The sequence below is a fragment of the Myzus persicae genome, unplaced genomic scaffold (assembly GCF_001856785.1).
Source record: "Myzus persicae strain clone G006 unplaced genomic scaffold, MPER_G0061.0, whole genome shotgun sequence".
NCBI lineage: Eukaryota > Metazoa > Arthropoda > Insecta > Hemiptera > Aphididae > Myzus > Myzus persicae.
In genome coordinates this window covers 1-51,036 of record NW_019104017.1, presented here as the reverse complement: position 1 = coordinate 51,036, position 51,036 = coordinate 1, and the positions used below count along the sequence as shown (strand labels likewise).

General features: G+C 27.2%; 2 protein-coding genes and 1 long non-coding RNA gene across 4 annotated transcripts; 2 read left to right on the top strand and 1 right to left on the bottom strand.

Annotated features, from left to right (window-relative positions):
• Positions 1 to 11,174: 11,174 nt before the first annotated feature.
• LOC111037637 (fatty acyl-CoA reductase wat-like) lies at positions 11,175 to 24,774 on the top strand. The gene is made up of 9 exons (XM_022320315.1): positions 11,175 to 11,426; positions 16,329 to 16,702; positions 17,399 to 17,647; positions 18,380 to 18,525; positions 18,635 to 18,744; positions 18,836 to 19,028; positions 22,362 to 22,604; positions 23,343 to 23,600; positions 24,034 to 24,774. Exons 2-9 carry the CDS (start codon positions 16,352 to 16,354, stop codon positions 24,137 to 24,139), a joined length of 1,656 nt encoding a protein of 551 aa, XP_022176007.1. The 5' UTR covers positions 11,175 to 11,426; positions 16,329 to 16,351; the 3' UTR covers positions 24,140 to 24,774.
• Positions 17,050 to 29,187, bottom strand: LOC111037639. 2 transcript variants are annotated; one of them, XR_002604898.1, is made up of 3 exons: positions 29,046 to 29,151; positions 18,850 to 19,006; positions 17,050 to 17,597 (listed from the first exon to the last, which is right to left on the bottom strand). It is a non-coding gene; the product is annotated as an uncharacterized LOC111037639 (long non-coding RNA). The 2 variants fall into 2 exon arrangements; XR_002604897.1 differs by having other exon boundaries at positions 17,491 to 17,597; positions 29,041 to 29,187.
• Positions 29,188 to 32,105: 2,918 nt separating this feature from the next.
• On the top strand, positions 32,106 to 45,947 carry LOC111037640 (fatty acyl-CoA reductase wat-like). The gene is made up of 9 exons (XM_022320316.1): positions 32,106 to 32,235; positions 34,903 to 35,277; positions 41,488 to 41,736; positions 42,466 to 42,611; positions 42,674 to 42,783; positions 42,956 to 43,148; positions 43,547 to 43,789; positions 44,203 to 44,460; positions 44,857 to 45,947. The coding sequence occupies exons 2-9, from the start codon at positions 34,927 to 34,929 to the stop codon at positions 44,960 to 44,962; spliced, it is 1,656 nt and encodes a 551-aa protein (XP_022176008.1). The 5' UTR covers positions 32,106 to 32,235; positions 34,903 to 34,926; the 3' UTR covers positions 44,963 to 45,947.
• The last annotated feature ends 5,089 nt before the right edge of the window (positions 45,948 to 51,036 follow it).

The following is a 51,036-nucleotide window of genomic DNA, read 5'->3' as shown; positions in this document are numbered from 1 at the left end:
AAAAGTAAAAAATTGAACACCAAAACTAAATGATTATGTTTGAAATGACACATAAGCGGACACAACGTGTACAACGTATTCAATTTTTACATAACGGTATATAGAAGTATAATATTATGTATAGAACATAATATACATTATATAGACACATAATAGTTAAATAAATTGTGTTTTGAAATATTATAATACATTGTAATAGGTTATAGGTAGGTTCGTCTATAAAACGTAATTATTGATTGACAATTAACATTTATATAGCACACCCACACACGCAGACGTAAATTAGTGTGTATAATATATATTAATCTATGTAATTATCCATAAACGAAGTTATTTGTTTATTATTTATGAATGTTCGACTGGCTACACGAAATAATATTAGCTATAATAAGTTTCTGTTCAACTTACAAAGTACCCACAGAACTTATAGAAATAATAATTTAACATATTAAGCGATTATTGTTTAAAAATAAATTTTCATTGTTATAAAAAATAGTTGCCTTATACGGACAACATGTGTCAGATAATTAGTGGTGGGCATTCTTAATCTCTATATTTGTCCATTTCGGCGAAATACGTCGTTTGTATCATTATACTTTATTTATTTGAAAGCAAAGATCAATTATTTGGTTACGAAAAAGTAGTCAAGGTTTTGCTGGAATAGGTTGGCTTCATATACATTCGTTTTAACTTTTTTTTTGTAGTTTTTCAATATAAATACTAACAATAAATATCTACCTCTTGATTAATCTCTTATTGCATTTTAAATGTATGGATATAGACTACATAACGTTTTTGGAATAGTTTTATTTTATTAGGTATCTTATATGATTTTACTTTCAATGCAAACATCAATGTAAAATCTACTGAACGCATTTCTCTGATAAATCTATTAACAATATAATAATATATACATTATACATATTATTATAATATCTTAATATTATGTTATTAAACAACCGATATAAATACTATATGTCCATATAACACTTATTTTTAATCATAATTATTGTAACTATATAACCTCTGTGGATATATAAGAATAATATATGAAATTGAAGAGTATAAATCCTAAATGTATTTTATCTTATTAGGATTTAATTTTTTTTCGCTATTTTACTATTATATTAAAATTCGATGTTATATTACTGTTTATGCCATAATTATCTAGGTACTTACTCAAGGTTTTTACACTTTTATGTGATACAGAACATCATTATGACTATAGCACTTATACTGCAATTTGTGCACCTAGTTTAAGCCCTGTGGTAGAAATAATTAACAAACATTATTAACACGTTGGTTTGAATAATTATTTGTCCTTAAATAAACATTAATCATGGATAACTTTCTTTACTACATAATAATATTATCTTAGATTTAATTATTCTATGAATTAAAATCTTAAAGTTTATGTGTGTGAAATGTGAATTTTTAGTGATACGTTTTATTAAAATGTTAGAAATATAAAAAGTTCTAAAATGTAGAAACTAAAATCTATATTTTTTAAATTTTCGAATCATTATTTATTATCAATTTATGTCAACTTAAATTATTTAGCATAACAACGAAGATGAAAAGAATTCATATTTTCACTTATATCATTTCTTACGTCTAAATGTTATTTTGATAAACTTCAAAATTACCCATGAAACTTATTTGAATAGAATATGATAAATATCTTCAATCAAACCTAATTTATCACTTCATCAGACAAGGCGGTAAGAATGAATATTCCTATTGCACCTAGGTAATTATTATGAACACTATTGTTTATTATATTATATGAGTATGTGACACATCTAAAATATTGGAAAATTATCTTATTAATGCATATGTTAATTATAGGTATCTGTTGGAAAAAAAATATTTCTAAGATGATTACGGTGGACAAAAAAAGGTTGATTTAAAAATAATCAGATAATTATATATTTTTTTAACTTTCTAATTATTATTATACTATATTATTGTTATTGTATTTACATAAATATTTGTTTGCACAATTTTATGTAATTTTAAAACAAAACTTCTGAAAAAAAAATGATATTTTTTATTATTTTTCATCGATATATTTTTTAAGCTTTTACTTTTTTGAATCACACCATTTTTAATTTATCATTCCAGAGCAGTATTAATCGGAGTATTTTAATATATAAAGATAACTACGGACAGTTGGTTTAATAGTTATAAGCTGTATATAACATATTAGAATCCTAATCAAAATTACGTTAATAGAAAATTAGAAAAAGTTCAGAACAGATTCTTAGACATGTTGACACATAAATGTCATAAAGTTGTTCGACCACTAGCAATGATAGCTCCAGAATTTAGTATACAATTTTTAGAATTCAGAAAGCAATATTCTGATTTGCGCTGGTTATATATAACTTGTTAAATTCCAAAATCGACTGTTCAGAAATTCTGTATTAGATCCGTCTTGCTGTACCTAATATCACACTACCCTCCAATCCTACATTTCAGATTTCAACTCATAAAAAAAAACTATTCTCTTTTCGCTCTGGTTAACCGGATGTTAATGTTGGGAAATAAACTAGAAACATTTGATTTTTTTTCGACTCACTACCTAGATTAAAAACTTGTCTTAAGACATTAATTATGAATGACCAATAACACTATCCTATGAAACTTATTATTTACTCATATATTACTTGAATAAATCCTTGTAATTAAATTCATCTAACTCATTGTATTTTATGCTCTCTCTAGGTATGTGAATAAGTCACCCATAATCTTTAATTGTTAATTTTATAAATTTGTATTTACTTTATATTGATTTACATTTCTGTATCTATGATTGTTACTTAATTTGTTCTACTTATTATGTACTTTATGCCCTTATGCGTTTAAAATTAAAAAAAAAAAAATAATAATAACCTTTGATGAGCGGAGTAGCGTGGTTCATTGTACCCACTACTCAGAAAAATGTTGTCTACTACTACCCCAATCAGTATAACCTACAGTAGATACTTAATTGGCTCACCCAATATACCCAATATCTGTATATATACAGAAGAAATAAACATAATACAATTTATAATATAATTCGTATAGTAAAAATGAATTACATCACGACTGCGTTAACGTACGCAAAATTCTGACCTAATATAATTGGGCAGCGCGTGTAACATAATGATAGCCTATAGGGCAACATGTATATTGTATATAAAGGGGATATTATGTAATACATAATATGTAGGTACCTATCAAAAAATTATTCCAATGGCATTTACCGTAATGGACAATGATTATGAGTAGTTATGCTCGGTATTAGTCGTTGCAAATACCCGGTATCATACTGCGTATATTTAATATAAATTTTTATAAAGGTGACAATATTGTAGAATAGTATGCGTATTTAGTTTATCATTTAAATGTGTAAGTAGTAAGTACACCATGTTATTTGTGATAAACATTTTAAAATACGTACTGCAATAAAGATATACTCAACGAAATTGGAATTTTCCAATGTTACACTTTTATATTGTTAGCGATACTGTTCTAAAAAAAGAAAAGGGGCTAGGTCATTATTCTGCATTGCTGTTGTAGGTGTCGATTGTGCAGCTTCATTGAATAAATCACTGTAATGCATATAATAATAATAATAATAATAATAAAAGTCTTCTTTAGGGAAAATTAATTTCCAATTTCAAAATAATAAATTGACAGTGTAAAGTGACAGCTTTATAATATAAATTATATAAACACTGTGAAAAAAATAGTATAGTTAAAACTAAATAATAAAATTAAGTTCAAACATTTAAACTGTCATACAATAACAAAAAAAAAAAAAAACAGAAAAAATAAAGAATTTATGTATTGAGTTATGGATTATAATATATTAGACAAAATAAACTAACTTTAATTATTAAATTAAGAAAATAATGAAATAAAGTCAGATAGTAAATAGTAAATACTATTAACTGGATAGAGTATTTGATAAATTTAGTAAAGTAGTTTTAAATATACCTAAATTATGTACTGAATTTCCTGCAGTCATAAGAACGTTTCCCAAACATTTGTATAATATGTATTTTTTTATAAATTGCCGAAATGATATGACATACACATCACTGTAAATAAATAAGATAATATTATAATAAATAAAGAATAATCAAACCTCGGTCATTGCTCAGATCAGAATATAAAACACATTGCAATTTAGTTGTGTGTAGTGTGTTTGTGTCAAATTGATGTCCACTGTAATGTCGTATGTGTAATTGGGCTTGGACTTACGTACAAATGACCCAACATCAGTGTCGTAGATGGAATTTATTAGGGGGGAGGGGGGGAGATTTATAGAAACAAAAATACTTTAAAATATTTTATTAGTTTTAAATGTCTGTAAATACATATTATTTTATATACTTTCCATATAGAACGATTTGAACCACTTCTCAACCGTGTCTATGGGTCTGCCCGACAGCATGTAGTATTTTTCAAAAATCATTTGAGACCCAACTAATGTAGTGCCTCCTAACATAATTCTAACAGGCACTTATACTTATAATACTATACCTGTAATTATTCCCTAGGGTGTGGGATGCAACACGGATGCACCGACGTGGTTCAATTTCAATTGTTATTAAGTACCTAGAACTTACGTAAAATATATGCACATTATTTTTAAAAATTACATTTTTTATAAATTAGAACAGGATTTTAGAATTATTTTAGGAATACAATAGGTACAACAAATTAAATTAATGCTTAATATAATTGCCACACCCTATTAAGTTAAGTCCTCTTTTTATATAAAATAAATATTTAGTTCAGATATTATTATGTTATACCACAAGTTAAGTAAATATTATCTTTAGTTATATCTAAATACACGTTTGCCTTCTCAATAAACATTTTCCAAAGTTATGCTCATTGATACGTATAGGAAAAAAGACATTAAAAATGGTAATTTTTAAATAGCCACAATAGTATTGCAAATTTAGTTTTTGATATATTAAAATAGTTAAACAATTATGCATATTAAATTATTGGTAGGTAAGAACTAATACATTATTATTGTATAAATATATCATAGTGGGTAGTCATTTATTACAAATGTATGAATCATTGTGGTGCGTAGTCACATGTGACCAAAAGCATCTAAAAACTAAATATTGGTAATTGGTATACATATATTATTTATCCTTGTTTACAAATTCTTTGCACAGACGTATTACAAATTACAAATTATAATATTTAGTTTAGGTTTATTATATTTTTGTATATGATATACATTTAATATATAGATTTGATATAAGTAATGTCGTTTCATAACACACATCAAGTTATAGTTCATAACATGTACTTATGTTACAACTTGTTAGTACTTGGATGATATTAAAAAATGTATAGGACTAACTGTCCATATATTTGAATAAATAAATAAATTAATAAATAATGTCTTGTGCGTGTACAGCAATTAAAAGTAATGTTGTAATAATTACTTTTATTTAAATTTTTCAAAACGGTCCATGTTATGATAAATGATAATATATAATATATATTATATTACAACAAAACAATATACGTCATTGGTTCAAGGTTTGGTCTAGCGGTCGTTAGTTGATCTACTTAATCCAAGTTTAATGTGCGATCTATAGGTAAGTATTTTAGTAGGTCGTACTCGAATAATACTTCAAAAACAACTCCAAAAGGGATGAAACATGAATAAAAACACAATCATCATTGAAAAACCTTATATTATTGATCACCCCTATGAAATTCGCTAAAAATCTGAAAATATTTTTTAATATTATGCTGCATTAGAAATATCTATGAGTACCAAGCCTGGGCAAGTCAATGATAGTTTTTAACTGAGTTAAGTAAAGTTGATTTAAACATTTTAAGAAGTTTAAAGTTAATAGTTATCCTAAATTGTTTTAACTCAGTTAAAAGTTATATGGAAACTTACAAAGAACTTAATAACTTAAGTAAAGTTATTATTTTTAATTTTATACATACGTAAATAGCCAGTAATATGGTTTAAAATAATAAAATATAAATGTTTATACAATGTACGCATCATCAATAATAATTGTTTTATGTTTATTATTTAATTATTTATAAATTTACCTAATTTTGATTTGATTAAAAGTAACTCGTTATTTATAAAGTTTCTATCAATAATAATCGGTCAAGTTAAAAAATAAGTTATTAAAAATTAAATTTAAAAAATGTTAAGTTAAAAAGTTTAAATTAATTAAATTTTTACTTTTTAACTCGTTTATACCCAGGCTTGATAATAACTATTATTATTATAATATTTTGTAATTTAATGACGGTTGTTTTTAATCGTTGACTTTTATTCATTGTAATTATGTATAGGTAAAATACTTGATTGTATTAATAATATTTTTTCTATTTCTATATCATGACGTGTACCTACTATATTTCGATTGATGATGGTCACGGTTGCGAGAGCGCCAGACATATTTTATCCACTTCAAATCTTTGTGTATTCCAGTGTCTTTATATTAATCTGCATTGCATTTGTTATTTTTCAGATTGTTAACAGTTGGCACACTTACTAACTTGTATTATGTTAACCATTCGTCCATACTACGCTATACTATAATCAATAGTGGATACACCATAAGATTATATACACCTAATTAACATATAAGATAAATATATTATGTTTATATTATAATGATAGTTTGCTTTATTTAATAATTAGCTCACTAAATATTGTAATAATGATCACAGAGATTACATTATTTTTCAGGCTTAGATTTGGAAACTAATACTGCAAACTTTGGCAATTTTCAAAGAAAAAAGAATAACTGAGGTTAGACAATCTCAAATATCTACCTATGAATAATTCTTGAATGCAGCTAAATATTTTTAAGGTCATTGGATATTTACGTTAATTACAATTTTTATTTTTTACTCAAGGACGGTGTGCCCACCAATGTCATGATTAGGTTTTTTTAACCTAAAAACAAAATATTAAAACATAAGATAGTTTTAGGTACTGATAAACTCATACCTAACCTACATTATGCTATATACCTAACTCTTAGCTATAATTTCGTTTACACAGAACATAATTATGTGAACAATCTGATATTATATATAGGTAATACCTAATACAATAAATTGTATTGTTTAATAATTAATTGAACTAGACTGTCGGGCCCAGAAATAACCATGAGCTTTCATTAAATTAGTTTAGATTAACACAAAATAATTTAAAAAAAAAAAATAGTCTATTATTGTATTATATTATATAGTATTATAGCCTCCACTCTCAATAGTGGTTTAGACTTTTTAGAGGTACATAACTATGGGATCATCGACGCATTCATCGTATTTCCATAAACCATTTCATTAAAGTAAAATAATATACTTTCATAGTAAGTTGCATCTAATGTTTGATAGTTTGATAGGAACTCAGAAAAAACTAAGTTATTGTTAACAAACAAAATGTAACTAACTAAATCTAACTATTAGGTAAACCCTAATAGGTACCTATCTAGTATCTTAAAATCGTGAATTGTTTGTTTAAAGCAACAGTTCCCAATTAGCATTAAACTACGGACCCCAAGCTAAGACTTAAACTGAGCTGATCCTCTTTTGGTAAATGTTTAGGTACTAGAACTCTTTGCTTTCTACGCACGCATACGTTTCAATTTGGTTTAAACATGTAAAGGAGGAAACAATTCTTTCCCTACGACGCTATGAACGAGAGTCTTCGCCTAAGTCGTCCAGTCAAGTTCCGGTCAAGAACCACCTATTGGGAACCACTGATTTAATGTATAGATCTCAGTGTTTTAAAGATGGACTCAGGTGGAGAGTACACCCTGGGTACTTGAGATATTAAAAACATAAGGTAGCAAACCTTGCTGTTCGTTAACAGCATTTTGAAATGAACGGATCGTAAAAGCTAAACAACATAAAGATTGTGAAAACAAAATTATGAATTGGTAGTGTATGATTTACCTATTTAAATATTTAAATGATGGTGTATTACCTAGTAAGTGAAATACGGAAATATTTTTATATTCATCAAACTAGAAAATTGTATGCGTAATTAATTTTTAATATTAAATTAGTATATGTGCTTACGCCATATTTTGTGAATTAAAATACATGTAATAAAAAAAAGGTGAGCACGTGGGTACCACTCTGCCGTATCTATGGTAGGTGTCGAGTGGGTCACTGTAATATTGATGTCTTAAATTGGAACTGAACGATATAATAAACGATATATATTTTTGAGTTATTGATCAAGAATCGATTTGTCAGAAATTGGTTTTGCGTAAAGATTTTTACCGTTTTATCTTTTTTTTTTTGGGTTTTTCATAATGCTTTTGAAAATTACTATTAAATGTTAACTTTCGACGACCCCATACTTCCACAACGTACCAGCTATATACACTATCCTACCAAAAAAGATGCTGAAACTGAAAATCGAATTATTTTTAATGCTTCGAAAGGTAATGAAAGACATAAAAAACACACATCTTATACACTCAGAATCCAAAAGTGTTGAGCTAGATATTGAAAATCAATTTAATATAGAGAGGCGTTATGGAACAATATTAGTAGTTATTGTAATTTATCTTCGAGAAAGCCAATGGGCAAAACACTTATCCGTCTTATAATTAATTAAAAAAAACATATTTCCTAAATACATATGATATACCTATTATGTTGGATCAAGAAAAAAAAATCATTATAATAAGCACTGTTGTTTTGACGTGTAGAATATTATTGATAGTAATTATTATTGTTATATAATTATTTCTCTTACCAAACAATAATAATTGTTGATCAAGTAACCTATGGGGAGGACGTCAACGATTCACCTATGATCTAGATAATCTGGTCGAATGGTGTGTGTCGTCAAATTGCTAATGCACATTTAAAGAAAACAATTAATTATAGACAATTTACCAACAGGCCTTTTCTCAGGGAAAATGTAAAACAGACTTTCAGATGAATCGTTAACATACGAAATGCAAAGTCACACGATTTTTAAGAAAAAAAGGATTATGTATTTACAAGTCATGTATATGTAGAAATATGTGCACCTTCTTGTAAACATCAATGAAAAGCTAAAATTATTGATATAAATCATTCTTATATTTTTACAAAAGCAAAAATCACAAGATAAACGATGAAAAATATTCATTGAATAAACGGCTGACGGTGAATGTGCCCTGTTTAATCTCGGGAAAAAATTGAAACCAGTTGTAGCAGAGACTATTGTGGTACTTGAGTAGACACACGATTTCACATGTAAAATCTAAGTTTGGTCTACTCGATTGTTTGTTTTTTTATAATGTTAGGCGTGGGGCAGTTAATATTTTCTTCTACGGCTGAAAATAAATCTTTCAAGGATTGCACCATCACGCTTATAATGACTTGTTGTCATCCGAAATAACATGACTATCAAAAATACAATTTTTAAAATTGGACTAATATAAGCAATAACTATATGTATACCGCCGGTGCAGTGGGTAATGGTGCAAAGCACGTAATGCCTAAATACGTAAGGTAGAATGGTGACCATGACAATAATATTATTGTATTGTTGAATTTCTTTTATATACTTATACACGCAACTTCGAGAAGTAAGTTGGACCTCAGTGTATACGCGCATTTATAAATGTATCGTATGTATATGAATTAAATGATGCAACGATGCAAGTATTTGATTCATTATTTTTTGAGTGGAGCGAAATTTGGTTACGAAACTATAACGACTTATTGTAAATAATAATAATAAGAAACCCATACGTAATTATAGTGCCATATATGTATTTAAAATTGTGTGTAACAGTCGCGACCACATTAATACACATTCTAGTATCTGTGAAAAAAGCAATATATTTAAATAATTTATAAATATAAAATAATTAAAATTATGTCTAGACTTTAGATTATCAAAATATATACACATATTTATATATTATTGATATTAATTAGTTTTGTGAAACACAAATAGCCTAGATATTTACAATATTATTAATATTAATTGGTTTGGTGCCTAACAGAACAGTATTTATTATGTCATACAATTTTATGATAACAATACATACGTGAACAATTAAAAAAAAACAATAGTACGAATCAATAATACAATAGATGCTGGTATTAAAACAAATAAAAAAAGTGTTAACCATCATTTAAGAGAAGCTTAGATGCTCATTAATCATTATCCATGAGCATCATACGGTGAATAAAATTAGATTATTATAATATAGTTCATGAGTGTGTTTATTTAGGTAAAAACAAATATTATCACTTTGGAAAATGTCTTGATATTCCTTGAAAAGTTCTCCTAAATATGTACCTATCTACTTATTATGTACATATTTCTATTATTTTATAAGTAGTAGGTAGGTACAGTATAAATTATAAAATGAACATTGAACATGCATTTCACGAAGTAGATAAAAAAGATTATCCACGATACAGAAATAAAAACGTAATGTTTTGATGTGCTGAACCACGTGGGTATAATAATATGGTGACCAGAGGGTTATGGCGATTCCTTAATTTGAATGTATTTGTTGTGTATGAATGCGTACAGACGACATGGTTTCATTATGCGGAAATAACGTTTTTACTAAATGAACACATGAAAACATACAACTCAAGTTCATAACATCACTTATTATACATATTAATATTTTTAGATTCTAAAACAACAGAAAAAATACTAATTTTATATAAATGTGTGTGGGTGGTTTTTTTGTCTGTAATCATTTTAGTTTTAAAATATTTAAAATCACCTATGGTAGTTATCTTATAAAATAAATTCAAAATTAACATAGATGGCAGATAGTATTTTAAATAATTGAATGTGTGATATTTTGAAATTATTTCAGTAGTTTTTGAGAAAATAGGCGGAAAACTGTAAATAACTATTAACTTGATAAATCCATTTTTGTTTAAACTTATTTCCGTCAGATTTATAACAATATAGTAAAATATCGAACAGTTTATCGAATGATATGAATTATTAAAATATCTTTCAACTTATAAAAAACTAAAATTTAAGTAATTAAACACGATGGAAACTAATTATGAAAGTTTTGGATTCATTGAGAGAGGGGGGAAATGATCCTGAAATCCCCACTGAAATACGCACGCCTATGAATTTATTAATTTTGCAATACCATTCTGCGTAGAATACTTCTCATTTGATATTCGAACTCCCGATCATTCCGTTACGGTTATTCGTTAAAGAAGTTTCGTTCATACGCTTACATAATATTCACTCATAATTTTCAATAAATGCAGTAAATATTAAATCATTTTCATTAAATGTTAGTAAAGTAACAGAAATCATGTTTCTTATAGTGTAATATTTATTTTAATTGAACACTAGTTGCATTTGTTAAATTAATATAAGATAAAATACATAATTTTTACTAATACAAAAATTGTTTCAGGTATGTATTTTGTTTATTTACTAAGTGCTTGGTATTCAATGCGTATCAACACCTTTAACCTAAGTTTTAAACCAACTTTATTACACTAGACCTAAAACTGGGAGCTGGCCAAATGGCTCATAACGTTGTTTTTATTAACATGTATCAATAATACATTTATAATCTAATATACATAAACATATAATTACAATTAAAAGTCTAAATATAATTATAGAATATTGGTCCCAAACCAATAACAATTTTTGTGTTTTTTGAAAAATCGATATATTGACGGTAAAATTAAGCAGTGCAATATTGGTATACTGACCATAGAATACAAATTTCGTCTTAGACGCAACTATTCCACAGCCCTAAATGTAGGGTCGGATCTAGGGTGGAAAAATTTCCCGGCGTAATATTTTCTTAATTGTTTTGGGAGTAAATTGTGTACATTGGAGATGTCGGTATTTTTCTTTTATAATTTATACATCAGCTACAGATGGGTTAAGTAGCAAGCCAAATGAAGGTACGTTATTTTGTCGTTGAAAGCAAGTTTGTTGCTTGAATATTTTCTATATGAATAGGTAGGTACTAATAAGTAGGGATAAAAAAATTAAACAAAACGGCGACCAAATTAATCTCTTTTTTTTTAAAGTAGTTATTTAATATTTTAATGAAATATTTAAGTTAAATCTCAGTTATTTCAATACAAATTAGGGAACTGAATTACTGATATAAGTAATTTATTTTCCTATTAGTAATAATAAGATAAGTTGACTTAATTTTTGACAATAAATATTGCATTTGCTTAAATGTAATTTATATATCCTCAACATCTCAAATCACACTCTTCACACAGTTTTTCGCATTCCTAGTCACCAAAACAGCCAAGCTATATTACTCCAAATTTAGGAATCACAAAAACCCCCACATTAAAAAGTTATTATCTATCTCCATTCCCGGACACCCTCACAAAAGACAAAAAATTGCCTCGTTAACGTATAAATTAGACATGAATATTATTAAATTCCCAAATAATTGTAAATTTAAGCCGAAGTGCCTTCACTGGTTGGTTCTTCCTTCAAGGTTAGGTTTAGCTACTGTATCTAGCTTAATTTAAGAAACGTCCATTATGCCTATTGTAATTTTTTTATGTATAGATTGTATAAATTCTAGATTCAAAATGAAAACAAATATATCTTCAAATCGTCAGCGATTGCGGAGAATTTAAATACATAGGCAAAATCGGCCTGTGTTTTTAATATTATAAATTGGAATAACAAAAACTCATGTTGGATCTCATATTCAATTTTCAAACTTTATGACCCAGTCTATAAGTTGTTATTACTTAACACCTCAAAATAAAACAAAAATAAAAAACATAAAAATGTTTAAATGTTCTCGTAGCTTAAAATTTGTTTAAATATTTTAAGTTTTTCATTGTGTGTAAAAATCCAAAAATCATGATTTAAGTAATAGTGAAAGGTTTTAAATTTTGACTTTTTATGTTATTAAAATTACAACAAAAAAACTAATTTTATTTGATGAGAAATCATTATTTTCGTTTTTTACGTGTGAATATCAAATTGTGTAAGCACTTCAGACGCTTGTAGGAAATTCTGGGAAATGAATGAACTTTTTCATTATTTTTGTAATGAACACTCTATGTAACCTTGTATTACATTTTAGGTATATATAAAAGAAGCGCTTTTTTTTGCCTGTTATTAACTTTAGAAGATATACAATTTCCCTGGCCTTAACTCTAATGGTGGTTTTTTGTTGTAAATTAGAACTAGTTGGTACTTTGGTCAAAAGTAGACAATTTTCAGTACACACTTTTCAAAATAATCGAAGAAAAATTTAAAATTAAATTAAATTAAATCTGCACTTTTCAACAAAATTAATTTTGGTTTTTGTTATAATTCAAAAATAACCGTAGATTTGAAATCATTTTATATTTAGATATTTGATTTTCAAACTTTTCAAGCTGTTTATAGATGTTTGAAATTTTCTACTAGTAAAATTTTTTTATTTATTTATGTCGAAAAATGTTTTGTTTTAATTCCCAAAAGCTTGGAAATAAAAAATATACAAGGTTTTATAATAATTTTGAGGTTTGGAGAGTAAAGATTTAATTAAACCCTAAACTATACTGCAGGCTACTTCCCCGGCCACTTTAATATTAAATAATTAGTAAGCAGAGATAAACCAGCTGACTGCTACAATTAGACTAATGGAGTAACTTGGAGTACATTTTTTAGGAGGGGGGGGGGGGTCAGAGGAGATGATGCTCTTCTATACCTCAACTATTTTGCCAATACCAATACTATACATATTAACACTATATAAGTGAATATAAAAATAAAGATCTGCTATGTGTTGTAATTAACAATGAATTAGAGCTTAAAATCTGGGAAAAACAAATCTTTGTCACATTCTCTGCTATAAAATATCTGCGGGGCAACTGTCCCTCCCCCCTCACCACACAGATAACGCATAATATGATTAGACTTTTGGTTATTAACTAATCTAAATAAATACATTGAGCAATAGTCACGTAGTTACGTTATAAATATATTAGTCATAGAATTTCACACTTAAGGTTATGAGCGAAGCAAAGAATGTATTGGTTTTACTGTGTTATCATGAACTAAATAGGCCCTATGGAAACATAGGTATTGCGGGAACGAGAGCGATTATGTGATATAAATTCCTAATAGAGACGGCCAGACCGATCTTGTTCGGCTTCTTAAGTCACATTTTACGATGTTCAAAGTAGTTGCGTTTTTCGACAGTTACAGTTGTATACTAATTATTGTAAGTCTGACTTTCTATTGTTAATTGAATATACCTACCAACAACAACATGTTGTTCGCTATTATTGTATGTATACCAATAATTACTCTAATGTTATTTGCTTATTGCTATTATAAATTAAGCGTCATTCGTGTTCCATTAAAATATAATTGAATATATGCCTAGGCCACTGTCATAGTTTATTACCCATGTAACTCAAAAGAAAGTCAAATTTCGTTTAGAAATTGATAGTACTTAAAACAATTAATATCTTACTGATATTATCATTTATCAATGCTGCCTGTTACCTGGGAAGCCAATTCTTTTATTATTTATACATATTTTTATACTTCGCTTCCATAATATGATTGCTACTTGGTATCTCTGTAAAAATGGTAAAATATGGTTTGTAAAAATTGAACGAAAAATGAGAAAAAATATTCCACTTAAAATATAAAACAAAATGATTAAAAGTTCTAAAACCTACAAAATATTATTCTAAAAGTTTAAACTATTCAAAGTATTATAAATAAACAACAACGAGGAGTTAAAAGTGTTTTCACATAAACGCTTAACGCACTCACAATATACACGGTTATACGTCAAACCTACTAAGAATTTTACTGTAGGTTGTGTAGTTGTAGAATAATCTTAAATATTAAATCTAATCTACTGCTGCGGATTAAGATAAAATATAAATTAAATTACTACTTATAGGTATCTAAAATATAATATAGTAAATTAAATACTTGGGTATTTTTTGGAAATATAATATTCTATTTACTTTTCTTATCATATCGCCATTACTAAAATAGTAAAATGTACAGTAAAATGTACATGACATGCATTTTACATATTACCCATTATAAATAATATGCAATAATATGCAATAATATGCATTTTATACAAAATATGCAAAAATATAATAACCACAGCGTTTGCCACAACATACAACGTTATTCGCGGACAAAAACATTATATAACAAAATAGAATATATAAATCTTATTTCGACTTCTCAGTTATTACTAATTACCATAAGAGTGCTACCTGCAGCATTATTGCAGGAAATTCAAAATTGTTGCATTGCAAACATATTAATTTACGATTTATATCATGTAAAGATTTCATAATTTATTTAACTGCAAATAAAAATATTGAAATAATACCGGGAAAATCTTATACGCTGAAGACTCGTTTCAAATGTTCATATTTTACGTAATATACTGCGTCTTCCGTGCATTTCATGTCAATGCATTTAATTAATGACAGATACATATTACATACGTAAGTAAAATAACTGTTTAATACTTTTATTTGATCTGTTTGTAGATTTTACACTGGAAAATTGCATTTAATATTTATAATTCAATTAAGTTGGTATGACTACGAGTACACAAAGATCATATCTGAAATCAAAAAGTATAATATAATTTATAAACTTTTTGATTTCAAATGTTACTTAAAAAAAACCTTGGAAAAATACAGTTTGGTGGTTGCATATTAATTTCCAATATTGAATGATATACTGCATAGTTAAAAAATCATTAAGCAATTTATCCTTTTTTTAACTGTTCATTAATATAGTGAAAATGATTTTATTTTGATATTCGAAATAGTTGTGTTGATAGTTGTAAATTATATGGTTTGTAAATAATGTAAAAATGTCATGTTATTTTTCAAATACTGTACAGTATACATAATACATAAAGGTATAATAATAATAATAATAATAATAATGATAATAATAATAATAATAATAATAATAATAATAATAATAATAATCTTTTATTACTGAAATTGTTCCAATTACCATTTATAATAGGGTCAGTAGTCATTATTCATTACAATAATTCGGACAAGGATGTAATAATAATAATATGACATATTGACATGCATTGTTTAATCTACAATTATATATAGCACATAATAGTTAATTCAATTAACAGTGGTGTCTTAATAACTCGAAAACTTTAATAAATAGAATTTAATTCTTGCCCGTTGAATCGTTTTTGAGTTGTGTTTGAGGGGAACAATCCGAGGAAAAACACAAAAGTCAAATTTATTTTTCTCCACTTTGAGGCTTTAATATTAATAATTAAATAGTTTTCATACTATTATTTTTACAGTTATAAACTCACAATTCCACAATATGGCTCTTGATTTACATCGTAAGTACATCGAAAAAAAGCAAGACAGTGCACCGTCGGTGCCTATCAAAGATATAATAAATTCTAAATACTACTTGGATCCCCTGGAGCTTTTGGGCGAGAGGAGCTTTAGTGAACCTCGTGAAGTTGATGAGTCTGAGATCGGAAGTCCAGTACAAGAGTTTTTCCGGGATGGAGTAATATTTTTAACCGGTGGTACAGGTTTTATGGGCAAGGTTTTAGTGGAAAAACTGCTCAGAACATGTCCTCACATCAAACATATTTATTTGCTGATCCGGTCTAAGAAAGGCAAAATCGTCGATGAACGATTGGAAGATATATTTGAAGACAGGGTAAATATAAATATTTATTGCTATAACATTTTTTTTTCATTAACCTACTTTTAACTTGTTTTGTAATTTATTTTATAAGTAAAAATATAATGACCTATTGTATAAATTAACCTTTAGTAACGCTCGTGGTATCATATAGCTGCGAGCGCGGGGTAATTTTTTTTCTGTTCAAATAACAATATTTTTTATTTAATTTTATTGGCTATACTTACTTAGAAACCAAGTATTTATAATTACATTAGAAATTATAAAACTATTTTTTCTATATCGGAGTATATTAATTGTTGCATAAAAAATTATAAAATTAAATTTGTTGTTCGTTATACAAATAAAAAAATTTTATTTTGATATTTTGTGATCGTACGATGATTACTAAAATATAGTGTTACTCAATAGAGTTTGGAAAATATACGAACTAATTTATAAGATATTAAAAATGGACTGGGGTAAAAAAAGCGAATTGTTCAGATCTTTTTTGTTTGTTTAGTTTTAACCTCTAAATTAATCTCCCTAGGTAAGAGAAAAAAAAGTTAAACCAATAAAAGGTAGTCGTATGTATATTTATTATATAAAATCTCTCAACATTTAGTCAACATTTTTAACGTTCATTATTTTGTTAAAATAAATATTTTTTAAGTGTAGCTGTAATTATTTTTTAATAATAATTATATCAATAATTTGTACGTTATAATATAGCTGTTCAAAAGATTAAAACACGAAGTTCCAAAGTATTATCATAAAGTTTCTGGAGTAGCCGGTGACTGCAGTTTGCCGGGTCTAGGATTGAGCGCAAGCAGTCGAAATACACTGATTAAAGAAGTGAACATAATTTTCCATGGAGCAGCTACTGTGCGTTTCGATGAACATATCCGTGTAGCTATGACCATAAATGTTTCTGGAACAAGAGAATTAATAAGTTTGGCCAAGAATATAACTAATTTAAAGGTAACATTAAAATAAGATATGTATGTATCATAATTAATTCCTATTGGTATTTTATCATTTATAGGTCAAGTACCTATAGTTTAATAATTTATACTACAAAGAGTCCAAACTATCAAATTTTAATAAATTTACATAACTGGTTGAATTATTTTTTTTAATTTTTGTGTATTTCGAAATACGACATTTAACTTTCATAAAAACTTACATTTTACTTGTTGAGTAGAAACTACCCCTGATTGCCCCTCTCGAGAATTTACCACATATTACGTCTATGTTTGTACAAATCAGAGTTATCAAAACCATGGATGGTATGTGGATTTGGCTGATTAGTTACAACATTTTTATGAAAAAAAAAATAACTTTAATAATTTCAAGAAACTTAGTTTTAACAAATTTTAACTTTAAATTACATAGGTATTTATTCAATTATACATTATTAAGTTTTATAAAAAATGTAATGAACGTTGAGAACCACTGTAGTAAGAACTATTATTATTATAATAATGATGTACTTGTGATTGATATTATTGCTCTTATAAAAAAGAAAAGAAATATTTCTTAATGAACGGTATTGTGTAATGAAAAAGGTACTTGTATACCTATAGTAAATTAACACAAATAAGTACTAGGTACGATTTGGTTTCCAAACAGGTTTTATATAGCTACTTTTAAATAAATGTGTCTAAATACTGTAATAACAATGAATAATAACATGGTTTTTTAATCAATTAGGTCGTAGCACATATTTCCACTGCATTTTCAAATTGCAACCGATTGCATGTGGACGAAAAATTTTACGATCCTACTGCTGATTATAAAGATATATTGAAATTAGTTTCTTCTACCGACGATAAAATACTACACTGTATGACCAGGAAGTAAGAATATCATATTATACATTTATTTTCTAGGCACAATAACCTAAAATAATAAAATAATAATATAAATATAATTTTATTGTAACAACAATATTTATTAACTTTTAAGAATCCTTGGCGATTTACCAAATACTTATTCTTTTACTAAATCATTGGCGGAAGATGCTATTCGAAGAGAAGCACAAGGTCTTCCAATATTAGTTTTCCGACCCACTGTGGGTACGTATTATAGAATTATAATTTATAATCATATTAAGCTTTTATGTTACAGATTTAAGTTTATTAAATGATTATTTCATTATTTGTTTAGTGGTTGGTACTTACCGGGAACCAGTTAGAGGTTGGATAGATAATGTATATGGTCCAACAGGAATTGTAGTTGGGGCTGGCACCGGAGTACTTCATACATACTATCTCGATTCTAATATTGTGCCCGACATAATTCCAGTTGACATTGTTGTAAACGCTCTTATATGCGCCACTAAAGAAACGGCGACAAATGGGTAAGTGTTTTTAAAATACCTATGGTTGAAATTGTTTTTATTTGTCGTTTAACAAGTCTATACACCGTGTCACCGTTAGCTTAACCTAACGGATTCTACAGTTTAAAAAAAACAATTAATTATTTAAATAAATCAAGTAATCTGGATATTAGATATGTGTAATGCATATAAATGTGCATAATATATAGGTATATAGATTATGTTTTTGTTTAGAGTTTTCACCCAAAGTAATTATTACAACGATTAATTTATAACGTATATTATGTTTAGATAATACATTTGTACGGACACAATCAATTATAAGAGAGAAAGTTTATTGTGATAAAAAATGTATATTAGGTACTCTGCATTACGTAATTACGTAATATATAATATTAATATATTATATATAATATAATATAATATAATATATATTATAATATAATATAATATTATAATATAATATAATAATATAATATATTATAATATAATATATAATATATTATAATATAATATAATATAATATAATATAATATAATATAATATAATATAATATAATATAATATAATATAATATAATATTATAATATAATATAATATAATATATATAATATATTATATATAATATATAATATATATTATTAATATATAATATCATAAGCGGAAAGATTAACTAATAAAAAGCAAATAAATTCGTTCTGCCCAATAAGTATAGTAGATTTTTAGTGAACCTCGTTAGTGTAATGGAAGTGTTAAATTTGAGTTTAACTATAAATCATTGCTTGCGAAAAACGATTTTAAGCGGAGACGGTGTGTCAATGTCTATTTCTAAATACATTTTTTAATTGAATTAAGTAGAAATTAATTTTTCTATTGATAATACGGTGATTGAATTATATTTTTGCAAAAGACATACATTGTATATCAATTTTAAAATATTATATATTTATATCATGTATCGACATTGTTAAATTACAAGATAATTTTACAGTCTTACCGTAAAACGATGTATATACACCTATATAGATTAGGTATTTGTGGTATAAATATCTTAAAATTAGTTTAAATATTTCGTTGTTTATGAAAAATAATAATAAACGTAATGTTGGAAAGTTTGATATTCATACGCGAATAATTGAAATTGTTAGATAAAAAATTGTTATTACTTACTATATAACATTATAAGCAAATTGTTTTGATTTTGGCTTAAAATGCTTAAAAATAAATCATTCCTATGTAGGTACCTATTGTTAATATTTTCGAACATAGCTACATAATAACAACTTATGAGGAACCATTTACTATTGTACTTTCAACCTTTCTGAATAGGTTGGCTGACCAGATTATCTATCCGTTACACTGTACAAACTTGGTAGTAATCGATGCATATTATACCTATTACATATAGGTTGATGCACCGAGCATGCTCACCCCCCCCCCCACTTTTTCCTTTAAAAATGGATTTATTCAAATTATTATGGTTTTTGGTATTTTTAAATATATTTAATTAAAGATTATATTTTCAAATGATTGAGATTTGATGTACCACTTAAAGAGGCACACTTCAGTGGAGATACAAACTTCTGTTTTTAAATGAGAATCTTTCATCCTTTTTAATACAAATTAATTAGTGGATATTTTTTTTCTTCAAATATTGATGTCCCTAGTTAAAAATTGGAATGAGTATTTTGAATGATTTGCATTATTGAAGAAAAAAGAAGATGCGCAGCTTGGTAAATGGCGAATCACCCTGTTTAGCATACGGCGTTGATTAAAATTGATGTCAATTTTTACCGGAAATTGTGACTCATGGTTTTTGTTTTATTTTTTGAGTTTTTATAATATGTGCAAAAAAATTGAAAAGAGAATATGTACAGCAGATCTGTCCATAATAAATAAGACATTCAGTAATCATTTATACAATTCTTATGCGCATCTTAAACGGCAAGAACAATGGTCATAGTATAATATGTTAGCCTGAAATTACGATTTAAGGAAAAGGGTATGCTTTGTTCTTTCATTTGAAACCACGATGATGAGAAAGGAAAATAGATTAAACATGGATATTTTTTTCACTGAAGATGCAGTTCAATGTCAAAAAGTTCATGAGGTATATTAGTAATACAATGGGTTATATTATATTATGCTAATGAGTAATGAGTAATGACTTGTTTTATTTCATGGCAACTTTAGATTGGGCAAACGTAATTTATGTGATGTACCTAGCTATAACTTGTAATTAAGAAATTATAACTATGGAGTAACGCAAGTTTTTTAAAACAATATACTAAATTATCTCTTACGAATATACGACTAACCATTGTAACTGTATAAATAAATTATCTATTAATTGAATACAAATTAAAATAAATGGTTCAGTTTTATGTTTATTACGACTTATGACTTATGAGAAATGTGTAAATAAGCTTACATTTTTAATGCATAACGAATTGTACTACGTATTTATTGATACAACAACAACAATAAAAAAAAAAACACCTGTTGTTGTAACAAGCACTTTTCTGAGCGTCATGCCTACACTTTACAATAATAACTTTTTTTTTAGTTAGTTTATAGTGATACTATATAATACATCATGAACTATAATACTAAAATAGCTTAAAAGACACTGTTCAAAAGTTTAATAGAAATATGCTATAAAGATAATTTTTTTTATACCATACAGATGAAAATGTAACATTTAGTATGTGTCTATAATATTTTGCTAATGGCTTTCGTTAAAAATTAAGAAAAGCTACGGTACTCAATGAAACGCATTTTGGAAAATAATAACTTGCATACACTTAAAGCTTAAAGTTGGTTACATATGAAGCACCTATACCACACACCATGGCTTTTTGTAATTTAAGCGCCTACAATTAAACACCGGTTATTTAAATGGCATTTTCAAACAGGCAAAACCACTCGCGTTTATTTCAAAATAGTCATTGACACGAAAAAACCTCAAATGTGTTAAAACCCGTTTTTCCAGGAAAGTCAAAAAACGTTAAAAAAACAAATTGACAATGATTTACAGAAACAAATTTTAAAACTTTAAAACTATGTAAGATCTTAACAACTGACCTTAAAAAAGGAGTAAAAAATTCAATATTAATTGTGTGGAGATATTATTGTATAAATGGTCAATATTTTGTGATACTGGAAGTATAATTATCATAGTTTATGTTTTTTACCAAGCTTATATAGGAGATTTTTGAATGGTAGTAGTTGATGTCACTATTATAATATTATTTAACTACAGTTTATACTTTTATAAGATTACAGTTTTACAGTTATAAGATAATAATTATCATAGATACAAAATTAAAAAAATATGTTTACGTTTTGTTTACAGGAAGTCAAAAGAAATACCAATATATACATGTTCAAGTTCTATACAAAAACCAATAAAATGGAATCAGTTTATAGAGATGAATCATCGTTATGGTGTTTACTGGCCTACAATTCGGGCGATTTGGTATTATTCGTTTTGGGTTACTAAAAATCGATTTTTATACGCAGTGTTAAATTTTTTTTGTCACGTTGTGCCTGGGTATACACTAGACACGTTGGCTGTTTTTTCTGGACAAAAACCAATGTTAGTAATGATTTAAATAAATAATTTATACTAAGTGATGTTTTAAGTGTCTACACTCCTTATTTTGAAAAGTCTTAATTTCTTTTAAAATAATATTTTTAATTAATATTATGTCGTTGCACAACAACATTTTTGAAAACAAATTATATTTTTACAAGTTCGTATTAAAATCATTTTTCACTTTTTTGTATGCCAATACACATTTTTAGTTTCATATTCCGAAGTAGTATATTTTTTCGGAGTACCTACTTCGAAGCATTAATATCAAATTTCGAAAGAGTTTAATATAATTAGTTAAAAGTATTTACACTTTAGACTAGCCATGGGCGGAGTAGTGGAACTACATTTTTATGGATGTGATACTATAAATACTTATAATTAATTGATTAAGTATATTCTGTTAGTCATTTTGTGTTTACGTATGGAAATACCCTGATATTCCGCTTATGAATATGAAGTTAAAAATATTGTGTATGTTGTTATTTAAAAAGGTGAAAAAATTGTAAAAAAATTTTTTTGGCAACAACGTCCATTTATGTGAAAAAAAGTATTTTGAAAATTCAAAACTTTTAGAAACTTAAATGGACACATTGCGACATTGAATATAGTTACTATTAGTTCTGATTTTTGAATTACTATTTTATGGTTACTAATTACTGGTAATTAGCTTAAATGATGTATAGTTTTATTTAAAAAAATAATTCAACTACATCATTGTATTTTTATATTTTCAAATAGATTGATGAATATCTATAAGAAGATTGATAAAGTGCGAGATATTCTGGCATATTTTTCCGACAGGGAATGGACGTTCCCCAATGATCGTTTATTGGCTTTATGGCATACTCTCGACAGTCAAGACAAAGAATTATTCAATTTCGACATACATCAACTATCATGGGATTATTTTTGCCAGGCACACTGTCTCGGTTTAAGAGTTTACCTCGTAAAAGATGATATACACACGTTGCCTGCGGCCAGGAAAAAATGGGAGAAGTAAGTTATACATGTATGAAATTAGAACAACAGTACAATTATTAGAAAATAGATGATCTGTGAATCTTGATTATCAGTTTACTGTTTACTATGCACCAAATATATACCTACATTTTAATAACAAGTTACAAAGTTATTCAAAATTCGAATCAGGCATGTATGAGTATATTATTAGGTATAGGTATTACGTCGCCGACGTATCATATTATGCAGTTATTAATTATTTTTTCTAAATTGTAATAACCATTTATTGTTATTTTGCAGGATTGTATTTTATGTCTGACAAATAAACTAGGTTTATAGTTTAAGATTTAAAAAGAAAATTTAAATAGTTTAATATTAGGCTGATTTGTATTTGCCCAAAGTTGATTAGTCTCAACGATGCATTAACTATTATTGAATTATATTTAATTTATTGTATTATTATTTTCAGATTATACATAGCGCATAAAGTCCTGTTACTAGTTATGTACGGAATAGTGTTGTGGTGTCTCTGGCTGATTGTGTCTATACCACTAAAATTGACTGGGCTAATGTAAAACAATTTATGGATAGTTAACATAAAAATGTATTAAATATTGTATTATTGTATTGTAACCAAGTACCTTATTAAATACGAGTATAGGTATTTATGTATGTGATAAGTTATAATAGTTGAATTCAAATCAGAGATGGCATTTACTGTCCAAATTTAACCATACTTATTGACAAATAGTTGAAGTAGTTGAAATTGTATGTACATGATACGCCATTTATGATAACTTTCAAAAGTCATAAAAAATGTATATAAACAATAATGAAAGTTAACTAAATTGTTTTTCCTTTTAAAAGCAATTTTAAATATTTAAAATAGTATAATTCAAGTATAGCTTATATATCGATGTTAAAAGTTAATAGATATTTTTTGATAAATACTATTACGCTATATATAAGATCTTTATTTTCCGTAGGTAATATATTTTTTTGTAATACATTTGAAATGCATTATTAGATTATACTAATTAATTCTCTCCCAATTATGTTAACTATAGATTAAGGGGCACATGTCTTATCCTTAAAAAGTATGATTTCGTCTTGTGAAATTTTTTTTTTTAACATTTCCTGTTTCTAAAAAAACTAAAAATATATTATAATATAAAATATAGATGATTACACGATGTTGATGCTTCCACAATAGGTAATCTATTTTTATTTACATATACATATTAGATTCATACAATCCTGAGCCTTTGAACAAAAATGTGTTCGAGTGTTTGAAACTACTGAGGCTTAAATTTAAGATGTAAGATTAAATTATTATTACGTAATCATTTTTATAATATTTGTGAAGTACAAACTTACAGTTTCCTAATTTCTAGATTTAGGAATTCCGAGTATTTGGGGGTTTACAATTGTGTGCTATATTGATAAGGTTTGATTAGAAGTAGAATATTATTGTTTTTATAATATCAACTGATTGAAGTTGTAATTTGTTTACTGTTGGTTGCATTTCATATTATATAATAAACCTAATTTACTAAATATGTCATAAATTATTATGCTTTGTAGATTCAATTGTATTGTAATAATTTAACATACCTATCAAACAATTATATTATCTTATAAAATAATTTTTTTTTTACCTTAATAATATAAAATTGATTTGGTGAATTGTGTATCTATACTGTGGATATTTTAAAGAAATATTTGGTTATGATATATGTGTCATGTATGGGATCGCCCTGGCGTATCATGAGTTTGAAAGTGTTTGGAGAGGATTTATGAATAATTTGAAAAAATATGATTGATATTAACAAGTTTAAGCTGGGAGCTTTACCTTTGAGAAATCCCACTCAATTCTTCATAATTATGTTGTGTTCACTATTTAGATCTCTGACACTTAAAAAAATATCACTTTCGTAAGTACACTTTACCTATTAGAAAAATGTTAACTGATAATATTATGTAATAACATCAAATTACAAGTGACTATGTATCTTGAAGTTATGACGTGTGCGTCTATGCATTTATCATTTACGTAATAAAAAATTTGGTGTAACGTAGTTATTTAATAGTAGGTATTTATATTTTTAACTTGAGTAATATTTAAAATGTCGAGAAAATAAAATAAAAAATATGATGTCGAAAAATTCATCAATTACTATTAAATTCTAAATCCACTTGGTGTTGAATCTACTACAGATTTCTAAGTAGGAAGGAAATAATATACCTATTACATTCAATGTGATTTATTATATAAGAATAGGATAATATAATAAATAAATAATATTACCTTATTAAATTTAGATCATAGACCTATACTGTTTATAAAAAATTAAAGGTATACAAACACACATATATTGTCAAAATATATTTTTTGGGTTGAGCTGTTCACAGATGAGTTAAATATACTTTACATATATCCGGCGTCGAGTATAAGTTTTTATAGAGAATATATTTAACGCACACACTCACACAACGTCACATAATATAAAATATAGTAATTGGTACTTACTCAAGGACATCCTCAAAAATTTTTCAAGGCAGGGGCAATACAAATTTTTGATTATATATTATTAGTGCCTACGTTAGTATATACCTACCTACATAGTTGTAACAGGGTCTAATTGTTATTTAAAATTAATTACTATTTCATTTTTAGACTGTTAAAACTTTTAAAAATTTAACTAAAATAACATCAAATACTAAATTCTCATTTACTATTTAGGAATATTTTTCTCTCAATAATAGTGGTAGTATAGTATTTCGTAACTAATAATCATATTAGAGAAAGAATGCAAGATATTGTGCTATTCATGGTTCTGATGATCATAATATAGTTCATAATAATTATATTACACTTTTTTTCATGTAAAAGAATACATTTTATTTGTATAAAATAAATATTCAAAACTTAAGTAGGTAAATAAGTTCGGAAATTACGATTAAGTAAGATTTAGATAAATGACATACAATAAGGGTTTTAACAGCTATAATTGTTAATTGTAATAACATGCTTGTAATCGGTCACGACCGGTGAGAAGGGGTGGTCATAAACTGGTCATTCTTGACCATCCTCGCTCGCGACCTTGTCAAAAATGTAAAGTTTTTCGGAGAGTTAATTATTTTTAATACACAACAAAATAGCTATAATTTATTTTAAAGAAACAATTTTACAAATAATTTAATTTTAATTTTAATTTTATATAAATAAACGAGTACCTATGTATAATATAATGGCTCAACATTTTAAGTGTAATTTATTTTTACATTTTTTTACCACTGATGTGAAAAAGTATTTAGTTCAAACGCTCGATCAAGTTTATTATTGTTTATTTTTTAAGTCTCTTTGGGATTCGTTGGCTGGATCGTCGGCGGAACATAACACACATTTAGTTGTCGACTCTCTTGGTTTGGTTCATTAAAATAATAGGTGGGAACTGGGGAGTAACTACAACGAACACAACGTTAAAGGTATCCACAATAAGCTTTTGTAAGTTTGAAAATATCGTTGAAATGGTCAATGGGTTCTGGGTCAACAAAGAATAGGGGTAGTAATGCCTCAATTGCCAGATCTGCCTAACTTCGAAAAGTCACAATTCCATCTGTATGCGCAGATAAGTGCAGATTACGAATAACGACTCTAGTAAGTTTTTCCTATCCAGTGGCGTGCTCTACAGGATGTTATCCTAGTTATACAGTAGGTTGAAAGATTTGTTTCAGAAATAATGAACCATCATTGTGCGTATAAAATACAACAATATACTTTAAAAGTTTCAAGTACTCAACTACTCAAGAATAATATTTTTAAATTGAAACAAGGCAACTAAAATCTTTATTCTTCGTTTAAAATGTTTAAGTATCAAATTTCGTCCAAATTTGAAATTAAAATACCCATAACGATGTACAAATGCAATGATTTTGTTTTTGAACTTATAATGAGTATACACCAACATCCTGTGCTAATAATATGAGCGAAACGAGTCGAGTGCATATTACGAATCAATATGTATTGTTACTTGTTAGGTATGTATACATATACAATTAAAGCATTTTGCATTGCTTAATCATTTATGATAGATATATTATAACTAGGCCGCGGATTTTTATGCACTAAAAAGTGTCAGAATATGCCATATAATATGCAGTCAAAATTGTGAAAATATGCAACAAATATGCAAGAAAATGACTTTAAACTGTGTAGTTTGATAAAAAAATTCACAATTGAATAACTTATCAATGTATGACTCAAAAATAATTAAAAATAAATTAGATAATTTATAATTACAATTATACCTAGGAATCTAATCAATAAATACAAATACATTTTTTTTAAATTTCTGCTTCAATATGCAATATATTTTTAATTTTGCCAACACATGCAGAAATATGCAATACATACATTAAATATGCAGCAATATGCAAAAAAAACATGCCATTATCTTCAAACCATTACAATTCGTAAAGATTACTGATGAAAATCCCAAAAACGTTAAAATAAAAAATATGAAACTGCATACAATTTCGCTCTCTAATTATAACGTATAGTGTACAGAAGCGTATCCAGCGGGCAGGTCTGCAAATAGATTCGAGTTCAACCTGATTTAGTGTTGAATTAAAAACAAAAATAACTGTTTACTTATTTTTTGTATTAACACATCGAACGTTGAAATCTGAATGCGAAATGTGAATATTGCGTGTATACCTACTCGTGTGACCGTATAACGATCATATTTTGTGTCGTGTATCATGTGCAGTGTATCAATGTATCTATCTATAAATAATTAATAAACGTACAACTAATCGGCTATTCACAAGCGCTTCTAGGAAAAACATGCAATGACAACCATATTACAAATGTCAATAAAAAAATAGATTAAAAATTCCCTAAAAAGAGGGGGTATTGTACGAGTTTTTCTTATAACCGGGTCTGCCATGAGTTTTTATCCTGGACACTCCTTTCGTTGTGTATTCGGCGTACAAATTTTAAATTTAAAAAACGGTGGGGATATTATACGTTCATATTATTACAATAGTAATATCATTGAATTTATTAAACTACCACATTTTTAAATTTAAATTTCTATGCTTATTATAATTATTTCCTTGAAATGTTGAAATGGCTAAAAATATACGGAATGTTTAAAACAAGGTTATTAAGCTGATCAGTTTTCCACTATGATAATAATAATAAATATATTACAATATGACATGAAATTATCATTATGTTTATTTTTCAACTTTAGAAAAATAAACTACCTCAATTTTTAAAATCCATTGTAACGTGGTCAGGGGAACCTTATAACAATAATAGTTATCCAGAGAAAGGTTTTCTATTCCTTATGGATAAGTTTTCCGTAGCTGGGGGTTAGAGCTGTGTATGAGGTATTATTTTATCAATAACAATTATTAGAGACGTTTGGTTTAAAGTTCTTTATTAATTACAATATTAAAATAATACTTTACTAAACATGTAGATTTCAGATGGCTGTTGGTAGGTGAGTTCGTTCCTGTTGATGAATGTTTCCGAACTGCCGTCGTGTGTCATTTTAATAATTACTATAATAATGTGTACAGGTAGAGAAGTGTTGAGTGTGTATATTTTGTATTGTACATTGGGCAATTCTATAGTATGTGTCTTTTGTGTATAATTTATATGTATAGGATGTAACCAATTGTTACACCATGTAATAATATGAAAATTAATGTTAAATATAATTCTTATAGGTAACTAATCTTAATTTAATTTACAGGAAATGATAAATATTGGTTAATATACGTGTATATATATTCTTGTTTTGATTTGACTTTTGTCTTTTATTATTGCAGTATGAACTAGTTGTTGTCGTTATTGAGTTGTCATAACTCGTTAATATTCTCCAAAAGTTCCACTCAGGAGCCAAGAATTATAATTTTTATTTAAATTATTGTTAATTTTGTGAAGTATAGTGATGATTTATTCCTAATAACAAGCTGTTGAAAGGTGAAAAAAAGGAAGGGGATACACAATTGTAATGAAAAAAGTTCGTGCCTGAATATTTAAATGTCTTATTGACTAAGATATAATTAGAGGGGGTACGCATGAATATATTTTAAGAAGAAGGGGACTTCGCCTCTCTGTGCCCCTTGAAATTCAAGAACTGCTAATAAGTTCCATATCCAATATTTAATTCTAGAGCAGCGGTTCTTAAACTTTTGGTGAACACGGATCCCCGATGAAAGAATTTAAAAATCGTAGACACACTACAAGTTTTATTTAGAATATCTTTTTACAAAATATCTCATGCTATCATAATAATTATTTAAATAATTATTTCATACTTCAAAACACATAAGTAGGTACATAATAACATTAGCATTTATATTTATCTTTATTACATATCATTTTTCATACAAATTTCATATTTAATTTTTAATACTCTTAAAATTCAACTTTAATTGTCGAGCTGTAATAATCTAAAAAAAAAAAAGTAATTTTCATTTGCTTAATGCAAAAGATGATGTTGCATGTTTCAGTTTTTGAACATTGGGCAATACCTTAAAAATGTAACCGTAGTTCGGACTCGATGTTTTCTATGCAATGTACCTATTCTTAATATAAACAAGGGCGGAGAAAGCTTTTTCGAATAAATAATCTGGAACAGGAAAATTAATAACGGAATCTACATTGAATAATATCTTAAATATGTTTCTTAAAATATTGGGTATCTTCGTCAGACAATTTATTCTTCTTCGGTTGATTAACGAAAATTTTTGCGGTTTGGAAACAATGCCTCATGCCTTCATAGGTAGTTCTTTTTTGACAGGCGGAGCTTCACAGTTCCTACTTTTTCATCGTCCCTTCAATCTTATCTTCAACTTTGAAAGTGTTAACATGTGTCATTGTGCCTCTTGATTTACTCTGAGAGGTATATGCGAAATTAGCTAACCAAGAAAAATCATTTAATTCAATGTAAATGATTTATATTGTAAACATTGTAAAATAATCTTATCTCATCACAGGATTTCAGAGTGCAATAGAAGTTGATGATGTTTCTTTCCGTGTCTTTGGAAAGTCGTTCAAATTCAATAATTTTGATTTTTTAAAGTTCACAATTTTACTTTCCTATATCCAAAATTGTATTCAACATTTTGGTTTGATTTTGAAAACAATTATGGCCAATCATGCCATGTGACTGATGGTTCAGTTTGACAAATCCTTGCAAATAATCTAGTACATTTTCCTGACATTGTTGGTGCACTATCCGTACTAACTCCTACAGATGTAATCCAATCAATTTCATTCAATATCTAGAGCCTAGATTCCAAAAAATTCACAAATAAATGTTAATCATCTTTAATTTTTATTTAATTAAACTATCTTAAGTTAACCAGTGTCATTTCTGTTTTAAAAATAATTTTTACTTAAGCCACTATGGAACACTAGTTATAAAAAAAAACGTAGTAGCTCTGCTGGTATCTAGTAATTTATAGTTTAATTTAACATTCGTTTGCTTTGTTCAGAATCTAAAATATTGAGCAAAAATAAAATAATGTCAAAAAACAAAAACCTAAAAATAGGTGGGCAAGTGGGTCCCGCTCTGCTGTATATTTAGGCCTTGTGTGGGCCACTGTAATGTATGTGTTAAATTTGAATTCAGTGATATGAAATCATCTTTTACAAAAAAATGATTATGAGTGAGGCTTTTATATTACTAAGTCTATTATATGATATTATTGTCATTCAAATAATTTATTTTAATAATATACATTAGTATAGGTATCAGTAGGTTCAATTAATGTTTTCAAAACATTGAATTTGAAAACGATATTTTATGTATATCATATAATAGTACTTTAAAACGTTCATATACCCACGAATGATATTTTTAAAATTAAATACAAAAAAAATAATTGAAATTATTATTCTCTGTTAAAATATATGATTTCGTCCAAATTTTAAATTAAAATGTCTATACAATGAAACTAGAATCATACATTTTTTAGATTTTTTTGTTACAGTATGAGATACTTATGAGAAACTTTGTATTAAATGCTTAACTAAGCATGTTCAAAATAAATTGTTGTGATTTTGTTGAATTAAATAAAAAAATTGAACTTGTTATTAAAATGTTTTTTTAAAAAAAAAATCATGATTATGAATCCTTAATATTTTGAACTGATGTTTAACAATTTATAAGAAACTTTGTCCTGTGTTGTAAAATAGGTAATATATTAATATCATATAATATTCCTTATGAATTAAGAGCTTAAGATATTATATATATCACACTCAACTAATGAATTATAGGTACCTAGTCAAAATTGTATTTTTTTAAAATTATTTAATATTTTGTGTAGAAAATAAATTTAAAAGTAACATCTAATTCGACGTTATTGATTATAATCTAATAACTTACTCATTTGATTTTGTTTGACGCAAGACGCAAATACATACGACCAAGAGAGAAGGATAGGTGTGCGTCTTGTGTACGTACAGTGCTATGGGTACGAGGCCTTGAAGTGTATATATATGACAACACCAGTAATTCCTCAACCCAGTTAGTGTGTCAGAGATTTGGGTTCGGACTCACGGCCATTCCGTCGCGGTACTTCGTTCAAGTAGTTTCTATCTGCAGAGTGCCTGTGTTCATCGTCGACCGTCGTTTTAAAAGAGGTAAGAACATAATTGTTTTTTATTAAAACTTCTCTATATTTATTAAATAAGAAAATAACAAACACTCGTTTAAAAAAAAATAAAAATGAAATTGTTTGTAATTGATACATCGCAAATACATACTATTTTAAACCATAATGTGTTGTTTTACATTTTAACTATCAAAAATACATTGAAATAAGCCAATAATTTATGATATGTCGAATGTATAAAGTAATAATAATAAAAAAGTAATTTATTTCTCAATGTTTTTAAAAACGTTTTCAATGAGGTATGTCAAAAGACTTAAGACTTATCTCATACTACTATACTTCAAATAAACAATTAATATAATGGTAAATATATTATATCGTTTTTAAAATACCTGTTTCAATTTTTGTCCAACAACTTAGCTGAATTTTAAAATTAAAAATCATTTAAGAATTCGATTATTAGAATATGACTACATTATGATTAATACTATTTGTATACGACAATATTCATACTAATTATTATCTACAACTTGTTTGATATGTCTTAAACATTCACTAACAACACATAAACACACAATGATACTGTACACGCTAAATTGAATTCATTATATAGGTATATATGTGTTTTTAGAGATTTATAATAAGTAACAAAACTGATCTTTAATTAAGTTCAAAGCCGCTTAGTATGATATAAATAGAAGTGATAAATCACAGTTATATTTTAACACTACATAATATATGATATATTTTGATAGGTAGCATAAATAAACAATTTCTGATCTTTAGAGGGATAAAACGTACCTCCACGATTATGATAACGGCATTACTCAACAACTTAAATCTGATAAGTGATAACCCTATGTAATGTAATTGGGCATCGAATGTTTTATTAATTAATTTACATATATTTTACTACAACTTTATTTAAAATTCTGAACGACCGTTATTTAAATTAATTAGTACGATTATATTTTGCAAAATTATTTTCCGGTTTTATTTTCTGCATTAAAATTATAAATTATATCGAACTTCGTTTAAGATAAGATTTATGAGTCATTTCTCCTGTACTATTGCGAATTTTTAAAATGTAAATTGGTCAACATTTTATGGCTTGTTAATACTATGATGTATTATATTATTCTTGTTTCGTTACCATTAGATAATCGATAAAAAGATACTTTCAGTTTTATTTTAAACACAGTGACATACATAATTCCAATACATTATTTTGCGGTACGTTATTAAATGCAAATGTAAATAAAATGAAATAAAATAAAAATATTATAAGAATTTAAAAAGTATACTACATTAAGACGATGCCACAGTCCCATAGTAAGTTGTTACATGTGAAAGCAACAGTTGAAGTTGCTAGGACGGTTCGTCGCAGTGTCCAAACGGTTCGCCTCTTTTTATGCGAACTGCTAGTACCCATGTATATTTGAATATTATTATATACAAAATTATTATACACGTAATATGGTCATACAATGATGTATGTGTTAAAAATTATTATTATGTTAAATGTTTGCTTAAATATTTTAATTTTAAAACCCAAGATGTGATTATTAGGTACCTAGGTAGGTCAGGATTGTTTAAAACTGTACGCACATAGTATTTCTAATCAAATGTGTTGGACTACTGTGAATATTAATTACGCAATGCGTAGTATTTAATAAACTATATAGGTTGGGCTAGAAATCCAATAAAAACGAGTTACATTTGGGACTTGATATTGACTTTGTCGTATAATGTAATACAACCGACCTACGTACATTAATTATTGTTGAATGGACATTTTAGGCGTCTTCAGGTCAAGGTAACCATGTGAGAAAACACATTGAGTTAGGTTTAAAAATTCCAATCATATTATTAGCTATCACGTGTACGAGTTAAGCCCAATGCAGTTTTCATCATTTTTTGAAATATTATAATCAATGTATCTATATTATATTTCATTCGTAGATATTATATTTCGTTCGTGTAATGTAATAATATTATTTAGATCACTGTAATAGTAAACTATACTTACTTATAACTTTCCAAAATTAAACTAATATATTTAATATTTATGCACTAACATATTTAGCCAATATAACATAATACCTATATTATATTAAAATGTAATTACAATGTAAATTAGAACTAATGGCCTAGTAGTCGATGTCATTGAAAATAATAAAAAAAAAATTATATTAAAATAATAATCTTTTATTTACGGAATTTGTTTCTATTACAATTTAGAATTAGGATGGGCATTCATTATTCATCATAATAATTCGGACAAAAGGACGTATTGTTAATAATATGACATATTGATTTGAAATTTCTGAGTTACAATTGGGTAATGCATGATAGTACCTATATTCAATTTACAGCCGAGTCTTGATAGTTCCAATGCTCAAATTTTCTTTTTTCCCCTAGAATTAATTTTAATTTGTGTGTTTACGTATATTATTCGTGGAAAAACATGGAAGTCAAATTTTTCCTCCCCCTGAGACTTGATCTTATATTTGTAATACTTATACAGTTCTAGCTAATAAATTGCAATAGTTAAATTTAGGCGTTGGGTCACAAAAATAGAAATTAAAATTAAAATGTTTAGAAATTTAAATATTATTTAAAGTTATGTTTTACTGTTAGTAATAAGTTAATATTAATAATTAAATACTATTCATACTCTTTTTTTTTTTTACAGTTATTAAATCTACAATTCCACAATATGGCTCTCGATTTACATCGGAAGTACATCGAGAAAAAGCAAGATAGTGCACCGTTGGTGCCTATCAAAGATATAATAAATTCTAAATATTATTTGGATCCCCTGGAGCTTTTGGGTGAGCGGAGCTTTCACGAACCTCGCGAAGTTGATGAGTCTGAAATCGGAAGTCCAGTACAAGAGTTTTTCCGGGATGGAGTAATATTTTTAACCGGTGGTACAGGTTTTATGGGCAAGGTTCTAGTGGAAAAACTGCTCAGAACATGTCCTCACATTAAACACATTTATTTACTGATCCGATCGAAAAAGGGCAAAAACGTCGATGAACGATTGGAAGATATATTTGAAGACAGGGTAAATATAAACTCTTTTATAATTTAACTTTGCACCAACGTTTTTTTAACTTGATTAGTTAAATTGCATCGTAATGAAATATTTAGCTCTTCTTCAACTACTGCGTATTTGAATTCAAGATGTTAAAATTTTTACGATTTCTTGCTTCTTAGATTGGGGGAAACAAATATGTTATGCATAGTGTATCTAACTGTAGTCCATTCTCGCATTGCCTATTGGACTAGGGCGAAATAACAATAAAAATAACGATATAATTTATATGATACTCAAAATAATATTTAGAATACTATTTTGTGAAACTAATTTTATTGAATTTCAATATCCAAACCATATTAATATTATGAGATAATAATATTAATAACAAACTGTGCATCATTTAATATTATATTTTTAATTTAACTTAATAAAATAATATCTATGGTTTGAGTTTTCTCTGTACAATGTAATATTATCTCAGCAATCTAATTTTTTTTTTTTTAACAATACCATAAAATTTATATTTTTTTGTGGCTTGGTTTTAAAAATAAATTCCATATTGAGTAGTTGTAAACACTTGTGTGCAAGTATAATAACATATGCCATTTACAGACGTATACTTAACAAAAAAATATTGTATGTTAATTCGTAATGCAGTAACGCATACATGTGAACAGTATATTTATAATTAGTGAATGATGTGTGTTAAGTCAGTAAGAACCAATACTATTCATAGTAGTGTGTATAAACAAACATCCCGTTTTTGCATTAAACAAGTGCTTACTAGCTTGACTTTTTTATGTACGAAATTTTAGAGAAAATTTTCATTTCAAATTCTGTTAATATTGTCATTTACTCATTTAAAATATCAGTTATAACCGGTATAGTTAACATTGAGATTAATCAACATTTCATAACACAAAGTGTGCGTGCACGCCATAAGTTGTCTGATCGAGTTTATTGAGTTACATCACAATATTTGCGAGAGGCGCTCTCTCGACGTCCTTGAATTTCTTTAGTGTTTGGTGGAAGTGTTTACACTTAAATACACTTTCTATTTTATAAAATCTAATTTTAGGTCAGTTGCAGTAGACTTTAAAACAGTATTGTACGAAATCAATTTTTTTTAAATAATATGTACTGCTACGATATCTAATTCTTATTTATTGATTAATAATTACCTGCAGTATTATAGGGGGTCCAAACTTTTATATATGGCAGGTCAATTTATCCTGTTATGTAAATAATAGAAGGAGGGGGGGGGGGTGATAAAAAATGGTTTTATTTATTTTTTATTTTATAGCAAACATAATGTTATTCAATACACAAGTTATCACAATACTTGTCATTGTTATTATTATTATTATTAGTAGGTGAATTGATCGACTGCCATCGTCTCCCACCACCTTATTGTTGTTTTTAAAACTGTTAAATACATTTAATTCATAGTATATATTTTAAGGTGGGCCAAAAAATGAATTTGAGTACCTTGGGTTGGACCACCCTGACCTATAATATGAAATATATATTTTAAACAGTGAAAAAATACTGAAAAATATTAAAATTGTCAGTGTAAAATATTCATAGAACCCGTGTATGTATATTAATATAACTGAGCCACTGCACGACTCATCTGATGAAGTTTATTAGTATCCTAAAAAATATAATCTGAAAAAAACAACTCACGTCGATCACTGTATTATAATATTATAATTATTACCCACGTAAAATATGTTAAAAACATTGATTCACAGGTTAATGGTTATACTACCTATTTATTACTTATACATATTACTTACATACTCTATATTGAATGTTTTGTGTAATTTATTATATTATAATACTTGAAAGGGTCCGTGAAAAAATAAGACTAATCCATTTTCATCGAAAATCCGGTTTACATAATATTAAAAAAGGAAAAAATAATTACGAGTTTATCGTTGCGTGAACATGACAGAGCCAACCACCTGTTACAGGACAGTACAGGAAATATAACATACTTGTACCTGCCAGGTTTTAATTTTCCGGTAAAAACCAGATAGCTCCAAGAGAATATTGTAATAGACGCAATTAATGAGTACTAAGTTCTGGACCAAGTATAAGATAGCTTCATAAATTAAAATTTTTTTTTTTCGTCTGAAAAGTCTTGAAAAATAAAATCGTCTGATTATTGTATGCCCTCCTTCGATTTATAATTTATATCTTATTAGGAAGTATTAATAGCAATTTCACATAATTCACAAATATATTTATTTGAATGTATAGTTATTTTTCATTGGCTATGAATTTCAAGAACCATTTTTGGTAACTATTATATAATTGTCTTAGCATTTACCATATTTGAATTAAATTCGATCTCAATATCGAGAAAAATAAAATAGATTAATCATAAACCTTTAAACATTGTTTTTTTTATTATTATTAGACAACCTGAGGGACGAGGTGACCGAGTGGTCTGACGCGTCCGCTGCGACGCAGCCGATCGCGGTTCGATCCTCGGCCACCGGGCGGCATTTTTCTCTGGACAAGTCGCGGTGACCGGAGAACAAGTGCCGCCATCCCCCAACCGGGCATGGCAGAAACCTACGGGTGCCCAATAGAAATTCTGCCAAAACAAAAACACACACGTGTTCCCCCCCCCNCCCCCCCCCTACAGTCCCAAAACTCTACAGTACCACACAACCTACAGCTAATGGCCTCAGTTGCCGAAGCTTAAATCAAAAAAAAAAAAAAAAATTATTTGTTATAACCCATGGTGGCAATTTTCGATTGCTAAAAATACGATGAATGTATGTTCACACATATTACTATATTAGTACAAAAATCTATATTTAACATTTTTGAAATTGATGTCACATTAAAATGTAAAACAATAACTTGAATCCGGCTTCTTTTAGATTTCATTGACTTCTAACGGCAGGACTTCCAAAAGTGTTCAATAATAATCAACCAAGGCTGTATGTTAGGTTTAGTTAGATGATTTTTGATTTTTCAGTAGGTAGGTATAATTAATGTAAGGTATACACAAAAAAAGCCATCAAGGAATTTTTGACCTTTAAAAAACAGAGCATTGTTCAAAAAAGATTTTCAAATTCGATGATTTGCCATTGCTTTTAAATTTAGGTAGGTATCTATAATGAGTTTATACTTATTATCACCATTATCTTTTGACTCGATGAGAGAAACAATACATACGTTTTACAGCCCTTTTCTCGTTTAGCCTCTTAAGTTTTGCCATGATAAATGCATTTATATATATAAATATATTTTTTTGCTTATTCTTCATTTTTCAACGTTTTTACAAGCACAATGTATTTTTAGGGTTTATAACGTATTTATTTCTCATATAGGCAAGAATACAGATTTATTTGTACAGTGAGTATTCAAAATAATTCAAAATATTCTTAATTTCAATTTAGTTATAAAAATAAATTACAATAGTTTATGATAAAGCTCGGAATTAGACTGGAAACTTATTTTAGTGTTATGGTTTATCTTTTGTGTATGGAATGCATCGCAAATCATGTAACGTGTATTATGTCCAGATACCTACTAGACAATCACTCGTAGACTCGTATAATGATAAGATATAAAGCTAAAAAAAAGTTTGAATTCATACAAGGTTATAAACAAAAATATATTTTCTACTGTCCATAAAAACAATATGTATAATGCATATTAAAATAGAAAAATTACATTTTTCTTTATTAGTCCAGACAGATATTCCATAATTTTCACCATGGTAAATCTAGATCATCTGTATTTTATTTCATAACAATAAATTAGTGCTGAACACCTGTCAATTAAAAATCAGAGATCAATTAAATTGATTTGTAAATAAATTATGAAATGATAAGTTTTCAAAATGCTGAACATTCAAATTTTTAATTAACTTTGAATTTAAACTATTCTTGTTACATACATGGTATTATTGAACCGTGGGCATTAACACTAAAAATACTATGATACAAAAACTTCACCCAAATACATTTAGGCTAACTATTAAAATAATTAAAATTTAAATCGTCAATTAGATAATATTAAGTAACATAAATACCCTTCGGGGAGATTGCATAGGTATGTTTATTAGATACTGATGGGCGCTACCTTATCGACGATATTATGATATAATACAAATATAATATCAAGCGTATTATTATGATTGTATGACATCATAGGGTTTTAAACAGGGCGGATCCTGTTTTGCACAGAATTTAATTTTCAGGAATATTATTGGTAACAATTTCAATTTATAATTTAAACTGTACGTTTTTATAAAATATATTGTCCAGTAATCTGGAAATGTGTTTGGTTAAAATGAAAATGCCTAACGAAACATCTAAATTTCATTAGAAAATTGTGAATGGCGTGCTACGTTATAAGACGTAAGTAGTAGTTGCTAGTTCAGAAAAATTAATTTCATTTTAACCTTTTTGCAAATTAGACTTTTTATTCAAATTCAGACTCATACATAATTCACTTATACCTACATCTACGTTGCTAAAATATTTCGATCGATTTTTTTTTAATTATCATAATTTAAGCGCAAATGTATGCAGTAGTCCAATGCTACAAATACAATAATTAATGAGCGTATTATAATAATTGTTCTAATTTTAATGACCATTTGTATTATCGCTACTTTCGTGGCCAAATAACATCGTTAATTGTAAACATTAATACGATATGTGACTAAGGCATAAGACATCTAATTAGGGTTTACTTTTCTTTTCATTTAGTTCAATGCACATGGTTGATACATTTAAATTTTGAAATAACCTAACAAGATGTAGTGAAGTACAGTTGATTTTATTGGGTTAGTTCAATAAATTATACATTTTCATATTGTATTAAAATTGGTAATTAACGATTGTATCATCTGAGTTGGTAAGAATTTCATTAAAAATGTAATGTGGTTGATTGTATTATATTTTAGGCCCACATAACATTCACATTTACAAGATGTTTATGCTGCGTAAATATTGATTACTGTGGTAGGTAGAACGTGAATTTTCATTATTTTATCATAATATTCTACGTAACTGAAAGTAATTTATAAATAATGAAAACAAATTTAAATATTATTAAGTAATATTAAGTAATATTAAGTAATATTAAATAATATGAAGTTACATAATATTATATATCATAAGATTTATACTGGAGCGGATTAAATGGCACACAAATGCTAATGGGAAGCAAATTAAAGTGAATAATTAAGAATCAAAATAATTTACAATTTACATTCACATAATAGTACCGATAATACTAATAAACAGACCAAATATTTAAACCAACTATTTCAAACAATGACTCCAATATGTTAATTATTAGAACCTATTGATATTTAAATAATTGTACTTAGGTATACGCAGATAAATGTCTGATTTGCAAAGTCTGTAATAAGTAAAAGCCTTATTATTCAATGATAATAGGTATTAGACAATTTATATGAAGTAGTTTTAAGATATTTGGTATAGCTTGGACGTTATAAATTTACCTAATACTTATTACATTTTTAGGACCCAGTAATATAAATTTTAAATTGTATTGTGACTAAATTGAAAGAAAATATAGAATAATAAAAATTCTTTATCCCACCTAAAAATAATCAATGTTGTTTAATTTATGGTATAATTTGCTCGATAAAAATATTTAGAGAACTCTCCGGGTTTCTAGTATTATATTTTTTAAATACCCAATGAAATAATATGCATAGGTCGGAGATGGCGAACCTATGACACACGTGTCACAGAGTGACACGCTCACACTATTTTAGTGACACACACGAATATGTATGTTTGATAATATTAAAGTTTTTGAAAAAAAAATTGAAGGGTTATCGAATTAGTTGACACGCAGGAAAAACAAAATCCTACCAACATTTTTATTTGACACGCTGTTATGAAAAGGTTCGCCATCCCTGGCATAGGTATTATACTTAGGTACTTATTGGTGTTTAGGTTACTTTCTAATTTTGTTTACAATGTTTTGGTGAAATCACTGGACTACACAGACATATTAGTAATAATAGTATTAATGATAAAAAAATATGTTATAATATTCAAAAGAACAATAAAGTAATAATATCTATAGAATCTATAGAAATCAAAAAGACTTATTTATCGAACAATCTAGTTTAACAAGATATCCATAACTAATATTCACAATAAAATACATAATTGCAATAATTATTACCGGCTTCTATAATATGTAATGCTTATTATGTTTCAGCTTTTTAAAAGATTAAAACATGAGGTACCCAAGTATTACCATAAGGTTTCTGGAGTAGCCGGTGACTGCAGTTTGCCGGGTCTAGGATTAAGCGTAAGTAGTCGAAATACATTGATGAATGAAGTGAACATAATTTTCCATGGAGCAGCTACTGTGCGTTTTGATGAACATATCCGTGTAGCTATGACCATAAATGTTTCTGGAACAAGAGAATTACTAAGTTTGGCCAGGAAAATAACCAACTTAAAGGTAAAAGCGTTTTTAAATTTATATAGCTTATAGGTATGTAGTTATGGATCTGTTCAAAACACGAGCTTAAACATTATTTAAACATTAAACTTACATATGTTTGTACAGTATACTGTATTTCTGTACGTATATTTTACAGATTTTCACAACATTTAGAATTTAAATTTTGAAAAAGAATTATTTATTGTATATTGAAATTTTTTCTGTAAAAAAACGTTCCCCAAAACTAAAAGTGTTGCTTCAGTTATATTGTGGATTATGGAATAATAATATGCTTTTTAAAATTTACTTACTTCATAAACACATAATTATATTTTGGTGTAAATCTATCTTTGAAATTGATTTAAAGGTAGGTAAAGTATTTTATTATGACTTAAAATTATTTTATCTAATAATTTAGTACTAACCTAAAAACTTAGTCTTTATTGTTTAAAGTCTTTGGTTTTTTAAATTAAAAATACAATTATTGTTTGTATCAAGACACCATAAACATTTCGTCATAATTTATGCAACTCAGATATAGTAGGTCAAGAAGTAATAAAAGTTGTAAGCCGTAGTAATTTGTGGCTAGATAATGTCTTTCGACTAGGTATATGAAAGTGAAAAATAATCACTCATAAAACACTATTGTGTTATGAACAATCAATAATAAACTAATAAAACGGAAGATGTTGAGTTTCCCTTGTTGAAAATGATATAACTTTCATTAAAATTCTTATTCCATAATAGGTCATGGCACACGTTTCCACAGCATACTCAAACTGTAATCGATTGCACGTCGAGGAAAAATTTTACGACCCTATTGCTGACTATGAAGATGTATTAAAATTGATTTCTTCTAAAGACGATCAAACGCTTCAAGACATGACTAAAGAGTAAGGTTATTCATTTTTTTTTTTCATATGGGTATATTTTTAATAAAAGCAATAATTTTAAGAATCATTGGCGATTTACCAAATACTTATGCATTTACCAAATCTTTGGCAGAAGACGTCATCCGAAGAGAAGCGCAAGATCTTCCAATATTAGTTTTCCGTCCCACTGTTGGTATGTACACTCGATCAATACATTTATAATAGTTGTGTACCCTTATTATAATATTTTATAAGTTGAAATATAAGTATATGGTTCATAAAATGACATGCTTAAATGTTTTTAATTTGTTATACGAAATAGTATAGACGTTGTACCTATTTGTATTATTATATTAATTTTTCAGTGATTGCAACTTACCGAGAACCAGTGAGGGGGTGGATAGATAATGTTTATGGTCCTACAGGACTCATAGTTGGAGCTGGAACAGGAGTTCTTCATACATACTTTGGTGATTCAAATATGGTTACTGATATGATTCCAGTAGACATGGTTGTTAACGCACTTATATGTTCAACAAAAGAAACTGCAACTAATAAGTAAATTCATTTAAAATGTTATTTTAATAACACACACTCAGTTACATTCTAACTCCCTAACAAGGAATGCATTGGTGTACCAAACTGTTTTAAAATTTTTAATTTTTAATGTAAATATATAATATATATATTCAGAAGGAGTGTTTAAAAAGTTGCATATATTGGCATTTAGTATTTAATACTGTTACTTTTATTATGTAATTTATTTATTGGGTACTTTCTTTTTTTAAATTTCATAAAAGGTTATGGGAAAACAAATAAGAGCAATTAAATATAATTCGTTTTAACTAAATTAATTTTGCTAATTTCGTATGATTTTAGTTTTTGTGCTGTACATGTTAGTCTGCTACAAACTTTCGAAAACATGTAATTCTATTAATTTTATATTTAATTTACAGAAAAGACGACGGAATACCGATATTCACGTGCTCAAGTGCAGGGCAAAAACCAATTAAGTGGAATGATTTCATCGAGATGAATAGACGTCATGGAATTTACTGGCCCACAATCCGAGCAATCTGGTACTACTCGTTCTGGCCCACCAACAATCCATATTTGTATGCATTATTAAACTTTGTTTGCCATATCGTACCCGGATATTTACTGGACACATTAGCTGTTATCGCTGGACAAAAACCAATGCAAGTACTTAATGTATAGTAAAAGTAAAATATGTTCTATTATTTGGTCTAGGCTAAAAAGATAATGGTACCGTGACCTACATATTTATTTTAAAAAAAATGTAGATCACTATTAGCTGCTTAATCATTACCTATTATATTATAACTAATATTCCACCACTAAGTACCTTCACTGGGAATCCCCTTCACTCGGTAATTTCATGTCGTATTTTATATTTGTTACTTTCATCTAATTAGCTTATTGTTCTTTTATATAATAGATGGTCAATATAATTTTGAGGAATATAAAATTATAAAAATATAAAAATTTTTTTTCATTATTATGCATTTTATGTGTAAAACATAAGATCTTTTACACAAGTATAATAGGCGTATCACAACAATTAATAACAGTTGTTTTTTCCTCCAAACAGATTGATGAAAATTTACAAGAAGATTGACAAAGTACGTGATATATTAGCCTATTTCTCAGACAAAGAATGGACGTTCACTAATGATCGAGTGCTGGCGTTGTGGAATACTCTCGATAGTCAAGATCGAGATATATTCAATTTTGACATAAATCAGTTATCCTGGGAATACTTTAGTCAGGCACATTGTCTCGGCTTAAGAGTTTACCTTGTAAAAGATGATATCCATACATTGCCTGCGGCGAGGAAAAAATGGGAAAAGTAAGTTATTGTATTACAATCGGGGAAAGCGTCAGTTTAAGACATTAGTTTATGCGTTAATAGACTTTGAAAAAAAAATGTATATTTTGAATTTCAAAATCATAAGGCCTATGATACCTAAAATTACTTATGCAATACCTTTCTAAATATTTTCATACCAACATAAAACATTGAAAACAATACCTATCATTTTTTTTATGATTTATGACTAATGGATGTGATATATGAAATGTTAGTATTCGATACAATACTGTAAAGAAGGACTGCGATAACAATCCAATCTCTATTCAAAACATTTCCTAACACATTATACTGCAATCATTGATATCATTCAAAATGTATCAATAACCAATTACATTCTTGTCATCCATTATTGAATTGTTTTATTTTTTTCAGATTATACATTGCACACACTGGTCTACAAGTATTTGTGTACGCTTTCTTGCTGTACTGTGCATGGACAGTTGCTTCTCTGCTTCTCAGATTGACTGGTTTCATGTAAAGAAACTCCTGCAGATTACAACATGATTACATGACTGATTATTATTGGACTTGTTACCAACACTTACCTATTGAAAGTACTCGTAATTATAATAATATGTACAACTGTTTTATGTGGTTTTCGAGGAAGATATTCCCTTGAATGCAATTCCTAATTTGTTTACTCTTATATTGTTGAATGTTTCAACAGTATTGAGCTCCATATACCCTATGTTATTACTATTATTAAGTACCTACGCTTATATGATCCGTTAGTTGTGACAATGAAGCATTTTTAGAATAATAAACTTACGTAATTCTGTTTCTCAAAAAGTTGCCGTTTCACTTAAATATTGGTTGTCATAATATATTTTATAATTGTATACAATTATCAGCTAGTTAATTTTTTGTTTTAATTAGTTATAAAATCAGAATGTTCAATGATTTAATCTACCTTGAGTTTGTTTATATTTGTTTGTTTGTTTTTCATTTTGCAATAGTTGTAAATATAACATACAACATACATAAATACATATCTAAATAATATAGTTATAAAAATATTAGGTTTAATTTATTAGTATGCGATTTATTTTCAACGCGTATATATATTTCTTAATCAATATTATCGTGTTATATTATGTTATAATTTTTTTAAATGTTATACCATGTCGTAAAAACATAATATATCCATTATATTAAAATTTTAATACCATGTCTAAACTATGTTTAAACGTAAGTAGGTAATTTTTGTAATAGAAAATTATACGTTATAACAAATTTTAGTAATATTGTTAAATATCTTATAAAATGTGTAGCTTTAACTATTAATTGAGTTATGATCTTAATTTGTTGACAGTTGATTTTACTGCACACACATACACTTTTATAGTGAACATTTATATACCTATATAGTCTTATACATAATATGAATACAACACTCATATAAAATGTTGTATTCAAGCGTATATTTTCGTACAACTATGTCTTTACATTTGCAACTATGTAACTTCTCAAAAGATTTTGTATTTTTACCAGGTTATTAGGTATTTTATCTTTTAACTGTTTAGCAATGTAAAAATTATATGTTTTTACTTTATTTACATGTTTTTTTTTTTAAAACTGTTTGTATTGTTTATTGTATATTCAATATTATATATTTTGTATTATGTATATTGTAAGTACATACGACGTGTACCTAATATTTGTGTCTAATGACATTTTTTAGATTCAAAAAAATGCTTCATTATTAAACATTTAGATTGATTTCTGGTATCAGATTTGAGATTTGATACAGTGGGTACTTTAGAGATAAAAAAAAACATGAGTGACTCAAAACATGTTTGTAGATACATGGAGTATTCACTAAATGTTTAGATTAGAATTTTATACATACCATACAACTTTCATAATATTTTGTACCTTTTTGAACTACTTATAAATTTGGATTTTTATTACTTATTTTTTTTAAATTACCGACGATAAAAATGTTTTGGTCGGTCAAAACTTGGAGATTTAATACAAAATCCTCATAAGTTTTTGTTAGAGGAAATTAAAAAAGTTGAGTGTAAATACACAATATTTTTGAGAAGTTAGAATTACTTACAACAAAAAGTATCAAAATCACGAAAATTTCCAAATTTTTATCTAGTTAGAAATTAATAAAATGTGTTCTACGTATATATAAGATTTGAAATTCAATAAAATATTCCCCATAAGTTTTCTCACGTTTAACAAAAAAAAAAGTCTACTAGAGAGTTGAATTAATTTTTATGATTGTATGAACTGTTAGAAGTTTGATATGGGTATTCACTCGTAAATAAACAAATTCTGATGGAACGATTTTCTTATTTTATTTTAATTGAATAACTAATAACCGTAAGTACTTGAAATTCATTACCAGATGTTTATTTTATAATTGTATGTGTATCATAACATTTTCAAAATATTTTAACCCGTTTTGAGCTATATATAAATATTTTTATTTTTGATATTGATTAAAAAGGAAATTTGTTTTTGTTGATGTAAATTGTTTCCATTGGTTACATATCATAATACTATTATAATTATTAGAAAAAATACAGCAAATATATATATTTTTAATATTTTTCTAAAACTACAAATTTTTGGCTCTTGCATCTTCGGGCGGTACAACTAGTATTATATACAGAGCAATTTTTGAAGCATGCTCACCATGTTTTTGTACTTAAACAATTTATACATTCAAATTTTGATTTTCGGAATTTATAAATACACTTGAAGTTCACATTTTCAAATACACGAGATTTTTCATTCCACTCAAAGATGACCCTGTGACAATACAAACTACTGTTTTTCGAATAAGGACCCTCCTTTTTCATTTTTGATTATTCGACAGATATTTTTTTTTTAGAATTTGTATGTACCTATCTAAATAGAAATTCGAAAGAGTAGTTTTTGAGTTCTATCACTTTGTATATTATTCAATTATTAAAATTAGAATTAAGATAGCAGTATAACCCTATAAAGTGCTCTAGATAATATCCTTATTCAATAGTTTGATCATCTGCAGGTTAGGTTAGATGTGGGTGTGACATCCACTTCGTATCATTTTGTACGTCTAATCATAATTTTATTTTAATACAATTGTAATTAATATACCTTTAAAGTGTAAACCTCAGGTTTACTATATTAATTACTTTCAGTAGAATTGAATGAAATAAGAATGTTCCACATGAGAATGCAAACCCATTGAATTGCTTTATAGCAAATTATTAAAATGTTTATAATATCATCTGCATTCTAACCAGCTCCTTTCAAAATCCTATGTTGGGGGAAGAGATGACTTCACGCGTACTCCATGATATCATATAATATCACTAATGATGAACCAGAGTATATACCACCTATAATTTGTTTTGGAACCATAACTCATTTATTGCCGACTAGATTCCATGATAATCAAACTACAATTCTACCTATTCATAATTCATGCTATAGCTTATAAGTATAGATTTGTGCAAAATATGTTATGATTATTATTTCAAAGTAGCTGTCCTATCGACGACGTGCACAAACATTACAGGCAGAGAAAATATACGAGTACGTTTAAGGTCTCCCATCGATTTAAGCTCCCAATTGTATACACTTCCCTAAGTAGTAAAATATAACCAGTAAAACGTGTTACCCATATTTTAAATCAATCAACATGCTGGCGCACATTTAATAAAGTAGGTAATTACTTTCATAATATTTTTGATTGTCCATCGAACTATGATCATGTTTTTAACTTAAACAATATTACAAACAAAATTATACACACATTTTGTATTATGTATTTAAATTGAGTCTTATAGCCCAATAGGACTTCACACCAAGGACTTTCACAAAAACAAAAATATTATGAGAGTACTTTATATATGATACATCGTTAATATCTGCCGTTCGCACGTGCAAGAACACTGTTCAAACAAGTATATTCAAAGACAACTCCTGCAGTGTCGATCTGGCTCACTCGGCTATCCGGTAATCGCCGGCGGCCCTTGGATATATATTTTTTAATATTAGGGGCCCATAGAAAAATTTATATAATCAAATTGCTTATGAGTCGTGACTCAGGTTCAATCTAATAAATATTTTGTAAACTTTGAACATTGTAATAATATTAAAATATGGCGTATTCAACACATTATTCATAGCATTTAAATATGCATATGTTCTAATACTTCTATCTACGCAGGTTAAGGGTACACGAGTGTACCCATATTTCAATTAAAAAAACCAAACTTAGAACACAATATCTGGATCTTTTAACTGGCCGGCCTGAAGAAGACTTCAACAGTCATTCAATTTCTAGATGAAAATTAAATCGTTGACGATATATGTTATGAAATTCTCAGGAAAAAATTTAAAAAAACTTCTATTTCAGTAATAATTTATTCAAATAATGTTATTATTAGGTATATGTATATATTTTTTTTTTATATTAAAATTTGAATGTTATTTTCCATTTTACATGCGCAACAGCAATTTATTGTAAACAATATGTAAAACATTGTTGGTTATAATTTATTTTTATACTATATGTCTATATTATAATAGCAAATGATTATAAGCAAATAAATTATTTTTTTAATTAAAAAATTAAATAATTTTATTCCAATTTGTTTGTACGGGCCAGGGACGTACAACGACTATGTACTCGCGCTCAGACACCGACTACTTAATATGCACCACCAATGACACAAAATAGCTGACTGTGTAGTGGTGCAGTAGCTCGAACAGCAGGAATTGCCTCTCGGATTGCCGGTAAAATACTAAAGATTATGCATTGCGTGTTGTGGAAAAATGTATTTTTGTGCGAGTGTATGTATGCTCGTGGATTAGAAACAAAAATGGTCACAAACTAGACTATCTAAATTGGTAACTAGTGTAATTTCTGGATAATAAAACAATTTTGAATAATACATTAGTTATAAAAATCAAAGCAACATTATTTAAGTAAAATACACAATATTATTTGATATAATATAGCCTTTCTGGATTAACAGATGAAAGTCAATCTAGTCTCAATTACTCGAATTTAAAAGGGAATAAAAATAAATCTTACTTGTGTATTTTTTGGGTTATATACTTAAAAACACTTCAATGAGAAAGCAATTCGAGGTATTGAGATTCGACTATTCAATGGATTATAGCAATTTGTAGCTATTAATGAATTTATAATAGACTAATAGCACACGGGTGCAGCAAAATAGATTGAAAGTTGCACGTGCAACATTTTTTGGGTTGATTGATTGGCCTAGACTTGTGGTGGATTCACCAGTGTTAGTGGTGCAAGTTATGATATTTTAGTAAACTTATTTGATTAAAAATGTTGAAAATTAAATGTATACAAAATGCCCATTGGTTGGTAGATAAAATACGGTAACATTATCTTACTTTAATTATTTAAATATAAAATTTAGCAATTTTATTCCATTTTTTCTTCGACTTATTCGTGCGAGTCGCTATTTTTAGAAATTAATAAAATCCGATACAAAAAACTGATTACCCGATAAATACCGTGCCGCAAGTTACCAAATAATTGGCAAATATCAACGAATTAGCATCAAGAATTCAACAAAAAAAATCACATTAAGAAAATAAATAGTTACCAAAGTAATGTTACTATGTGTTCCTAACCTGGGGGGCTATTCAGAAACTCATACGAAAAAGATTCGTATACGAAAATCGTGGTTTCCACATGAGTTTTCACATGATTCCAAAAAACCGTATTCTGAACACTTTTTCGTATACGGATACAATTATGTCATGTGAAAAATATTCACACGATTGATTCGAATGGGTTTCCGTATGTGAAAATTGGTTTCCGTATATACGAATACATATTATTCAACCGGTTCTAAGGTTTAGATTATGGTTTAAACATTGAATGACGACCGCGCGTAGAAAAAATATAAGATTTAAAATGTTTTTAATATACACATTACACAAGGTTATAACTTATAGTCATAATTTATGGTTTATGTTTATTATATTATGTAAATAGTTTAATATATTTAAGGCTATATCATTCATTGCATCGATAATTATGAGTTAACACTTAAAAGCTAATTACTAATTAGTAACATGACGCGCGTGGTACAAATTATAGATAATATTTTATGAACTTTTACTCATAATCAAACGTTGGTTGTGTTTATGACTGTTTTTATCTACAGATAGTTTACTTATCGTCTTGTTTAAGTCATCCCTAAATAATATTTCTACAATATAGAAATCCCAGTTATAATTTTGTCATCAAAAAGTTGAATTTCGATGAGTTAAAATTACTTTTCTCACAGCACAGCGTTAACAATCACACCGTTTACACTGTACCTACACCCACCCGTAACTTGCTTTTACATTTTTACAGTTAAACGTGTTTAAGTGATTTTTCATTATTTTTGTGGTTACTTATTATTTTAAATTTAAAATCCAACCAAAAAATGGACGATTTAGACCTTTATGAATTGTTTGCCGGCGTGGAAGTACTCGAAAATATTGAGGAAAATGCTAATGCTGCTCCTAGACACGAGCATTTAGCAGTAGATCCTTTTATAGGTAAGTTGAAAACTT

Bases quoted from the DNA above. Each gene is read 5' to 3' on its own strand.
- LOC111037640 (XM_022320316.1), top strand. From the start codon at position 34,927: ATGGCTCTCGATTTACATCGGAAGTACATCGAGAAAAAGCAAGATAGT. The intron at 43,149-43,546 runs GTAAATTCATTT...TTTAATTTACAG, and splicing joins AAAGAAACTGCAACTAATAA to AAAAGACGACGGAATACCGA. The intron at 44,461-44,856 runs GTAAGTTATTGT...TATTTTTTTCAG, and splicing joins GCGAGGAAAAAATGGGAAAA to ATTATACATTGCACACACTG.
- LOC111037637 (XM_022320315.1), top strand. From the start codon at position 16,352: ATGGCTCTTGATTTACATCGTAAGTACATCGAAAAAAAGCAAGACAGT. The intron at 22,605-23,342 runs GTTAGTAATGAT...ATTTTCAAATAG, and splicing joins TTTTCTGGACAAAAACCAAT to ATTGATGAATATCTATAAGA. The intron at 23,601-24,033 runs GTAAGTTATACA...TATTATTTTCAG, and splicing joins GCCAGGAAAAAATGGGAGAA to ATTATACATAGCGCATAAAG.